This window comes from Salvelinus fontinalis, chromosome 22, assembly GCF_029448725.1.
Source record: "Salvelinus fontinalis isolate EN_2023a chromosome 22, ASM2944872v1, whole genome shotgun sequence".
Taxonomy (NCBI): domain Eukaryota; kingdom Metazoa; phylum Chordata; class Actinopteri; order Salmoniformes; family Salmonidae; genus Salvelinus; species Salvelinus fontinalis.
This window is the reverse complement of record NC_074686.1, coordinates 12,384,279-12,445,047: the sequence shown is the minus strand read 5'-3', so window position 1 is coordinate 12,445,047 and position 60,769 is coordinate 12,384,279. Positions and strand designations below refer to the sequence as shown.

Here is a 60,769-nt window from a genome sequence, read left to right as displayed (position 1 = left end):
AAAATGAACTAGTTACTTTGCTGTAATGATCACACGAAAATTAGATTGTTTTATATGTGTGTCAATGCTTTACGTTTTATGAGAACTAGTTTTTCCAATAGTCAGTTGTTTCAGGTCCCCACTGGATTCCTCTGTAAAGATCCAGAGAAGAGTGTTTGGGATCGAGAACTTGTCGTTTGTGGCCTCTACTGCACATTCTGCAAACACTGTAATATCTTCTAGGTGTTTACGCTCTTATCCATGGAGCCTGTCCCCTATGTATTTCTCCAGAAATATTCCAGCATTTTCAGGAGAACAGTCCCTGAGGACAGCCCGTCTGCTCATACTCCTCTTCAGAGCAGTCCAATTTAGAATCTCTGCTTGTCCTCACACAGAATCCAGACTGTATGGTTTCCCTTTCTTCAGTCAACACCTCGTACATTTTTCCACTCACTATCGGGATGATAACCTCTGCCACCTTGAGCCTAGCAGCGGGCATGCCTGTTGCAGGTTAGACTAAAGTAATCTTGCTTAGTTGGGCTGATGCTTTGCTGCAAAGAATTGATCGTTAACCTTTTGAAAATACTTAAGTCACAGTGAATTGTCTCTCCTCTGTAAATCTACAGAATCAATTTTCAGGTATTGAGTGAGACAATAGATTGCTGTGAGCACTGGGGTGTTACAGTCTCATGTCCCTGTGAAAATACAACCATACACAGAGTTAAGGATATCTTGTGTGTGAGAGACTAAGGATGCCTGGTAATAACTATCTATTGATGTTCTTTTCTTCTAAGTATCATGATAAAACACACATGGTTAATGTCAGTGCAGATTACTGAATATTACCTACTATACATCTAGTTGGAATCTTGCCATCATCACAAAGTGATTCAAAGACTAATGCTAAACTGGTGTCAGTTGAGTGGCTGTTTGTGTGTAGTGGTTGCCACCCAGTGGACAAACGGGAAAACTTCAATTACATTTACATTCCATTTAAGTCATTTAGCAGACGCTCTTATCCAGAGCGACTTACAAATTGGTGCATTCACCTTATGACATCATTACCTACCTACAGAATATGGAGCCAGTTCAGTTGACAGACTAGTCTATTACATAAAGTTACTGATGAAAAGCAATCTGATCATGTTGAGTCCAGTCATCTTATCAGTTCATTGTAGCAAGCCATCTATCAAGCCCATCTAAGTACCTTTTTGCATATGGTACTGAGGCTGCGTTTAAACAGGCCTACAAATTGATACATGGTCAGTCTTTTGACTATGAAGACTTATGGAACACAAGCATATCTTTGTTAAAAAAACTGTTTCACAACACAGCACAATGGCCAATTTATATGGAGAACAGCCTGGAGCCATTTTCTGTTAAATCCTACTCAACGAAGCTTACATTAATAACATAATACTGTGAAGCGTTCAAATGCGTTAAAATGAGATTTTCTGCAGTAAGCCTAAATTCAACAAATGACACAGATTTGTTTTGGACAAATTGAACTGTTTATTTGCAACATTAGAACAGTAAGATACGATTGTATAAAAATAAAGACAACTTATTTTAAAAAAGTGGTTTGTGATCTGTACCAAAGACAATAAGTACCATATTTGTTTAACTATTAGTCTTCCTCATCTAAAGCAGCTTAAAATGAACCACCTTTCATCTGTTTTCAGTCTCCGAATAGCTGTCTAGCAAAAAACATGTTCGTTTTCATCCAAAATGCAATTTTGGCAATTTCACAGTTTTCAAAGTGATTTTCAGATTTCTGTCCAGTTAATACACTGACAACAAATTAACAATAAAAGTCTCTAAACACCAGAATAATCTTGTTTGTTCTGGAAGAGATAAGCCTACAGTGTCAAATCAACATCATGTTCCCATGGCTTCACAGACTGCAGGATTTCCCAAAAATGTGCGTTTGGGTGAGAGAAGAAGAAAAGCAAGTTGGAAACATTTTAAGTCATTGGCAGCACATTCAATAGAATGACAAAACTAAACTGGCAAAAAATAAATAAGAGTGGAAATAAGCCGTGCTCCGTAACTTTCGCTGACGCTGCAGAGTAAGAAAGTGGTTTACAATGTAGACCTGATGCTACAAGAACACTGTTCGAACAGAAAAGGCTGTTTTTGTGTTCTTCGCGATATGCATCCACACTGCCTGGGATTTGAGTGGACACATTAGTTAATAGTTAGGAACCAATTCAGTTTTTTTGGTGGCAGTGTAGAGAGACAGTCCTTCATGTACATTCGATACATCGGCTTTCTTGGCTCTTTCATTAAATACACAAAAACAGTCTAGTCGATTGATCCTCAAATCAAAAGTATATACAGCACAATATAATGCACAATATTACATAAGAGCAGTGAGAGTGATGTTTATCAGTCTGCCCATTTGATTCACACAGGCTGGTATCGTACCAGAATAAAACAGTGTCCTTTTAGTTGAGTTACCACAGTCTATCAGGCCAAACAGTCTTTCTCCCCGCCATGACAGTCCACACAATTCAGAGTGCTGCAGTTAGCCGTGTTGATGTAAAATCCCATGGCTCAGAGCGACCATGTAAAAGCTTCATTGCTCTCAGGAAGAGTGGATATGATACTGTCAATAGTCAGGGTGCGATACGGTTGACTGTGCTCAGATAGGGGTGTTGGGCAGATGCCCGTTGGAGCCCTTAGGCGTGCCGTTACACACAACCCCATTGGCTTGGCCATTGTGAGCCGCCTGCCCGTTCCGCTTGCCGTTGCTGCGCGGTGACTGACCCCCCCGGAGGGCCTCCCGCTCCTGATGGCCACCCCTCTCCAAGTCCCTCCCTGGGGCGGTGGCTTGGGGCGCCGTCCTACTGCGGCAGCGCTGCCTCATGCCGTACAGCGCAATGGTTAGCAGGATGCTAACGCAGCATGCTAGCAGTACAGATACCACCACCAGCTCCTTCAGGTAGGTTTGCCCCAGTGCCAGCTGCAGCCTGTCCCCTCCCAGCGACTTCACCTCAGTCTCCTCCGACTGCTCCACCCAGAAGGTAAAGTTCCTGCTGGTCCGCCTTGTGGTGGCCTGAGTCTCACTTGACGACGCGGTGGGCTTTGGCTCGGTCTGCTTGGGCCACGTCAAGGGCGGGGTGAGCCATCCTCCTGAGTCGGCCTGGGTGGTTCGGGGGAGGGCCTGGGTGGTTGGGGGGAGGGCCGGGCTCTGGGGGCGGGTAGGCGTCACGCCAGGGGCAGTGGCCTGGGTGGTGGGGCTGCTCTTCTGCTTTACCTGGTAGATGGCCAGGTTCTGCTGGAAGCCGTTCTCTGTGGAGAGACACAGGTAGTGGCCCAGGGTGGTGGGCGTGGCCAGGAAGTTCAGGCTTCCGTCCTCCAGCTGCAGGTAGATCTCCGGGGAGAGGAGGCTGTTGGGTCGCTCCCAGTGGCGGTGGGCCAGGCTCGAGGTCTCTGGACACTGCAGTCGCACCACCTCATTCAGGGACACCAACACCAGCTCGCCTGGGGGAAAGGAGTCTAACAGAATTCAGGAGTCACTAACTAAGGCCCAAGTTCAGATTAAGCCAGATGCTAGTTATGGCAGTTAGCGGCTAGCCCACACACATACAATGCAGTGTGTATCCATCTATAGATTAGTCTGGCAGATAGATAATAGGATAAGCATGGAGATGTTTGTCTACAAAGTTCCCTGTAAGCATGAGGGCTGTTTACACTAGTGATTCTCACCTGCGTTTCCTTTGTGCAGTCCAAATCTGGATCTGGGCATCATGGGCGACACACACGCCTCCTGCACATTCCCTCCATCCACATCCTGGCCTCTGTAGAAGAGGAGATAAACACTGTCAGTGTGTGCATTTTTTTACGTGTGTGTACAGTGCATTCGGAAAGTATTCAGACCCCTTGACTTTTTCCCACATTTTGTTTCTTTACAGCCTTATTTTAAAATGGATTAAAATTGTTTTTTTCAATCTACACACAATACCCAATAATGACAAACCAAAAACATGTTTTGAAAATTGCAAATGTTTAAAAAATACAAAACGGATATATCACATTTACATAAGTATTCAGACCGTTTACTCAGTACTTTGTACCTTTCCAAATCATGTCCAATCAATTTAATTTACTACTGGTGGACTCCAATCAAGTTGTATGGAAGCTACAATCTGCAATATTAAAGCTGATCGAGGATGATCAATGGAAACAGGATGCACCTGAGCTCAATTTCAAGTCTCATAGCAAAGGGTCTGAATACTTACGTGAATAAAGTATGTTTTTTTATTTTTAATACACTTGCAAAAATTTCTAGAAAGCTATTTAGGCTGTAGTCATTATGGGGTATTGTGTGTAGATTGATGGGGGAAAAAATATTTGTTCCCTCATCAAGGCTGTAACGTAACAAAATGTGGAAAAAGTCAACGGGTCTGAATACTTTCCGAATGCACTGTATGTGAGTTTGTGTGATATATTCTGTGCGCCTGGCCATGTAAATATCCTGTTTACATTCTGGTTTAATGTCGCATAAAGCTTACTTCGTTTAAAAAAATATGTATTCACTGCATCAGGGACAGCATACAGATGTTTCGGCTGTTTTTTTGTACCTACACAAGAGATTTGTAGCTACACACTGAACAAGGCTGCAAAGCCAAAACGTCCCTGATCCAGTAACAAAAAAAAATGAAGTAAGCTTTATGGTAACATCTTTGAGTGCGGACCCATCACACTTTTTTGCTCATCTGAATCCACAGGTTTTACACACCAACTAAACGTCTGGTAGAGTGCAATGGTTCTTGATTAACTCCATAAAAATAAAATGGACCCAATAAAGAGACAAAAGTATGTGGACACCAGCTCGTCGAATCTCTCATTCCAAAATGTTATTTTACCTCTATTTAACTAGGCAAGTCAGTTAAGAACAAATTCTTACTTTCAATGACGGCCTAGGAACAGTAGGTTAACTGCCTTGTTCAGGGGCAGAACGGCAGTTTTGTACCTTGTCAGCTCGGGGATTCGATCTCGCAACCTTCTGGGTTACTGGCCCAATGCTCTAACTACTAGGCTACCTGCCGCCCCAAATGGAGATTGCATGGCTGTGTGCTCGATTTTATACACCGGTCAGCAACGGGCGTGGCTGAAATAGCCGAATCCACTAATTTGAAGGTGAGTCCACGTACTTTTGAATACATAGTGTATGTATTCTACCTATGCCCTAAATAATATTATGTGCCGGTTTTCAAGAAACATTAATCATTAAAGAAGCATGTTAAAGAAGCATGTTAAAGAAGCATGTTCAATGGAGATTATCCCTTTAAAGTGCTTGTGTGTCAGGGAATCCAGCCCTGAAGGAAATAAATGAATTCCATAAAATCTAAAATGTAACAGCCTTTATCCAAAAGTAATTTCTTACACCCGGCTCTACGCAAGTTGTATATTACTCTTGCCATGGTACATTCTTTAAATCCTACAGTGTATTGGCGTTGTGCCTGCTGGGTAGAGTGGTTGTAATGGAACGTGATGAGGTGTGACACTCACACGTGGTCCTGGATGCTGGTTGCGTCGGTACAGACTTTGTTGGAGGGGTCCCAGCCACAGAAAGGATCCCGGGACAGCACACACTCAGCACAGCTCCTGTAGTAAGAGCAGTTGGAGACCGGGACCCTCACCACACCTTCGGATGAGCCCACAAACACCACACCCTGTGGGGGTGAAGGATAGCATTAGTGCTAAGTTGCTAATGTTAGTGTACAGCAGAGGTCACCGACCTTTTCTGAGTTTTGAGTCCAAAAGCAAGCCGAGATCTCCCGCCCAGATTGATTTATATATTAAACGTTAGTTTATATTTTGCTGGATTAATAGCCTGCACCTAATGGGTCAGTCTAAAGGTAGGAAGGGCGTGAGCAGCGGTAAAGCTGCCTCTCACGTGACTTACCTTCCCTCCACTCTCTCTTCCTCCGCTGAGAAAAGAGGATAGTCTTCCAGCTGATGGCGAAAGTCATGTCGCACTGTATTAATTCTGCCTCAAGCAGCATTTCATGTTACTCCTAACAAAGACAAGCCCCTAATATTAACAAGGCAAGCCTATCGGAGCACTTTGCTGTACTCATTCATTGCAGCTGCAGTGCTGGTTGTACAGCAGTAAGTGGAAGTAGAGGGCTTATATATTTTTTTTTATTACTTATAAAAACCTTTTTGCTGTATTCATTGAGTCTCCAGCTGGTCATGATTTTAAAAGTTTTGAAATCTCACAGTATCAATTTTGTTGTGTGCCCAAAGCTTATTTTTACAGTCTATGGCTCGAGGAAACTGTGCAGACATGGTGATCTGAGCTATCTGATTGGCCAGCGGTAGGCCTGTAAGTGCACTTGATTTGCTCTCTGGGCCTGCCGGGTAGGCGGAGATCTACCATCAGACACATGAAATGCTTCAAAAATGGGAACACTTTCCTTCCCGGCGTTAGGGCTGCTGATTGAAGTGCACCTACCACCAACAGCACAAAAATAAAGAAATAAAACTATAATTTTTTGGGAAAGAAAGACTATTGTTTTTTACAGAAATGTTTGGTGTTCGACTAGGAATGCTTTGGAGATCAACCAAGTTGGTGACCACTGGTGTACAGCTATGGCAAACAACATACGGGGATATGGATAGAAACATGTTAGCATTAGTATACACTTACATGAACAAGTGTACAAACTGATTTATTGGGTAGTAATTACGAGAAGGATTAATTGAGGCAAATTTTAACAGTTAGTCTTGGTTGAAGTGTGTTGCTCTCAACACTGGGGTTGTGGGTCTGGTCACGTACTGAATATAAGCCCTTCTTCAACCGATAAAAGTGTCTGCTAAATAACCATATTTCGGTTCAGTCAGAGAACAAAGATTCTCTGCGACGTGTGTTATGACCCCTGACTGACATGTACAGTACATTATGTCTTAGCTACATAAATAAGTGATGATTTCAACAGACAGCACATGCAAGCTGAACTAGAACCATACTGCACACACACACGCTGAACCATACTGCACACACACACGCTGAACCATACTGCACACACACACGCTGAACCATACTGCACACACACACGCTGAACCATACTGCACACACACACGCTGAACCATACTGCACACACACACGCTGAACCATACTGCACACACACACGCTGAACCATACTGCACACACACACGCTGAACCATACTGCACACACACACGCTGAACCATACTGCACACACACACGCTGAACCATACTGCACACACACGCTGAACCATACTGCACACACACGCTGAACCATACTGCACACACGCATGCACACCGTGAATACATTTGTCACACTAAAGCGCTGAGTCATGAACACACATCCTAGACAGACAGCTCTCCAGCTTATTTCTCTCACTCTCGTGCAGCAGATCCGAGAGAGAGGGCTTATCGGGGCTAGTACCGTCGCCTTCTCTACGGTCATCCTGTCTCGGAAACACAGTCCCGCAAAAGCTTACCAGCTTCTGTTCATTTAGCCTACACTATGGTCTACACTGTACACTTAACAATAGTTAAGAACAGTAATAAAACATTTTTTTTAAAGAACATATGTATTTGTCATCAGCATTTCATTATTTGCAAAGGCTGTTAGATAAAACCTTAAACATCTTTATTGCCACTGCATATAATATTTCAGAGTTTCTGCATGTGTAATTGACTTTGTGTCTATTCGTTGCTAGCCAACCATCTCGCACTTCACAGAAGGCATGAAGCCGTTAAGTGACACACACTCCCCAGGCCATGTCCATCTGTCAGTCACCAGCAGATGTGACGTGATTGGTTTAGACCTCTTGGCATATTGGTGGGGTTCGAGAGCAGACGAACCCAGCGAACACACAGGAGATGACAGGGGAAGTCAATGTAAAGGTCGCGTGAGAGCTTTGGCGACAGGGAGATGCACTGTTTGCGTCGTTCGCGGCTGAAGTGCTAATGTTAAGTGCCAGCAGGCCCCTGTGGTGTAGAGGCCGATTAAAATGTGATGTGACAGCGAAGGCGAGGGTAAAGTGGGATGAGTACCTGACTTGAGATGGAGAATACCTAATGACTAGAAAGGTACCTTGGGTATTGACAGCAGGAGGTTCTTTACGGGCTGAGGCTGCTTGAAGACCTGGATCTCCTCAATGATGTGTGCACCCTTCTCCAGCAGCACTGCTTTGTGGAGGTAGCCTGATTCTGAAAGCAAGCGTTTGAAAGAAATGACTAACACGGTAATGGTGCGCACATGCATACATGTACTGAGTAACACATTGATATTTAAGTCGATTCCAGTTGAAAACAATGTCCAGTACCTGTGAGCAGGAAGAGGATGGTGTAGTCCTTGCCGTTGGCGGCCTGTACTCTCTGGGTGACCACGTGGCTGTAGCGCTGGTCAGGTGACACCATGGTCAGGCTCTTCCCCACAGGGTGTACGCTGTCGTCCGCAAGGAAGTTCTCTTTGACAAAGCGAAGGGTGTTGTCTGAGGCGTTGTGCAGGCCACACTGAGAGGAGGGAGAGAGAGGGATTGAGCCAGGTACACCTTGATAAACATCCAGCTGTTTGCCAAATTGTCCTGTGTGGGAGTCATCCACAACAAGTAAGCTAAGGAGTTTGAAGAAACATTGAATAAAAGAAGATTAAAGTCGTAAAACGGCGATATCACATTTGTTATGCCAAGTTAAATGTGTGGAAGTTTCTTCTTCATTGAACATCAAACCAGGCCAGGCTTATGATCTTAGGCATGGCTGATTGATCCTCAATGCAATACATCATGGGGAGACAACACCATATGTAAACAAATCAGAACCTTAACTAACATTTACCTAGGCAAGGATAAACAAGGCATACTCCCGGCATTGTTTGGTCTGAGTAGCTTTTGTTCTGTTGGGTCTTCAGAAGTTGTTTTTAATTCTTAATTATATTTTCCTTTCATCCAACTTCTTTGAAGAAGTCAACATTTTCTAACAAGCCAATTTATTTCTGCTGACCCTCAGGGGACCTCTGTCATTCGAGACGGAGACACCGCTTACCTCTCCCGGGTTGGCGACCTTTTCCTGAACTCGCATGCTCCACCGTAGTGTGTCCCGATTCAGGACCTTGTAGTTGCCTGCGAAAACTGCTTTGATGTCGCCCAGGCGGAACGCACACACTGCCGACCGCCCTGAGTTCACCGACCTAGTAGTGCACAAACATCAAATACACTTGCGGTCACAACCATGCTACAATCTGGTAGCAGCTAAATAAGTAAAAACTTGGCAAAGGAACTTGTCATGCAATTTAAAAAATCCCAAACACCCTTCTGAAACACACTTCTTGTTTCAAAAACCTTCGACACGCCAACCAGTAAAAAAATAAAATAAAAAGTGGTCTTGTTTGACAAATGTTTTTCTGGGATTCAAATATAATTTGAAGTTCATAATACTATAAACGATCGGGACTGGTCATTCTCTAGCAAGGTACAGGTAACTGCCAAAATAAAGGAAACACCAACAGTCTTAGTATGTTGTCCACCACGAGCCGTCATAACAGCTTCAATGCTCATTGGCATAGTTTCTACAATTGTCTGGAATTCTATTGGAGGGATGATTTTTTGTTGATGGAAGGCGCCGCTCCCGAAAGTGTTCCCATAAGTGTTCAATTGGGTTGAGATCTTGTGACAGACCTGTAAGACCTGCTAACAAGAAACAACGGTTGCCATTCGTACAGGAGATGTCAGATGACTTAATCCCATTCATAGCGAATGTCTAAACTACTGACCACTGAGAGCTGAAGATGCCGAAGAAGAGGGTGTCGTCCACTGGGGCGCCCTCAGGTGGCGGGAGGGTGACGATGTCCTGGATGACGTTATAGGGCAGCTCGTTGTCAGACTGGCACAGGAGCTGGGCTTTGGCAAAGGTTGTCCAGCGTCGCTGCAGGGTACGCTGGCCCCCAATGTCACTCTGGGACAGAGAGGAAATGGTTGAGAGGATTATCATTAACATGCATCTGCACACACGCAGATATGCATTACTGTGTGGTTGTACCTCTTACCGTGCAGACTTGGGCGATGCGAGATACAGTGAACTTGTTGATGAAGTCGTACTCGCGGCCCACCTCGCTGAAGAAGAAATAGATCTTCTCCTCACTGGGGACAAAGTTGGAGCTGATGAAAGTGGGATCTGGGAAAAAAGATTGAACAATTGGCTAGACTAATCGAGAGATAAGTGTGTCACTGAAAGCTTGTTAGGCAAATTAATTAAACGGAATCATTTGAACGTATTCCAGATGTATTGGTTTGGAGGCTTAATCAACGCCAACAGATTTATAAGCTACTTCCGTAAATTTAGTTTTGAAATGTACATTTCCTTTTAGCTGTACTTTGTGGAAATGTACAGTACCAGTCAAAAGTTGACACGTACTCATTCCAGGGTTTCTATATTCTTACTATTTTCTACATTGTAGAACAAAGGTGAAGACATCAAAACTATGGAATCATGTAGTAACCAAGTAAGGATTAAAAAAAATCCAAAATATTTATATTTGAGATTCTTCAAAGTAGCCACCCGTTGCCTTGACAGCTTTGCACACTCTTGGCATTCTCTCAACCAGCTTCATGAGGTAGTCACCTAGAATGCATTTCAATTAACGGGTATGCCTTGTTAAAAGTTAATTTGTGGAATTTCTTTCCTTCTTAATGCGTTTCAGCCAATCAGTTGTGTTGTGACATGGTAGGGGTGGTATACAGAAGATAGCCCTATTTGGTAAAAGACCAAGTCCATATTATGACAAGAACAGCTCAAATAAGCAAAGAGAAATGACAGTCCATCATTAATTTAAGACATGAAGGTCAGTCAATGCGGAACATTTAAAAGAACTTTGAAAGTTTCTTCAAGTGCAGTCGCAAAAACCATCAAGTGCTATGATGAAACTGGCTCTCATGAGGACCGCCACAGGAAAGGAAGACCCAGAGTTAACACTGCTGCAGAGGACAAGTTCATTAGAGTTACCAGCCTCAGAAATTGCAGCCCAAATAAATGCTTCACAGAGCTCAAGTAACAGACAGTGTGCAAAGCCGTCATCAAGGCAAAGGGTGGCTACTTTGAAGAACCTCAAATATAAAATATATTTTGATTTGTTTAACACTTATTTATTTGGTTACTACATGATTCCATATGTGTCATTTCATAGTTTTGATGTCTTCACTATTATTCTACAATGTAAAAAATAAAATAGTTTAAAATAAAAACCCTTGAACGAGTAGGTTTCCAAACTTTTGACTGGTACTGTAGGTATTTCTCCCTCTAAAACGTATTGCTAAATATCCAACTGAGTGTACAAAACATTATGTACACCTGCTCTTTCCAAGAAAAACTGACCAGGTGAAAGCTATGATCCCTTATTGATGTCACTTGTTAAATCCACTTAAAATCAGTATAGATGAAGGGGAGGAGACGGGTTAAGGAAGGATTTTTAAGCCTTGAGATAACTGAGACATGGATTGTGCCTCTGATGTAAGTGCCTCTGAACGGGGTATGGTAGTAGGTGCCAGGCGCACCGGTTTGTGTCAAGAACTGCAACGCTGCTGGGTTTTTCACGCTCAACAGTTTCCCATTATGTATCAAGAATGGTCCACCAACAAAAGGACACCAAGCCAACTTGACAACTGTGGGAAGCCTTGGAGTCAACATGAGCCAGCATTCCTGTGAAACACATTCGGCACCTTGTAGAGTCCATGCCCCGATGAATTGAGGCTGTTCTGAGGGCAATGGGGGGAGTGCAACTCAATATTAGGAAGGTGGTCCTAATGTTTTGTACACTCAGTGTATGTAAGCGCCTTGGGGATGTGTGTAATTCATCATGAGTAGTTTGTTGCAGACACGTACCCTCCAGCCAGCCCAAAGTGTCGTCCAGCTTCAGATCAACATGGCTGCCCTCGCTGAGGTGGCGGGAGATGACCGGCCGGTTTCCCATGTAGTCCGCTACTGTTCCAGTGTACAACTCTCCATCTGAACACACACACACACACTGAGCGTCATCCAGTACAAGGCATGTGAATCTGAGTAAACATACAGGAGAATGACATGAGTCAAAGCTGAAAAATTCCTCCACCATTAACAGTCCAATGCCTTTATTAAATGACAGAGTTAAAGAAATGTACTGGCTTTGGATTACGTCATGGTCAGAGGAAAGAAAAACTATTATTGAACAGTCCGTGCATGTAATCATTATGTAATGTACTGGAAATGGCCTTGCACATCAAGACACAATGCCTTAGCAGGTGACGACAGATTCTGTCAAGACTTGATATTTATTGCGAGGGACATGACCCAAATACAAGATGTGTGCAGTGTTAACCATTAACCTTGCGTAGTACGTGTCAGCTGTCATAAGAGCAAGCTCTGCTGGGGACAGATTCTCACAACCAGGGACATTTCAAACATCCCCCTCTCGGTCAGTGAAGTCACAATCTCTAAAACATAAAATGTTAATTATGGCCAATGACAGTAGCCAATAGGCCTAATCAGGATACATATCTTGCCCATAAACCTCCTCTACTCGGTACTATAAATATTTGCTCGCAGTTACATCTCGCCTACATAAAAGGTAAAGACATCAGAACAAGGGTTTATGGGCAATATGATTATTAGCATCTGCTCCTCCTCTCTCTCACAGACACAATCAGATTAAAACACCACCGCATTATCACCACCTACACTGCACACTACTCTTAACACCCACCCTACAATGAGATGGGACAAATATGACAACATCGAAGAGACTAAGAATCGCAATGTTTTAATTTCTTCATGTTGCCTTCTCATGAAATGTTCACCATACAACTCAGATCTAAAGGAGTAGACACCAGTATACCATAACATGTCTGATATCATTGGTTCGTAATGGCACACTTCCTGGTGAATGTTGAAGGCTATGATGTCATCATTGCCCTTAGCCAATTACATTTCATTGTCTGAAGGAAATGTCCTGTGGTTCTTTAACTATCCTCCACTTCCTGTGAGTCATATCTTACCGACGGTGATGGCCGAGTTACGTTGGTAGGGGTCATAGGGGCAGCGACCTCTGCCCTCCTCTGGCTTTCCGCTGGGGCTCGTTACCAGGGAGAACGTCTCAGAGTTCTGTAGGGAAAACAGCAGAGTAGAGTCAGGCTTGGAGGGAAGCAAAAGTAATTCCACTACCTAAGAATAGTAAGTGAACCTTTACTTAACTGGGCAAGTCGGTTAAGAACAAATTCTTATTTACAATGACGGCCTACCGGTGGGTTAACAGTCCGCCTGGGAACAGTGTGTTAACTATCTTGTTCAGGGGCAGAATGACAGATTTGTATCATGTCAGCTCGGGGATTCGATCCAGCAACCTTTAGGTTACAGGCACAACGCTCTAACCACTAGGCTACCTGCCACCAGAGTAAAGGCTCCTTTAGTGGCTCAAATAGCCGACCAATCAGCCTGTTACCAACCCTTGGTAAACTTTCAGGAAAAAAATTGTGTGTGACCAGATACAATGCTATTTCACAGGAAACAAAATTACAAACTTTCAGCACACTTAAAGGGAAGGACATTCAACAAGCACTGCACTTACACAAATTGCAGAGAAATTGATGATTAAAAGATTGTGGGGGCTGTTTTGTTAGACTTCAGTGCGGCTTTTGACATTATCGATCATAGCCTGCTGCTGGAAAAACACCCCCTGCTTTATTGTGGATAGAGTTACCTGTCTAACAGAACACAGAGGGTGTTCAATGGAAGCCTCTCCAACATAATCCAGGTAGAATCAGGAATTCCCCAGGGCAGCTGTCTAGGCCCCTTACTTTTTTCAATCTTTAGTAATGTATGTATGCAGATGACAACACTATACACATCAGCTACTACAGCGACTGAAATTACTGCAACACTTAGAGCTGCAGTTAGTTTTAGAATGGGTGGCAAGGAATAAATTAGTCCTTAATATTTCAAAAGCATTGTATTTGGGATAAATCATTCACTAAACCCTAAACCTCAACTAAATCTCGTAATGAATAATGTGGAAATTGAGCGAGTTGAGGTGACTAAACGGATTGTAAACTGTCATGGTCAAAACATATTGATACAACAGTAGTTAAGATAGGGCAAAGTCTGTCCATAATAAAGCACTACTCTACCTTCTTAACAGCACTATCAACAAGGCAGGTCCTACAGGCCCTACTTTTGTCGCACCTGGATTACAGGTGCCACAAAGAAGGACTTAGGAAAAATGCAATTGGCTCAGAACAGGGCCAGCCTGGATGTACACAGAGAGCTAACAATAATATGCATGCCAATCTTTCCTGGCTCAAAGTGGAGGAGAGATGGACTTCATCACTACTTGTATTTATGAGAGGTATTGACATGTTGAATGCACCGAGCTGTCTGTTTGAACCACTGGCACACAGCAAGGAAACCCATGCATACCCCACAAGACTTGCCACAAGAGGTCTCTTCACAGTCCTCAAGTCCAGAACAGTCTATGTGAAGCACACAGTACTACATAGAGCCATTACTACATGGAACTCGATTCCACATCAAGCAACTGACGCAAACAGTAATATTAGATTTGTTTTAATGATAAAAATACACCTTATGGAACAACGGTGACTGACGCAACACAAACATAGGCACAGATACCTACATGGATTTTTTTTGTGTTGTAGATATGTGGTCGTGGAGTAGGGGCCTGAGAATGTTGAAAATGTATTGTAATGTTTTTAAAATTGTGTAACTGCCTTATCTTTGCTGGACCCCAGGAAGTGTAGCTGCTGCCTTGGCAGGAACTAATGGGGATCCATAATAAATACAAAAATACACCAAATGGGAGCCAAAGTTATGCGTTTAGTGCGGTTTTATCTAACATCATAAGTTAGACGTGCTACACTGGACTTGTAATTTTTGCCAAGCATAAACATTTTACATTTTATAAACCCCGAGTGATACTGTAGTCAAAACCAAAACCAAAACCCCCCCAAAACCAATTCTTCCTTTGGACGCCTCTCCTTCCAGTTCTCTGCTGCCAATGACTGGAACGAACTACAAAAATCTCTGAAACTGGAAACACCTATCTCCCTCACTAGCTTTAAGCACCAGCTGTCAGAGCAGCTCATAGATTACTGCACCTGTACATAACCCATCTACAATTTAGCCCAAACAACTACCTCTTTACCTACTGTATTTATTTATTAATTTATTTTGCTCCTTTGCACCCCATTATTTCTGTCTCTACTTTGCACTTTCTTCCAATGCAAACCAACCATTCCAGTGTTTTTTTTAGTTTTTATTTTACTTGCTGTGTTGTACTCACTTCGCCTCCATGGCCTTTTTATATTTTTATTTATTTATACATATATCTGTTTGCCTTCACCTCCCTTATCTCACCTCACTTGCTCACATTGTATATAGACTTTTTTTTTCTTTTTTTAAAATTTTTTTTTTCACTGTATTATTGACTATATGTTTGTTTTTACTCCATGTGTAACTATGTGTTGTTGTATGTGTCGAACTGCTTTGCTTTATCTTGGCCAGGTCGCAATTGTAAATGAGAACGTGTTCTCAATTTGCCTACCTGGTTAAATAAAGGTTAAATAAATAAAAAAAATAAAAAAAAATCCTGCTACAATGGCCGTGGTTAGCGAAGTGTAATTTTGAACCTTGAAATTTTGCTCTGTCTACTTTCTGCTAATTGACCATCGGCTCATGAGGGTAAATACTTGATTAAGTGGCTTGTACTTCCTCTGGGATACACTTCTAGTGTAGCGGCTAAAAACCTGCGAGTGCAACACTACTAGAGATCCTTACCTCGAATGTAAAACCGGGCCCATATGTAAAATGGTTACTAAAGACATGCCTCTGAGGCTAAAGGACACTTTGTTCTAGCTAAGTATATAAAGTATATATTTTTTTCAAATCACCTATACCACAGACACATACAAGTGTTGCCCTGTCTTGGGCATCATTATATGTGAGGGATGTCCTGTCTAAGTGGCCTGGCAGGCATTGGCTATGTGAGTGTAGTACAATAAAGCTGTCAGCATCAACATGACCAGAGTTAACACAGGCTTGACTGGTGGTTATTCGAGGATCCATTTTCTTAATCATCACACAGAAATGGTCTTCCACACACACTGTCTCAGCCCGTGGGCATCAGATTAAGGGGGCGAGCCAGCAGAGTACGAAAACATTGCCGGGGCTAGTCGTTGAGCCTAGTACCGCACATACCTGGATTATGAAATTATCAATCTCGTGTGAAGCACCGGCACACATGTTTCTGGGGGGGGGAAAAGACCTACTGCCGTGATGTGCTTGGCACTAATGTCTTTGCCATTGGATAGCAAATATCTAATATGGGTTTACTGTACAGCCCATGACCAAGCACCATTCCCCTCTTTACAGAGTTGGAGAAGATACTCAGTGGGTGGGAGATACGAAGGGATGGATGGAACAAAAACAATACAGAAAGGGTGAGGGAGGCGGTCACGGAAGGAGAGAGCAAATAGGGATAAACAACCAATAAAACAAGTTAGAGTGAAATAAAATGTAATGGTGTGGGAGGAATAGTACAAACATGTTCATTTCTTGTTGTCCTCACTGTATTTGTCCTTGAGTACACGGAGTCATAAATTTGGTGACCATAAAGCTTGTTTATAATTTGAATATGGAGTATGAGAAAAGTAGAGGAAATAATATTATGTAGGTATGTGTTCCAGTACACTACAAATATATGTCATGCCAATAAAAGGTAGTTACAGTAAGAGAAACATGGAGAAAGAGAAAAGGATTGCTTTGAAAGAAGAGCATCTTACGATGTAGGTGCAGCGTGGGCTGAAGGCGAAGGTTCCACAGGCGTACATGTGCGTGGAGTTCAAGAACTGCAGCACCCGGATGAAGTTGGGACAGTCCGCCTGAAGGGGGGACAGAAAGAGAGGGAACACAAGACAGAGAACATGTTAAGACAGTGCAAATAACTAGTTATCGTCCTTAGAAATGTGGGTGCAGGGAGAGATGGAGAAAGCGAGTAGACAGTGTTGTAAAACATTTTCCTAATCCTGGTCCTTGAGGCACACTGTGTGCTACAGTCTGTCACTCCAGTCTAAACAATACTCATGTTCTAGGAATTGTAGAATATAAACTTTTGCCAAGTTTGATAGGTGATAGCCAAACCTAATAAATAAACCTTCAAACCCAACGAACTTCAGAACCAGAACTTGGTGACCCTGCAGAAAAGCTTGGGTCAGTCCGTCTAGAGAGAGCAGGTCAGGGGGAGGGAGCGCCAGTGAGCTAACAGCTCTGGTAACCCTGATCTCATTACTTAGTTTAAATGGGGCCACACGTGGAGGCTTACTTCAAGGGAGGCCTACATTAAAGGGACTCTCCGGTACTTTTTTGTAGTTTTAGCCAGTAGTTGTGGAAGTAGCACTCACGAGCCAAAAGTGATTTGTCAATACAGTGCATTTGGAAAGTATTCAGACCCCTTGACTTTATCCACATTTTGTTACGTTACAGCCTTATTCTAAAATTGATTTTGGCCCTCACCTATACGCAATACCCCATAATGACAAAGCAAAAAATATTTAAATATTACATAAGTATTCAGACCCTTTACTCAGTACTTTGTTGAAGCACCTTTGGCAGCTATTACAGCCTCGAGTCTTGTTGGGTATGACGCTACAAGCTTGGCACACCTGTATTTAGTGAGTTTCTCCCATTCTTCTCTGCAGATCCTCTCAAGCTCTGTCAGGTTGGATGTGGAGCATCGCTGCACAGCTATTTTCAGGTCTCTCCAGAGATGTACGATTGGGCTCAAGTCCGGGCCACTCATGGACATTCAGAGACTTGTCACGAAGCCACTCCTGCATTGTCTTGGCGGTGTGCTTAGGGTTGTTGTCCTGTTGGAAGGTGAACCTTCACCCAAATTGGAGGTCCTGAGTGCTCTGGAGCAGGTTTTCATCAAGGATCTCTGTACTTCGCCTTGTTCATTATTGTCTGGATCCCGACTGGTCTCGCAGTCCCTGCTGCTGAAAGCCACCACCATGCATCACCGTAGGGATGGTGCCAGGTTTCCTCCAGACATGCTTGACATTCAGGTCAAAGAGCTTAACCTTGGTTTCATCAGACCAAAGAATCTGGTTTCTCATGGTCCGAGAGTACTTTAGGTACCTTTTGGCAAACTCCAAGTGGGCTGTCATGTGCATTTTACTGAGGAGTGACTTCCGTCTGGCCACTCTACCATAAAGGCCTGATTGGTGGAGTGGTGCAGAGATGGTTGTCCTTCTGGAAGGTTCTCCCATCTCTACAGAGGACCTCTGGAGCTCTGTCAGAGTGACCATCGGGTTCTTGGTCACCTCCCTGACCAAGGCCTTTCTCCCTGGATTGCTCAGTTTGGCCAGCTCTAGAAAGAGTCTTGGTGGTTCCAAACTTCTTCCATTTAAGAATGATGGAGGCCACTGTGTTCTTGGGGACCTTCAATGCTGCAGACATTTTTGGTACCCTTCCCCAGATCTGTGCCTCTACAGTCGTGGCCAAAAGTTGAGAATGACACAAATATTAATTTCCACAAAGTTTGCTGCTTCAGTGTCTTTAGATATTTTTGTCAGATGTTACTATGGAATACTGAAGTATAATTACAAGCATTTCATAAGTGTCAAAGGCTTTTATTGACAATTACATTAAGTTGATGCGAAAACTAAATATTTGCAGTGTTCACCTTTCTTTTTCAAGACCTCTGCAATGCACCCTGGCACGCTGTCAATTAACCTCTTGGCCACAACCTGACTGATGGCAGATCATTCTTGCATAATCAATGCTTGGAGCTTGTCAGAATTTGTGGGGTTTTGTTTGTCCACCCACCTCTTGAGGATTGACCACAAGTTCTCAATGGGATTAAGGTCTGGGGAGTTTCCTGGCCATGGACCCAAAATAACAGTTTTGTTCCCCGAGCCACTTAGTTATCACTTTTGCCTTATGGCAAGGTGCTCCATCATGCTGGAAAGGGCATTGTTCGTCACCAAACTGTTCCTGGATGGTTAGGAGAAGTTGCTCTCGGAGGATGTGTTGGTACCATTCTTTATTCATGGCTGTGTTCTTAGGCAAAATTGTCAGTGAGCCCACTCCCTTGGCTGAGAAGCAACCCCACACATGAATGGTCTCAGGATGCTTTACTGTTGGCATGACAAAGGACTGATGGTAGCGCTCACCTTGTCTTCTCCGGACAAGCTTTTTTCCCGGATGCCCCAAACAATCAGAAAGGGGATTCATCAGAGAAAATGACTCCTCAGCAGTCCAATCCCTGTACCTTTTGCAGAATATCAGTCTGTCCCTGATGTTTTTCCTGGAGAGAAGTGGCTTCTTTGCTGCCCTTCTTGACACCAGGCCATCCTCAAAGTCTTTGCCTCACTGTGCGTGCAGCTGCACTCACACCTGCCTGCTGCCATTCCTGAGCAAGCTCTGTACTGGTGGTGCCCCATCCCGCAACCGAATCAACTTTAGGAGACGGTCCTGGCGCTTGCTGGATTTTCTTTGGCGCCCTGAAGCCTTCTTCACAACAATTGAACCGCTCTCCTTGAAGTTCTTTATGATCCGATAAATGGTTGATTTAGGTGCAATCTTACTGGCAGCAATATCCTTGCCTGTGAAGCCCTTTTTGTGCAAAGCAATGATGACGGCACATGTTTCCTTGCAGGTAACCATGGATGACAGAGGAAGAACAATGATTCCAAGCACCACCCTCCTTTTGAAGCTTCCAGTCTGTTATTCAAACTCAATCAGCATGACAGAGTGATCCCCAGCCTGGTCCTCGTTAACACTCACACCTGTGTTAACGAGAGAATCACTGACATGTCAGCTGGTCCTTTTGTGACAGGCCTGAAAAGCAGTGGAAATGTTTTTGGGGGATTCAGTTCCTTTGCATGGCAAAGAGGGACTTTGCAATTAATTGCAATTCATCTGATCACTCTTCATAACATTCTGGAGTATATGCAAATTGCCATCATAACAAACTGATGCAGCAGACTTTGTATAAATTAATATTTGTGTCACTCACACTTTTGGCCACGACTGTACACAATCCTGTCTCGGAGCCCTACGGACAATTCCTTCAACCTCATGGCTTGGTTTTTGCTCTGACATGCACTGTCAACTGTAGGACCTTATATAGACATGTGTGTGCCTTTCCAAATCATGTCCAATCAATTGAATTTACCACAGGGGAATAAAACGTGCAGTTGTCACAACATAATGCCACAGATGTCTCAAGTTTTGTGGGAGCGTGCAATTGGCATGCTGACTGCAGGAATGTCCACCAGAGCTGTTGCCAGATAATTGAATGTTAATTTCTCTACCACAAGCTGCCTCCAACGTTGTTTTAGAGAATTTGTCAGTACTTCCAACCGTCCTCACAACCGCAAACCACATGTATGGTGTCTTGTGGGCGAGCAGTTTGCTGATGTCAACATTGTTAACAGAGTGCCCCATGGTGCCAGTGGGGTTATGGTATGGGCAGGCATAAACTACAGACAACGAACACAATTGCATTTTATCGATGGCTATTTGAATGCACAGAAACACCGTGACGAGATTCTGAGGCCCATTTGAGGCCTATTTTTTTTTAAAGCATCTCTGACCAATAGATGCATTTATCTGTATTCCCGGTCATGTGAAATATATAGATTAGGAACTAATGAATTTATAAAAATGGACTGATTTCCTCATATGAACTGTAACTCAGTAAAATCTTTGAAATTGTTGCATGTTACGTTTATATTTTTGTTCAGTATAATATGACTAGGATTGTGCCATTGGCTTCTGGACAATGAAAGACATGTTTATGAAAACCAATAGAACAGTAGAGAAATTATGGCAGGAGGAAGTCTTCATAAAATAATTGCCTCCACATTGATAGTTGGGTTTTGGCTAGGCTACTTTGAAGCAAGGTAAGACATTGTTCATTATTTGAAGTAAAACATCCAGGTTTCAAACAATTATACTGCCTCAAACGCATGTTGTAAAATGGTGGACGACACGCTGATAGCCTGCCTATCGTTGACTATAGCCTATGCACTCGAATGGCGAATGGGAAGCGCGATTGAATTACGAGTTGAGATTGAGAAATTCAAATAGCTCGTTTTAAAATCGTGTCCATCAAAACATTTTGATACGCCATTGCGTTTCGAATTGTTATTTGTTCCACAACGATTTATAAAAGCTTTTTGAGGTGTTGCTCTCGGAGGAGGTGCTCTCGCCTAACAGGTGATAGGCTATTCATCTCCTCAAACTGGGCTCTGTATGCTGTGCACGTGTGATAAGATACATGACGACGAATGAAAATACACACTCACCAACTTAAATTGCACTAAATGATGCAAATTAACGTATAGACCGATAAGCGTGACCTGTCAAATGCATTTTTCGACGGCTAACCGATTATCGGTTAACTGTTAATATTCCTAGTTGAATTGGAATTGCTAGACGGCTGGCCCACGTAGGGGAAACTTCAGGGATAATGGCGCAGCACAGCTTCGTGAAAAATAAAATAGGGATTTCGTGGCTGAGGTAAAGTGGTAATTCTTCTCATAGATTATGTATGTATGAACTACATAGACACATCCTGCCCAAAGCTTGAGATTTAAAAAAGACTTTGTCGTTGCCAAAGTTTCGGAGCATGTCGTTAACCCATGGCATTTCCTTGTTTCTGCCCCACCAACATTCATTCTAATGAAGGCCATTGGCAGCCAAAATGTTTTTAACTAGAATTAGATAAAGCATCAAGATTTTAATTGTGAGATTAAGGCCTATTCACACCCACCATACACAACTTGCACACACTCAGAGCAGCTTGCTTCGTATTGTTTCGTTATCCCTTTGTCAGATAACTGATCACAGCTCATTCCTCGATTCTGAATCATGGGACGTGGGCCAAGTCGGTAATGTTGACACATAAGAATAATTACCTTAGTGTATAAACTGTGCAAGCTACCTTAGTCTATAAACTACCCCATAACCTTTAGAGAGGATCAACTCTATATTGTACAATGGATTGGTCTTTGATGAACAGTGACCATAATGGCCATGCATAAAAGCTACCTTAGTCTATAAAACTACCCCATAACCTTTAGAGAGGATCAACTCTATATTGTACAATGGATTGGTCAGATGAACAGTGACCATAATGGCCATGCATGTGACCATAATGGCCATGCATAATGGCCATGGGCGTGTATAAAATGTCTGACTTGAAACAAATGAAAATGCGTTAAATTTGGCTAAGCCCATTGCCACTGATGCTACGTACAGGCCCATACTGTAGGTCTGCTAATCCCGATTGGCATAAGACCATCTGGTATCGACTTCCTCCTTTTCTATCGCTAGCACATTGACGGCCAGAAAGACGGTTAAAGTTATCCAATTAAAATAGCTAAACAATTCCATTAGATGGCTGGGGTGGCTGTTGGTGGAATGCAGTGACAGCTGTGTCTCCAGTAAGTAATGCTTCTCCTCCTATTACTAGACAGACCAGAACCCCCTTGCACAGCCTCATCCTATCCCCCCCACCTACTTATGTTGTTGTATTAATTTCTTATTCTAACGGATTAAGGTATAAATTGAAGTTCAAATGAAGTGCTATTGAAGAATCTTGCAACGGAAGCCCTGGAAATTGACTCAGGGCCCTAAACTGCCCGTCTAAGATCAAAACTAGGGGAAACACTGGCAGCATGCGGCATTAATAATGCCAATGAGCGGATTGGCTGAGCTAGGGTTAACTTGCCTTTTTCTTGCCCTTCATGGAGCATTCGTCCAGGTCCTTCACTGAGGGGGACCAGTCCAACTGGGAGGAGAATGGAGGGAGAGAGGTCAGTGTTAAGACTGTTGAACCAGCTGTGTTTGTGTTTCAGATGACAACCGCTGAATTAAACCACTGGAGGGGGGACATTTTCTGCAGTGTTGAATATTTCCGATACAGCCTGAATGAACTGTAGGGCTTAGGTATTTTCCAACCAAATCTGGTGGTCTTATGCATGAACTTACAGGGTTTATACAGATTCATGAAGTCCCAAAGCTGATCATACTTGTTAACAACTTTGTGATTAGACAGGTGTAAACGTCAATGGTAAAAGGTCAACCCCACCTTGCTCCTCATCACAATGGCGTCCTCCTGGCTGACATCCAATGATAGAACTGCATCCCGCGCTCCCACAAACAACGTGTCTCCGTCATCGCTTAGCAACAGTGTGGTGGTGTTGCCGACGTCCGAGCTGTCGAAGTGGCTAAGAGACCTCCCGGGTGTACCTGTCACGCAAGACAAGAAAGTGGCAGGCGTTAGGTTTCCCTTTCACGTTCAAAATTAAGTGCATACAGATACAGTTGAACCTTCATATCATGCGGACTTCCACACAACGAGTATTACACGGCTCAGATAGTTGGAACATGCTGTCGACGCCAAAGGTTGTGGGTTCAAATCCTGCATAAATTAGCCACGTTGGATGAGTCACTCGTAAATGGTCAAAAATAATTCACATTGGCCTACATTTTCAGCAGCAGAAACGTAAAAAACAAAACGACTCTGAACAGAAGGCTTTTAAAACATTACAATACACCGGTCCTCAAAGATTAGATTAAGTGTTAGGTTAAAATAGACTTAATATAGATGACATATTATTAAGATCCCAATACAGTCCGCACCCAGCATCCAAACACCCCAAAAAATATATTTTTGACTGCTCTAACCACAAGAGGGCAAACTTGGCACTGAACGTAGGCCTACAGCGTAGCCTACATGTTTTTAAGCATTGAATAATCATTATTCAGCACAGAATATTTATAAAGATTTAGGATTAAGTCTACTCCAGGGAAAGTAAAATGGAAAGAGTAGTGTCACTCCAATGGTTCAATGTTGAACAACTGCAGCTATTTTCCCACGACGACATGCAATATACTGGCGTAATAATTAGCCTACATTAACCTGCTCAGATGGAGTGTCGAGACAGAACTGACATTTCATGAATTTCTTCCTCTTTTCATTAGCCTTTTCCATACAATAACAGGGGGAGGCACCCCCTCGTTCCACCCACACTCCAATTTCATTTGGACTGGAGGCCCTCAAGCAGGGCGCTATGAAAGATGGGAAATAGCACGTGCACACACGCACATAGTACTGAAGAATGCATAGAAACTCTTAAAGACCATCCCCATGGCGTTTAACCAATTACAATAACTCAACCCACTTGCCTATTACGTAGAGCCATTTCAAACTCTCTGTAGGAATATTCTGGAAAAACCTCTCTGAACACGGAACAGGGTTGTCATGTTTGAATTCCCTTCCAACATGGGGATATGTGAGCGAGTGAGAGACTCAATACATGGCAGGGTGTGTGACCTTGTAAGGTCATGATTTTGACTTTCTGTAACCCCTACTAGTCGCGTCAAAGATTAACACAGTTAAGATGATATGGCACATGACAGCAAAGACGACATTTTGGTGTAGCATAATTAAACAAACTTGGGCAGAGAAATTGTTAAACGTTTAAAATGTTTTATTATACTATAGTATTGTTCACCGGAGACAAAAAGCACAACAATCAACCTAAACTCATAAGCAGAATATTGGCTACTTCTCAAATGCTACCAAATCAATCAGCAAGCAGGACTGTCTGGAATTATACATTTTATTATGATGGTGTGATTCTTGGTCTAATCAAGACTTGGCAGCAGAATTTTAGACAGAGGCTCTACAGAGAGGGTATGAGCACATGACGAGCATAATCCTGTGCTGTCGCTATGGTTTCCATACCCATGGCACCATTGGGGACAAAAAAAAGGGTTGGGCTTGGATATTAAATGGGCACAGACCTACACTGACAGCTTTGTGTTGTTCAGTGATTGTGAAAGGTGCCTGTGAGCTGCTGAATAATGAACAAAGCCACTTCCTGCTTGAGGCAGTATCGCTAGAGAGGAGATCTCTGGGTTTTCTAAGCGATGAGATAAAGACCGTTAGAGTGATGCGATAACAACAGCGGAAACATCGGTGTACTGCGGCACAACTATAGAGCTACTATTTACGTGTACAGAAACATTCACAGGCCATACTTAAAACACGACCACACATACAGTGGAGTTGGAAAGTACTCAGACCCCTTGACTTTTTCCACATTGTTATATATTACAGCCATATTCTAAAATGGATTAAAACGTATTCTCATCAAGCTATACACAATATCCCATAATGAAAAAGCAAAAACAGGTTTTTAGATAAAAAAAAATTTTTTACATAAGTATTCAGACCCTTTACTCAGTACTTTGTTGAAGCACCTTTGGCAGCGATTACAGCCTCGAGTCTTCTTGGGTATGAAGCTACAAGCTTAGCACACCTGTATTTGGATAGTTTCTCCCATTCTTCTCTGCAGATCATCTCAAGCTCTGTCAGGTTGGATGGGGAGCGTCCCTGCAAGGCTATTTTCAGGTCTCTCCAGAGATGTTCGATCGGGTTGAAGTCCGGGCTCTGGCTGGGCCACTCAAGGACATTCAGATACTTGTCCTGAAGCCACTCCTACATTGTCTGGCTGTGTGGTTAGGGTCGTTGTCCTGTTGGAAGGTGAACCTTTGCCCTAGTCTTAGGTCCTGAGCACTCTTGAGCAGGTTTGTCGTCAAGGATCTCTGTACTTTGCTCCGTTCATCTATCCCTCGATCCTGACTAGTCTTCCAGTCCCTGCCGCTGAAAAACATCCACACAGCATGCTGCCACCACCATGCTTCAGCATAGGGATGGTGCCAGGTTTCCTCCAGAAGTGACACTTGGCATTCAGGCCAAAGAGTTCCATCTTGGTTTCATCAGTCCAGAAAATCTCGTTTCTCATGGTTTGAGTCGTTTAGGTGCCTTTTGGCAAACTCCAAGCAGGCTGCCATGTGCCTTTTACTGGAGTGGCTTCCGTCTGGCCACTCTACCATAAAAGGCCTGATTGGTGGAGTGCTGCAGAGATGGTTGTCTTTCTGGAAGGTTCTCTGGAGCTCTGTCAGAGTGACCATCAGGCTGTTGGTTACCTCCCTGAACAAGGCCCTTCTCCCCTGATTGCTCAGGTTGGCCGGCTCTAGAAAGAGTCTTGGCCATTCCAAACTTCTTCCATTTAAGGATGATGGAGACTAGAGGTCGACCGATTAATCGGAATGGCTGATTAATCAGGCCGATTTCAAGTTTGCATAACAATCGGTAAGCGACATTTTTGGACACAGATCATGGCAGATTACATTGCACTCCACGAGGAGACTGCGTGGCAGGCTGACTACCTGTTATGGGAGTGCAGCAAGGATCCACGGTGCTAGCTAGCATTAAACTTATCTTATATAAAAAAAAATTCTATCAATCAATCTCAACCTAAATCACTAGTTAAACTAGTAATATCATCAACCATGTGTAGTTATCTAGCTTATCCCGCGTTGCATATAATCGACGCAGTGCCTGTTAATTTATCATTGAATCATAGCCTACTTCGCCAAACGGGTGATTTAACAAGCGGATTCGTGAAAAAAAAGCACTGTCATTGCACCAATGTGTACCTAACCAATAACATCAACGCCTTTCTTAAAATCAATACACAAGTATATCTTTTTTAAACCTGCATATTTAGTTAATATTGCCTGCTAACATGAATTTCTTTTAACTAGGGAAATTGTGTCACTTCTCTTGCGTGCTGTGCAAAAGAGTCAGGGTATATGCAGCAGTTTGGGCCGACTGGCTCGTTGCGAACTGTGTGAAGACTATTTCTTCCTAAGGAAGACATCCAACCTCGCCAAACGGAGGATGATTTAACAAAAGCGCATTTGTGAAAAAAGCACAATCGTTGCACGAATGTACCTAATCATAAATATCAATGCCTTTCTTAAAGTCAATACACAGAAGTAAATTTAATTAAATCTGCATATTTAGTTAAGAAATCCAGATTAGCAGGCAATATTAAAATAGGGAAATTGTGTCACTTCTCTTGCGTTCATTGCACGCAGTCAGGGTATATGCAACAGTTTGGGCCGCCTGGCGTGTAGCGAACTAATTTGCCAAAATGTTACACAATTATGACATAACATTGAAGGTGGTGCAATGTAACATGAATATTTAGACTTATGGATGCCACCCGTTAGATAAAATACAGAACAGTTCCGTATTTCACTGAAAGAATAAACATTTTGTTTTCAAAATTATAGTTTCCGAATTTGACCATATTCACGACCTAAGGCTCATATCTGTGTGTGTTATGTTATAATTAAGTCTATGATTTGATATTTGATAGAGCAGTCTGACTGAGCGATGGGAGGCAGCAGCAGGCTCGTAAGCATTCATTCAAACAGCACTTTCATGCGTTTGCCAGCAGCTCTTCGCTGTGCTTCAAGCATTGAGCTGTTTATGACTTCAAGCCTATCAACTCCCGAGATTAGGCTGGTGTAACCGATGTGAAATGGCTAGCTAGTTAGCGGGATGCGCACTAATAGCGTTTCAAATCGGTGACGTCACTCGCTCTTAGACCTTGAAGTAGTTGTTTCCCTTGCTCTGCAAGGGCCGCGGCTTTTGTGGAGCGATTGGAAACGATACTTCGAGGGTGGCTGTTGTCGATGTGTTCCTGGTTCGAGCCCAGGTAGGGGCGAGGAGAGGGACGAAAGCTATACTGTTACACTGGCAATACTAAAGTACATATAAGAACATCCAATAGTCGAAGGTCTATGAAATACAAATGGTAGAGAGAGAAATAGTCCTATAATTCCTATAATAACTACAACCTAAAACTTCTTACCTGGGAATATTGAAGACTCATGTTAAAAGGAACCACCAGCTTTCATATGTTCTCATGTTCTGAGCAAGGAACTTAAACGTTAGCTTTTTTACATGGCACATATTGCACTTTTACTTTCTTCTCCAACACTTTGTTTTTGCATTATTTAAACACGTTTCATTATTTATTTGAGGCTAAATTGATTTATTATATTAAGTTAAAATAAAAGTGTTCATTCAGTATTGTTGTAATTGTCATTATTACAACAATTGTTTGTTTTTTTTAATCAAAAAAAGTAAAACTTTTTTTAAATTTAAAAACTAAATAAAAATATGCCGATTAATCGGTATCGGCTTTTTTTGGTCTTCCAATAAAATCGGGATCAGCGTTGAAAAATCATAATCGGTCGACGTCTAATGGAGACCACTGTTTTCAAATTGATTTAGAAGCCCTTTTTACATCAGCAGAGTGCTATACAGAAACCCAAACCCTAAACAGCAAGCAGTGCAGATGTAGAAGCTCAGTGGTTAGGACAAACTCCCTAGAAAAGCAGGAACCTAGGAAGAAACCTAGAGAGGAACTAGGCTCTGAGGGGTGGCCGGTCCTCGTCTGGCTGTGCCGTGGGGAGATGAGTACATGGCCATTTAAGGCCAGATTGAACATCTTGAGGAATAAACGGTAATAGATGACCAGCAGGGTCAAATAATAAAATCACAGTGGTTGTAGAGGGTGAAACAGGCCAGTACCTCAGGAGTAAATGTCAGTTGGCTTTTCATAGCCGAGCATTCAGAGTTTGAGACAAGCATGTGAGGTAGAGAGAGAGTGAGTCTTGGGAACCTTTAATGCTGCAGACATTTTTTGGTACCCTTCCCCAGATCAGACAATCCTGTCTCAGAGCTAAACGGACAATTCCTTCGACTTGGTTTTTGCTATGACATGCACTGTCAAATGTGGGACCTTATACAGGTGTGTGCCTTTCCAAATCATTTCCAATCAATTAAATGTACCACAGGTGGACTCCAATCATGTAGAAAAAAACGAATGCATGATCAATGGATACAGGATGCAGCTGAGCTCAATTTCGAGTCTCATGGCATAAGGTCTAAATACTTATGTAAATAAGGTACTTCTGCTTCATCATTATGGGGTATTGTGTGTAGATTGATTGAATGACATGTTTTCCTCGTCAATTTTAGAATAAGGCTGTAACCTAACAAAACAAGCAAAAAGTCAAAGGGGTCTGAATACTTTGAATGCACTGTATAAACAGAGGTGTATACACACATGCATAGGCCTACAAAATGGCCTCAAATTTAAACACACAGGCCTTGATTTAAATACCTCACTGTATACATGTGCAATTGTGTGGATGCCTGACAAGAACATCAGTTCAGCGTTCTTAAATTGTTCTACAACTTCTGCTTGACCACAGAAGCAATGATATCCAGAAAACTGCTGGTATCATCCGTTACAATGCTCCTGTCAAGAGAGAAAGTATAAGCCCTAGGGCATCAGTAGGTTTGCTCAGCCGCGAAGTGTTAGGCCACACAAGCTCACAGAACAGGACCACAGAGTGCTGAAGCGTGTAGAAATCGTCTGTCCTCGGTTTCAACACTCCGTACCGAGTTATAAACTGCCTCTGGAAGCAACGTCAGTACAAGAGCTGGGAGCTTCATGAAATGGGTTTCAATGGCCGAGCAGCCACACACAAGCCTAAGATCACTATGTGCAATGCCAAGGATCAGCTGGAGTGGTGTAAAGCTCGCCTCCATTGGACTCTGGAGCAGTGGAAACGCGTTCTCTGGAGTGATGAATCACACTTCACCATCTGGCAGTCTGATGGACTAATCTGGATTTGGTGGATGCCAGGAGAACACTACCTGCCTGAATGCATAATGCCAACATCAACCCCATCGAACACCTTTGGGATGAATTGGAATGGGGACCAACTCCATATTAATTTCCATGATTTTGGAATGAGATGTTCAACGAGCAGGTGTCCACATACACTACATGGCCAAAAGTATGTGAAGATGGAGGAAGATAATTGTTTCCAATGACATCGGTGTGGAATTGTGTGATTTTGACCAATTGTGAATAGGTATTGCCTACTAATTGGTTGATGTCATTGTAAATACTTAAATCATCTTTTTACTACAAAACAGAAAAGTTCAATTTTCAAATATGTCAATGTTGGGGTGGTGCTGGATATGAATATGAAATTGAAACTGTGACATTTCCCTAGTACACCATAAACGTTAGACGACAAAACAGCGACAACATTAAATGAGACTTGAAAAGTATTGACCGTCAGTGAACCAAATGAATAGAACTAGGAAATTCCTCAAAACCAGTCATCAGCCAAACTGATTATATTGATTGGGCTTATTTCACGCTTTTCACAGAAACTGTGATTTTTGAAGAGTTGTGAATGCATTTTTATGCTTTTGCCTGGCTTGACTGGCGGACAAGACTAGTTCTGCTTGAACTCTGAAGAGCACTGTCTGATTCAGTACCTGATACATAGTAACCTTTTAAGGCAACAGTCCAAAGTTTGACCAAATTATGGTTTACTATATTTGAGCTGCAGTGAAAATAGTGTGATGTTTGACTGGTTTGTGAAATTGAAACAGAGTTTGGGGGATCCATTTACGTCAGCCACTATACTTATCGCCCTAGAGTCAGTGTGATGATCAAACGACTGAATCGTAAAGATGTTAAAAATTACGCAGGGATTTATGAGAAGTATTCTCGTCTTTAACTTTGAATTCCCTTGCATTGAAAACAAACTCTGGGTCCACAAATGGTTAAGCATTTTTAATATTTTAAGCAAATTAGTCATCCTGTATTCAGCCAATAAATGTTTTGAACAGACCATGAAAAATGTGTGATTTCAGTTGAAAATATTTGTGATAGTGTAGCAAAGGTAGTTAACACCTGTCTTTAGGCCTCGGGCAAGGTTAATCATAAAGCAAGTACAGCTCAGCACACTAACAGGGTCTGAACTTGCACCAACAACCCCAAATGATCAGTCACATTGGTGCCGTGACTAGCAAACTGTTGATGTTCCTTAGCCGCAATGTTTGCTGCAGAGGAAGTGAAAGATAACTATGGAACTCTGAGGCAACATACCAAGCTTGTGTGTGCAACTTTTGATTGATAATTGATGACTCATGCAAGCTCCTAGTGGTAACTGCTAATGCCAATTCTTTAAATCAAAGAACTTATGCGGTCGAGTCACGCTGACGACACAGATGTTACATCCAGCCGGTTAACTTGGCAGCCCTAGATTGCTTCAGGAGCTTTGCCATCCCTCTCTAGTTTAACACTAGTTTCACTGTGTGGAAAGTCACCTTTCACCACTCCACTTAGTCGTTCTCAAAGCTTTGTTAGCGGGAGACATCTCGCAAAAGTGCAGGCTCAGGAATCAAGGTAATTGTTATTCCTCCATGCCCACCCCACCTACGAAGTGGCTCTTTCCAAGCCATGGGGACACAGTGCTCCTTTGTTGCGGAGGTCATGAGAAAACCACATCAGCTGAGGAGTTGGTGGGGGACGTGAAACGTCAAAATCAAACGGTTGCTTGTTTGTCTGGGCAAGGCCTTCTCTACACGGCCTAACTCAGGACCCCTGTGTGTCCCGTGCCAAGCTTAGAAGGGGTTGCTGACCACATTTAGCTTGAACGATTGCCAAGGACTGTTTGCTTCAGTACTTCGGACCTCATGAAACTTGATCTGTGTGAAGTCGTGCTCTGCAGAGAGTTCACGTCTCAGCGCGGGCCTGCAAGGGTGTTGAGTCTGATGGTTCATGTGGCCATGCATGGGTGTGTGTTAGAGAGTGCAAGAGTGTAGCATGTTTGTGTGGGATATCTGCCAACGGACATCATTCATAACCACCCCAGTGAGTCAGAAGAAACGTGTGGGTGTGCGTATGTGTGAATGTTTGTTCTGAGTGTAGAGGAACTTTGAGGTTGTGAGAGAATCTTCTAGTGTACTTTCTGCCCACCCCAGGGAGAGGGAGATGTACACAGTGATGATGAGTGTGGTCTGAGAGGCCTGTGCTTCAAAAGGGATATGGTCCTCCACTGCGATTCTTGCTCAGTCACGCAAGTGGTTGCTCCAGGAAATGTGTGGATGTCAATACAGGTGAATGAATATGAGACAGACGACCTCCTGAGTTGCGCAGCGGTCTAAGGCATTGCATCGTAGTGTTGCGGCGTCACTACAGCCTGAGGTTCGATGCCAGGCTGTGTCATTACCAGCCGTGACCGGGAGTTCCATGGGTGCGATGCACAATTGGCCCAGTGTCGTCTGGGTTAGGGTAGGGTTTGGCCAGGGAGTCTTTATTTGGCTCAACTCCTTGTGGCGGGCCAGGTGCTTGCAGACTGACTTCGGTCATCAGTTGAACTGCGTTTCCTTTGACACATTGGTGCAGCTGGCTTCCAGGTTAAGCGAGCGGGTGTTAAGAAGCGCGGTTTGGCGGACACATGACGTGACCGTCGCTTCTCCCGAGCCCGTTGGGGAGTTGCAGTGATGAGACAAGGTTGTAATCATGAAATAGGGGAGAAAAAGGGGGGTACAAAATATTTTTATATCAAAATGGTGTCCTGGGCAAAAACGGTTTGGGAACCACTGATCTATGGCCTTGCCTGGGAGGATGAGAAGAGACCATTGGTTGTGACAAAACACTGCTAACAGGCACGACTCCAACATCATCATTACATTTGCCGATGACAGCAATGGTAGGCCCGATCACCGACAAGACAGCATATAGGGAGGTGGTCAAAGACCTGGCCGGTTGGTGCCAGGACAACAACCTCCCTCAATGTGATCAAGACAAAGGAGAGGATTGTGGACTACAGGAAAAAGAGGACAGAGCACGCCCCCATTCTCATCGACGGGGCTGTAGTGGACCTTGGTGTCCACATCATCAACATGGTCCAAGCACACCAAGACAGTCGTGAAGAGGGCACGACAAAACCCATTTCCCCCCAGGAGACTGAAAATATTTAGCATAGGTCCTCAGATCCTCAAAAGATTTCAGATGCACCATCGAGAGCATCCTGCTTGGTTGCATCACTGCCTGTAATGGCAACTGCTCGACCTCCGACCGCAAGGCACTACAGAGGGTAGTGCGAACGACCCAGTACATCACTGGGGCCAAGCTTTCTGCCATCCAGAACCTCTATATCAGGCAGTGTCAGAGGAAGGCCTTAAAAATTGCCAAAGACTCCAGCCACCCTAGTCATAGTCTGTTCTCTCTGCTACCGCACGGCAAGCGGTACTGGAGTGCCATGTCTAGGTCCAAGAGGCTTCTCAACGGCTTCTACCCCCAAGCCATAAGACTCCTGAACATCTAGTCAGATGGCTACCCAGACTATTTGCATTGCTCCCCCTCTTTACACCACTGCTACTCTCTGTTGTCATCTATGCATAGTTACTTTAATAACTCTACCTACATGTACATACTACCTCTACTAACCGGTGCCCCCGCACATTGACTCTGTATCGGTACTCCCCGGTATATAGTCTCGTTATTGTTATTTTACTGCTGCTCTTTAATTACTTGTTACTTTTCTCTCTTATTCTTTTTAACTTTAAAACTGCATTGTTGGTTAGGGGCTCGTAAGGTGCGCCTGTTGCATGCGCCTGTTGTATTCGGCACATGTGCCTAATAAAATTAGATCTGAAGATTGAACATTTCATCAGCACCAATCTCGGACCTGTAGTCTGGTCCTCTAACTGTGTGTGTGTGTGTGTGTGTGTGTGTGTGTGTGTGTGTGTGTGTGTGTGTGTGTGTGTGTGTGTGTGTGTGTGTGTGTGTGTGTGTGTAGACGGCACTTAGAGCACAGATCTGGAACACAAATGGCTTGGCCTGAATCCAGTTCTTACTGGATCAACCAGAACTGAGCTCTCAGAGAGCCCATATCAGACCCCATGGCGAGGGGGTGGGGGGGATTCGGGAACAGGTACAGTATTTTACCTCAACACAGCTGGAGTGGAAGATGGGGCTAAAGCGAGGAATTACGTTTAAAGACTTCACTCGAAATAGTTAAAGATCTAACTTTTGTGTCAAGGCAAGTGGGTTGGCAAAAACAGAGAAGCCCAAAACCTCTGAGCTCTTTATCTGTGAATAAAAAAAATGAAAAACAAGTATACACTTAAGTTGATTAGAATTTAGACACTTCATATCGTAGAGTTGGCCATGTGAGACATTTGGCAGAGGGAGTGACTACTGCATTTCCGTACTATGGTGGGGCTCTATGGGTCATGTCTCATGTGTGGGTTACTCATGAATGAGCAACGGGCTGGGCTACTGTGTGAGCAGTCACCCATTTAGAAAGAGTGTGAAGTGGGGGATGGGTGAGTGTTGCGCAACACGGCAGATAAAACCTGCCATCCTGGGGATTAGGAGGGATCCCGTCCCGTACCTGTCAGCGCGTGTCATCATCCCTCCGCTGCCTGCACACACGGGGTTGAGGTTCATCTCAGTGAGGACAGTGAGGAGATGAAGAGGCCTCAGTGGAAGTTAATCCTAAGAGATTTTCTCACACGCACACAGTTGTGAATACAGGACTCATATGTTTCTCTTTGCAATTTGATGCCATTTTGAATCTAAATAACTACCGTAACGGCCATCCATTTGTAATGATATCGACACTCGTGTGATTCATTGCGTCACACTCCAATAAAACAATGTCATTCATTAAAACATATGGATCTATAAAATGTGTGTGTGGGTGTGTGCGCACGCATTTGTACACAACTCACGCTGTGCATGTTGCGGGACGCCAACTATCTTAGTGGTTGGCTCCAGATGACTGAGGCCCCACTGCCTGAGGCTGAGTGGTTAACTAAAGCCTGCAGGAAATGGGGATGTGAGTGTTTGCCAACAGCAGAAATGCGCTACCCGAGGACACTTCCTCAAAACCAATGAGACGAGGAACTCCAAATATCCGCATGTCAGCATAGCGAAAATGAGCGAGTTCTGTAAAGCTTAGTGAAAAGTGATTGGTTTAGGTCCTCGCCAATGGCCAACAAACACTATTCTGTGGAATTCCAAACAGCACAGAATGGGGTCATGAGCTGTTTAGTTTGTAAACACACAAAAATGGTCATCGGTCTCAACCATGGCACTATCAGAAAAGAGTAAACTCATTTAGCTAACTGACCGTGAGCAGAAAGCACATTCTTCACAACGTAGGTGTTCAGGGCAGGTGCAGAAACAGAGGTAAACATTTCTACACCACATTCTTAAAGCCAGGCAATTCTCCTGCATTTGTAAAACATAATTTAAAAGAAAATGTATCCAACTACAGCAGAGGTAGACCAGATACTGAGGTCAATAGGCTATGCCTGGCAAACGGAGAAAAACAGTAATGACCAAGCATACTGATTTGACCACTGGTCTCACATAAGACAAACTGGTTTTGTTAGTTAGGCGACTCCCGTACACAAACTCCTCTAAAGCAGCAGGCAGGTTTTAAGGCATCAGCCTGGCAGGCTTTTTTGGTCATCCCAGCTACAGGTAGCAGAGCTAATCAACATTGAGCCGCATGGGAGGACGGGGACGCCACAGGATTCTATTAAGTCCCCTAATCCGCTGCCTGCCACCAACCCTCCTTAAGTGAGCTCTGAAAGGAGAAAAGACCCTGGAGCAGCTTGGTTTACTTTCACCTCTCAAGAAACGATCAAAGATCAGCACCCCAGACCCCAATCCCTTCTGACCCTAAACAATAAGTATTATTGGAGATGCTTATCATGGGTCCCGAGATGGAGGAAGTGTTGTCAACTTTAAACTTAGTGTTTCTGTTGTTCCATTGAGTGTGGGGAAAATGGGTCTTGAATGGGGTACTGGCATCGTCTAAGAGGATGGACATTTTTCCAGTAGTTCAATCCAGGCTTCCAGGGAAGCCTAAAAGCTTACCCTTTTCACACTAATGAGCCGAGCTTAGCTGTACTGCAGCGGCCTGTTGCGGAAACCACGCTGAAAAGGGACAATGTGATTAGATGCCAGCAAAAAAATGGTTTGGGACGGCACAAAACTGTAAAAAAGGGTGAGTGACCCCATTTGTACTATTCCTGAGCAAAACATACGAACACACTCACGCAACCTAATCTGATACTGTGCCCAAACGGAACAAAGCCACAGAGAGGAATCAAAACAAAAGGCTTCACCTAAGTCTGCAAATGTATCCGCTTTCACATGGAATTTTCTCAAATCAGGTCATCTTCGCTTCCTTTTCTTCTAGTCAGACACAGTTTGGGCTTCCGCTTGTGTTATACAGCGGGTCCTCTTCAAAGTGAACTTCGGCCCTATAAAATCTGTTGCGGACGAAATCACGGAATCCAGACAAAACAGAATTCAACAATATTCAAAAATGTATTGAACTTAGTAGGACATCAACTCAATGTATTAAGCTAAAATTATTAGAATTAATTTCCTCAAGTCAATCATAAGACGAACAAAATACATCAGTGATTTGTATTTTCCTGCAACTTTCTGAAACAGGCACAGGAATGCCTCGGTCTGTGTGTGTCAACACTTGTGTAGCCATTAGCGATGATGCTAATGAGAACCTTCTAGTGGTAGAGATGGAAAGACGCTCCAAAAAACCTTCTCGTTGAAATGTTAGCATTTGGCAGAATATGATTATTTGCATCAATACAGTGGCCATTTGTTTAGCAAACTCTGCAATCACATGTGCGCAACATTGCTAACTAAACAACGGTGTCTTGCTGGTGTGCACTGGCATTTAAAGGGTAACTACACCCAAAAATCTAAATGCACTAATATTTTGCCCAGACTTCCAAAGTGGTCTCCTGATATGGTTTTAAGCATTGTTGTGGACTTAGAAAAGCAACTACAATGGATAGGGATGCACAATATCTCGGAATTGGCAGATATTAGCTAAAAATGCTGACGTGCATACCTATATAACGTAGCTTAGCGATGCACAGATACGCCATTTTTGTCCAATACCCAATATGTTCCTTGCCATACAAAAACCCGATACCGATAACCGATATTTAAAATTTTTGCGGCCTTTTAAGCATTCTAGTACAGTTAAAATAGTTGAAACATACACACCAAAAAGTTATTTGGTTGGCATTTACGTATGTCCCCATTACCAGTAAAACATAATCGAAACCTATTTCTTTCACTTACTTGCTGTGCTGTTTCGTTGTTCATTCTCAACCAGGATTTCATCATACTGAGCCGCCATTCGAACTACTGACTCGAGAAATAAGCTCATCAACTGCGTCTGCAGCAGACCCTGTCATGGCATTGAAACGCCTGCTCAACAAAACTGCCCACACAGACAGTGGGGTTAAGACTTGCAAAAGTACACTACTAGAGGCTGTAAACTAGAGGTCGACCGATTATGATTTTTCAACGTCGATACCGATTGGAGAACCAAAAAGCTGATACAATCGGACGATTTTTTATGTATATAAATATATGTAATAATGACCTTTACAACAATACCGAATGAACAATGAACACTTGTATTTTAACTTAATACATAAATAAAATCAATATTGTCTCATAGATAATGAAACATGTTCAATTTGGTTTAAATAATGCAAAAACACAGTGGAGGAGGATAAAGTAAAAGTGCCATGTAAAAAAGCTAACTTAAGTTCCTTGCTCAGAACATATGAAAAAGCTGGTGGTTCCTTTTAACATGACTCTTCAATATTCCCAGTTAAGAAGTTTTAGGTTGTAGTTATTATAGGACTATTTCTCTCTAGACCATTTGTATTTCATAGACCTTTGACTATTGGATGTTCTTATTGGCACTATAGTTTTGCCAGCCTAATCTCGGGAGTTGTCATAAAGCTTGTCATAAAGTCCTAAACAGCGCTGTGCTTCAAGCATTGCGAAAAGCTTTTGGCAAACGGAGGGAAGTGCGTTTTGAATGAATGCCTACGAGCCGGCTGCTGCCTACCACCGCTCAGTCAGGCTGCTCTATCAAACCATAGACTTCATTATAATAAACACACAGAAACACAAGCCTTCGGTCAAAAATATGGTCAAATCTGGAAACGATAATTTCGAAAACAAAAAGTGAATTAATTCCGTGAAATACAGAACCGTTCCATATTTTATCAAATGGGTGGCAACCCTAGGTCTAAATATTGCTGTTACATTGCACAGCCTTCAATGTTATGTAATAATCATGTAAAATTCTTGCAAATTAATTAGTCTTTGTTAGGAAGAAACGGTCTTCACACAGTTCGCAACAAGACAGGCGACCGAAACTGCTGCATACCCCCTGACTCTGCTTACTCTGAACGCAAGAGAAGTGACAATTTCAGGCACCGCATTGATTCTATGCAATGCAGGACAAGCTAGTTAAACTAGTAATATCTTCAACTATGATTGATTTTTTTTTATAAGATAAGTTTAATGCTAGCTAGCAACTTACCATGGCTCCTTGCTGCCTGCACTCACGTAACGCAGTCTCCCTGTGGATTGCAATATAATTGGCATCCAAAAATTCCAATTACCGATTCTTATAAAAAAGTGAAATTGGCCCTAATTAAAATGGGGCATTCCGATAAAATTGGTCAACCTCTACTGTAAACAAGCGATTTGGTGGCATTCTCTGAGCCTCTTTAATGTTTCGACACCATGCTCAATGCTAGGTACAAGGACCGCTACTTTGCTGCAGACAAGAAACAGGGTTTACGTGAAATGTTACATACAGCTGGATAAGATGGAAGTGGACACAGCGGCAGTGCGCACAGACGAAGAGGGCCCACGACAGGCCACGGACAGACAGAGCTGAAACTTCACTGCTTGACATGATGAAATCCTGATTGAGAATGAAACGACTGAACAACAAAACAGCAAGTAAGTGAAAGAAATAGGTTTTGATTATGTTTTACTGGAAATGGGAACTTTTTGGTCAGTGTGTGTGTGTGTGTGTGTGTGTGTGTGTGTGTGTGTGTGTGTGTCAACTATTTAACTGTACTAGAATGCTTAAAAAGGACACAAAAATGTTAAATACCGGTTATCATTATCGGCTTTTTTGGCAAGGAAATTTTAGGATATCGGCATCGGCCAAAAATGTAATATCGGTGCATCCCTAACATTGGCTGACCTATTAAAAAAAGTGTGATTTTGAGCGAACCCCTACATTTTTTGGATGCAAATGGAATCCTGGAAAAACAAAAAATGGGAGAAAACAGAATTTGGGGTAAAACCAGAATATCCACGAATGATGGATGGCAACAGACCACTCAAAGTTATTCCACGTGAGCCTGTGATAGGCTCATGTGGGACAACTTTGGAACTAACTATACAACGTGCACATAATGACAGCGTCACCATAAACAGATGGCAAAGATGTGTATTTTGGTCTGAAGTAATCACCTCTGCTCAGAGACAAGTAGGCCGTCATTGTAAATAAGACTTTGTTCTTAATGGACTTGCCTAGTTAAATAAAGGTTAAATCAATTTTAAAAAGTACCACTGAGCATTGATCATTCGTAAGTGTTCGATCCTTGAAAACGGACTCAACACAACTTAACGCTGAATCGGCCTCACCCAGTTAGAGCAATGTGTGTCACTCATGATCGCATTTCCCCCCTGTTAGCGCTGTTGCACTTCTGACCTTTCATTGGTCCCGTTGAACCTCTATCTAGTCATATTAGGGACACAATTACTACCAGAGCTACAATGGTGAGAACAATACTTACCGTGCCATTCCAAGTCATTGTCATTTTTCATATCATGATACGAGTATAGGAGCATAGTTAAATTGGACGTAACAAAAGTCTGTTGACTGGGGTGGTCTCTCCAGCCCAAGCAGGGCATGATAGACAAGCATTCACACCAAGAGTGTCTTTCTGATCTGTTCTTAAGTAAAAAAAAAAAAAAAAATGATCCATAGCTAGACACAGTCACTGGAGAGTATTCACAGTTGCAAAGTACTTTGCTTTAAGCGACTGTCACTTTAAGACAGTGAGACTAAATGAATGCATTGAAATACATCACTGGATTTCAAAGTTCATATTTACAATCGAGGAGCTAACAAGATCATTAAAAGTGTTTGACTTACCCATAGGAAACGAGACCCGGGGGGTAAGCCTGGCCAAACATGTACCCATAACCCCTAGAATGACCACGATTATAGGGAGTAGGCCTTGGTGTTCCATGATGACCCAAAGAGGGATGAGAGCAAAATCAATGCTTGGGAGAAAGCGTCTGACGAAAAGTGTCCGTTGTTTGTCTGTGTTAAAGACTGGTTCTGTAGGGGGAGCACAGAGGCAAAAGCCACTTCCTCTTGTCTCTGGAGCCAGCCGTCATCGCATCTGAGGGAGAGAGAAAAGAGAGAGAGAGAGAGATGGAGTCAGGGGAGGGAGGGTCAGAGAGAAAAGCAGTACTCCCTTGGCACTGTAGAGTTGTGGGTGGACAGAAAGCCTGCTAGCAAAGGAATGACTAATTTCTCATAAGTCTGCACTAAGAGGAACAAATAACTTCTGGGATATCCCAGAATTACTTAATGGACAAGTAAATATTTAATGTACAAGTAGGCACCACCTACACAGGCTGTATGGACTTGTGCAATAATGAACCTCACAGAAAAACCCAAATGAAATAAATGATTCATGCAGTGTGAAATCATTTGGGTTACAACTAGAGAAACACCTGACAAACTGATATCACTTTGAAATTCTATTTGACATAAGGAACACCATGGAGATTCAGTGAGAAATACAGATAAGACCTACTTTACTGTAGGTTGAAATGACTGCTACTCACAACAATATGAACCGTTTGATAAAGGGAAAGGTATTACCAACATGTTCACTGATATCCATCGTGCAACGTAATTAAGGACCAAACATACATTTAATTTTTTGCCTAATTCCATTTTGTTTCTCCAGGTTCCAGATTTTTCCCTGTATTCAGGCATTCGCTCTTAAAAATCATACTTTTTTAATAGAAAAACAACATTTGATGTCCTAAGTCGGGGTTCCCCAACTGGCAGTGCTTTGATTTGGCGCCCGAAGTTTGAGCATTTTTTTTCTATCTTTTTAAAATGTTGGAAATCTGTTCCAACGTATTCCCATAAATGGTAGAATGGCGCCTGAGAGGATGGCAGACATTTTATGTGCTCCTAACCAACTGTTATTTTGTTAGTTTCTTTGCGATATTTCTAACTTAAAAATTACAAAATTAAAAAAGAATCTTGTGCATAATGTTGCTGCTACCATCTCTTATGACCAAAAATAACTTATGGACATCAGAACAGGAATTACTCACCACGAACTGGTAGAAGCTTTTTCCTTTAATGAGTCCGACGTGAAGGACATACTGCTTTCCAGGGAACAGGACCAAATCCCCGTCATTTCCGTGAAGAGGAGACGGAGAAAAAAGGAGGCGGAGGTTGGGCTGCCTTCTGAGAATTTGTAGGCGAGCGAGTAAACCCCCACTGCCATCTGTTCTATTGGCCAACGTGCAAAATCGATGACCTACGAGCAAGACTAAACTACCAACGTAACATTAAAAACTATAATATATCTTATGTTTCAGAGTCGTGGCTGAACGACGACATGAATAACATACAGTTGGCGGGTTTTAAACTGTATCAGAAAGACAGAACAGCCGCCTCTGGTAAGACAAAGGGTGATGGTCTATGTATATTTGTAAACAACAGCTGGTGCACGATATCTAAGGAAGTCTCAAAGTTTTGCTCACCTGAGGTAGAGTATCTTATGATAAGCTGTAGACCACACAATCTACCTAGAGTTCTCATCTGTATTTTTCGTAGCTGTCTACATACCACCACAGACCAATGCTGGCACTAAGATAGCACTCAATGAGCTCCATACCATCATAATCAAACAGGAAAACGCTCAGAAGACACATTTCAGTTGAAGGCATTCAGTTGTACAACTGACTAGGTATCCCCCTTTCATCCAGAGGTGGCACTCCTAGTGGCTCGGGACTTTAATGCAGGTAAACAAATCTGCTCTACCAAATTTCTACCATCATGTTAAAATGTGCAACCAGAGAGAGAAAAAAAAAAAAAAAAAAAAAAAAAACTCTAGACCACCTTTACACCACACAGACGCGTACAAAGCTCTCCCTCGTCCTCCATTTGGCAAATCTGACCATAATTATATCCTCCTGATTCCTACTTACAAGCAAAAATTAAAGCAGGAAGCACCAGTGACTCAGATCAATATAAAAAAAAATTGGTCAGAGGAAGCAGATGTTAAGCTACAGGACTGTGTTGCTAGCACAGACTGGAATATGTTCCGGGATTCTTCCGATGGCATTGAGGTGTACACATCAGTCACAGGCTTCATCAATAAGTGCATCGATGACGTCATCCCCCCAGTACATCACCGGGGCCAAGCTTCCAGCCATCTCGGACCTCTATACCAGGCGGTGTCAGAGGAAGGCCCAAAAAATTGTCAAAGACTCCAGCCACCCGTGTCATAGACTGTTCTCCCTGCTACCACATGGCAAGCGGTACCGGAGCGCCAAGTCTAGGTCCAAGAGGCTTCTAAACAGCTTCTACCCCCAAGCCATAAGACTCCTGAACAGTTTCTGCCCCCCCCCACACACACATTTACACTGCTGCTACTCTATTATTATCTATGCATAGTATAACAACTCTACCTATATGTACATATTACCTCGACTAACCGGCGCCCCCGCACATTGACACGGTACCCCCTGTATATAGCCTCGCTATTGTTATTTTACTGCTGCTCTTTAATTATGTTACCTTTATTTCTAATCATTTTTTTACACTGCATTGTAGGTTAGGGGCATGTAAGTAAGCATTTCACTGTAAGGTCTACCTACACCTGTTGTATTCGGCGCATGTGACAAATACAATTTGGTTTGAATATATATACACACACACTGAACAGAAATATAAACTCAACATGAAACAATTAAAAAATATTTTATTGAGTTACAGTTCATATAAGGAAATCAGTTAATTGAAATTAATGAATTAGGCCCCAATCTATGGATTTCACATGACTGGGCAGGTGCGCAGCCATGGGTGGGCATAAGGCTACCCACATGGGAGCCAGGCCCAGCCAAATCACAACAAGTTTTTCTCCACGAAAAGGGCGTTATTACAGATAGAAATACACCTCAGAAATATTGGTCAGTCCTTGCCTCTCCTGTCTCCACCCTGGTTTGTCTCACCGTGTCAATCTATTTCTCCCTTTCAGTTTCTCTCTCCCTCACCCTATTTCTAACTCTCTGGGCAATGTTGTGAAGGATGCTGGTATCTCGTAGGGTGAGATGTGCGCATGCGAGGCTGCATTCCAGCAAGGCACTAATAGAAAACAGAGCGTTGTCTGGGGGATCTTTATCAGAAGACTGGGGCGAGGGCCACAGCACCAGCATTATCAGAGACCAGCTTCTGCAGAACCGGTTTCTCAGGGTCGGTAGACACGGTTACATCACTGGGCTAGCTGGCCAACATCAGGGTTTTTCCACCACCTAGATTGATCCTGTAGTACTGGGAGATATAACCAAACATCTTGATTTTTTTTCAACCTTCCGAACGATTCACATCGAAATATTTTCTCTAAATAAGCTTAGTTAGACAACTAAAAAAGGTCAAATACACTGCATTTCAAACAGTCAGCAAAAAGCTAATGAATTCAGTGCTTGTGAAATTATACCTAGGCTAAATACAGTGCCTTGAGAAAGTATTCATACCCCTTGACTTATTACACATTGTTGTGATAAAGCCTGAATTCAAAATGGGTTAAATATAATTTCCCTCCCCCACCTACACATAATACCCCATAATGTCAAAGTAAAACATGTTTTTAGAAATAATTGCACATTTACTAAAAATGAAATTCAGAAATATCTCATTTATACAGTTGTGAGTCTTTTTAGGTAAGGCTAAGGGTTTTCCACACCTGGATTGTACAAAACTGGCCCTTAATTATTTTCAATATTCTTCAAGCTCTGTCAAAATAGTTGATCAGAAATATTTTTCTGGTCTTGCTGTAGATTTGAGCAACTAACTCGTACACTCAGGAACAGAAGATGGGTCCGGAAGAAATGGCAGCAGTTTACAGACGCCTAACCAATTGTGCGATTATGTGTTCTTTTGCGTTGTTAGTAACTTATTTTTTATACAAAGTTTCTGCCACCGTATCTTATGGCAAACAAGAGCTTCTGGATATCAGGACAGCTTTCACACCTTGGATTAGATGTAACAAAATTATTCAACAAGCAGGACTCACAGGATGTACTTCAGACACCCGACAAGTCCAATATCCCTGTCATTGGCAGGAGAAAGAGACGCAGGTATGGAGGACGCAGGGCGGGATGCATTGTCAGGATCTGCCGACGGCCAGTGGGGAATCTGTCTTTACCATCAATATTACTTGCCAACGTACAATCATTGGACAATATATTAGACAAGGTACGGTCACCAATATCCTACCAACGGGACATCAAAAAAAGTGACATCTTACGTTTCACCGAATCGTGGCTGAATGACAACATGGATAACATTCAGCTGATGGGATATACACTGCACCGGCTAGATAGGACAGCACACTCCGGTAAAACGAGGGGGGGTTATGTGTGTATTTATAAACACAAAATCTAAGGAAGTCTCTAGATTTTGATCGCCTGAAGTAGAGTATCCCATGACAAGCTGTAGACCACATGTGTGGTTCCCACTGTGAAGCATGGAGGTGGTGGTGTGATGGTGCTTTGATGGTGACACGGTCTGTGATTTATTTAGAATTCAAGGCACACTTAACCAGCATGGCTATCACAGCATTCTGCATCGAAACGCCATCCCATCTGGTTTGCGCTTAGAGGGACTATCATTTATTATTCAACAGGACAATGAACTAACACACCTCCAGGCTGTGTAAGGGCTATTTGACCAAGAAGGAGAGTGATGGAGTGCTGCATCAGATGACCTGGCCTCCACAATTACCCAACTTCCTACCCAAATTGAGATGGTTTGGGATGAGTTGGACCGCAGAGAAGGAAAATCAGCCAACAGTGCTCAGCATATGTGGAAACTCCTTTAATAAGACTGTAGGAAAAGCATTCCCCATGAAGCTGGGAGGGAATGCCAAGAGCGTGCAAAGCTGTCATCAAGGAAAAGGGTGGCTACTTTGTTGGCTACTACATGATTCCATGTGTGTTATTTCATATATTTGATGTCTTCACTAATAAAGAAATCACCTTAAATTACAAACTTTTGACTGGTACTGTATGCCAGTTAATCCGCTTTACAAGGTGTGTAGAGCCTAATGTGCTTAATTTTAAGGAGTTATTTGGCCACTTTAGTTGTGATACAGACCTTATTAAAACATATAGGCCTATGGGCGAGGCTACATGAGGTGTGTGACTATGATTCGGACAAGTCAAGAAAAAAAAAAGGCATTGTTTCTAATGCTGGGCATCATTCACAATTGATAATATATAATTCACAAGTGATAGGCTAATATTGTCACCCATCAGACTATTCTTGATTTAATCTTGTCTTTACATATACTATATACTAAATATAAACTTGTGTGAAATTTGTTTTGATTTAGAATGGACCATTATCAAGCACCTGTTTCGATACAGGTGCAGCGGGATAAAATACATGTCATCTATACACTTATATAACGAATGGAGGAGGCTTTTCCCGTGGTTCATTTTCATGCCAGCCAGGTAGGCTATACTCCGGTTGAAAATATAACCAATGTGCTTAATATTAGGAAAGTTGAGAAATAAATACACTAGGCCTAGCTGATGGGATCCTCTTTTTAGTAGTTTAGTTGTTTTCTCAAGCAATTGCATAGCCTATAGAAATGTTGCGCAACATGAGCTCTCATGAAGTATATGATTACATTTTTGAATACATTTGCATTTGTCAGAGTGATTTAGAGGGACAATTGAGTGTTGAGTACCAGGCAGTTAGAAAGTTTGGTAGGCTACTGATGACCAGCATCAGAGCTCAGAGAAGACCAATTACCTTGATTAAATGGTCATGTGGAATTTGACTGCCTTCATGATCGCCAGTGTGGTGGTAACATGGTCACCGCAACAGCCCTAGGACCATACAGATAATTGTATGTGTGGGGTACAGTGATGAGGTAGTCATTCAAAAATCATGCTTACACCATTATTGCACAAGTCCATGCAACTTGTTAAGCAAATTTTAACTCCTAAACATATCTAGACTTTCCATACTAAAAAGGGTTGAATACTATGGGGTATTGTGTGTAGGCAAGCGATAACAAATCTCAATTTAAACTATTTTACATTCAGGATGTAATTATAATATGTGGAAAAAGTCAAGGGGTGTGAATACTTTCTCAATGCAATATATAAGCTTTCCACAAGCATAAGACCCACTAATAAATGTAATTATTTTATCAAAATACACTGAACAAAAATATACATGCAAGATGCAACAACTTCAAAGATTTTACTGAGTTGCAGTTCATAAGGAAATCCGTCAACCAAAATAAATTCATTACACCCTAATCTATGGACTTCACATAGCTGGGAAAACAGATACGCATCTGATGGTCACAGACGTTTTTATTTATTTTTAAGGTAGGGGCGTGGATCAGAAAACCAGACAGTATTTGGTGTGGCCATCATTTGCCTCAAGCAGCGCTACATCTCTTTCGCATAGAGTTAATCAGGCTTTTGATTGTGGCCTGTGGAATATTGTCCCACTCCTCTTCAATGGCTGCGCAAACTCGAACACATTGTTGTACACGTCGATCCAGAGCATCCCAAACATGCTCAATAAGTATGCAGGCCATGGAAGAACTGGAACAATCCAAGAATTGTGGACAGATCCTTGTGGCATGGGGCCGTGCATGATCAAGCTGAACCACGGCGGCAGATGAATGGCACGACAACGGGCGTCAGGATCTTGTCACGGCCACCATGGGGCACTCTGTTCACAACTTCGACATAAGCAAACCTCTAACCCACACGACACCATACACGCTGTCTGCCATCTGCCCGGTACAGTTGAAACCGGTGAAGTGCACACTTCTAAAGCGTGCCAATGGCCATCGAAGGTGAGCATTTGCACACTGAAGTCGGTAACGACGCCAAACTGCAGTCAGGTCTGGCATGGTTACACGTGGTCTGCGGTTGTGAGGCCGCAGTCCAGAGAAATGAACATTCCATTATCTGGAAACTGCTTTGGTGGACAGTCCTGCAGTCAGCATGCCAATTGCACGCTTCCTCAAAACTTGAGACATCTGTGGCATTGTGGAAAAACTGGGATGTCTACAAATTTGTGCCAATTTTTTTTTTTAAATAAGCTTGTGCTAATGAAACATTTCTGGGATCTTTTTTTTCAGTTCATGAAACCTGGGACCACTACTTTACATGTTGCGTTTATACACACACATATGTATGTGTATGTATGTGTGATATAGATCTACACACAAAAAAAATGTGGTCACCCCTTCAAATTACTGGATTTGGCTACTTCAGCCAGACCCGTTGCTGACAGGTGTATAAAATCAAGCACACAGCCATGCAATCTCCATAGACAAACATTGGCAGTAGAATGGCCTTACTGAAGAGGTAAAGTAAAAATCCAAACTCGTCTGTACAACAATACCGGTATATAGTAAAATATGGTATACCACCCTGCCTTAAATATAATAGCCATCATCCCATTTGGACCAAAGACGATTGGACCAAAGCCACCCCCAAACCTTAGGGTAGACTATGGCAAGATCCAGTTGTTCAGGGTGAGTTATAACTTTACAGGCAATATAATTCCAGCATAAAACCCTCATTCTGCAAAACTGAGAAGAGACAGTAGCAAGGCCCCTGACAGTAGCCAGAGTGCCTTTAAAACGAAAGGGGGAGGTGGGCTTAAAGAACTAATCCACTAATTCCTATCATTTACAGTGTTAAATATTGTGAGAATTTATTTATTTTGTTATTATAATAAGGTTGGTAGCAACGTGAAAATCGTTATGGAAATCTTCTGCAGCTCAAGTTAACTTCAACACCCACAATGCAATGCTCGCTCTATGACTGGCTGGCTAGCACGCAAACGTAGCTACACACATTAATATCAAAGTCAATACCAGCAAGTGAAGTATCTAGTTAGCTGTAAAAAATGAAAATAATGAAAAAAATTTAAAAAAACTGCATTATCAATTTAGGGGTCTACAATCTCAATATGTTCAACCTGCAGATCGATGTGTCTCGCTGAGTGGAGTTTTCGCAACGGCACCATGCAACGTACCCATGGAGAATGATATAGGCCTCCAGTGGCCAAAAGGCAGAATTAGCATGGGCAGCACCATTTTAATGTTGTCAACTGGGTGGGACTTCTGACTTCATTGGCTGAACCCTCCTGGTGACCCTGTTGAAGTCATGTCCAACCAGGTCATCAGGAGGGTTCAGCCAATTGTGTGTGTGTGGGTCTGGGTCGGGGTTCAGCCAAAATGTACTCAATGTCGTTGCCCCTGCTGTCACAGATCCTATAAATGGCACAGATACAAAGATAATTCCTCATATCTCTTTATGTATGCACCCTAGACTGAAGAGGCAGACAAATAGGGGAAATGTGATGGACCCTCTTAAATGATACATTTCTCAAGGTATGAATATTGCAAAAAAAGTATCATTATCTCATTCGAGAGAAGACAACCTCCTGCGTTATGACATTGGCCAGTATTGAAATCTGACATGTATGATAGACATTTTTGCGATGTAAAGTAGTAATTCCTATTAACTTCCAGTGTAGTGAGCGGCTTTATCGCAATGCTGTGTCATACCGGACGAATTTCTGCCCGCTTGAATGGCAATACCTCAGATGCACATGAAACCGTGAAATGACCGCTGGAATCTATAGAATGTCACTCAGAGATGCACAAAAATATATATATTTTTTAAAAGGTGAATATTTTCTTTACTTAATAAGCAGAGGCAAAATTCATCTTCAAATACTTGTCATTTCACAGTAACATTCTAATTTACAAGTTTACTTTGGTGCGTAAGTCTGAACTGGGGCTAGACAGAACTTTATCTTTAAATAAAAATACATTTTGTATGCAGCTTTCCCAGTCAAAAGATAATGATGCAAAACAGAGCCACCAAAACAAAGGAATTAGGCAAAAAAACAAAGCAAACGGAAGCGAAGCTTTCCTGTGTGTGAACTGCTTCATTAACAATGTGAGTTGCGTCCACCTCGACAATCGTTCATATGGTTATAATGTCAAATTGTCTGGGTCAAAACCATCAAAGTTCTGTCCCGGGTATAATCTGAGACAAAATTGGGGACTAGGGTTATATGAAAACATCCCAAGGACTCATTGTGGTAGGGGTAACCCCAGCTGCAAAGAAAGAGGAGAAGACAAGAAAGAGAAGACCCGTCTTTGTCCAAGCCAGGCTACAGATATGACATAGAGAGAGTGGGACAGAGAGAGAAAGAGAGAGCGAGGCAAAAGACCGAGGCAAATCAGCAAAAGCTTTGATCCCCTAGGCCCATAGGGTTGCCATGACTACAGCAGATGTGACCAGCCCGGAGCATAGAATGGCGAGGAGGAGATCCGCAGACCCTCATATCAATTAAGTTTTTAATGTCAATTGTCTTGTGCCATTCCTGGATTACTCAATTAACTAATAAAGTCCCCAACAAATACAACAGTCCGTTTAAAAAAGGTTAAGTGTACAATACTGTTTACATATCTGGCTGTGTTGGCAAAATCACTACATATCCCATCGAGCCAAGCGGTAAGAGGCTTAACCGTTGCCACAGTTCCAAGAACAGACAGAAACTTGCAGCTAACCTTACAACTATGGATCTCAAACCCGAACTTGGATCCGTGTTAAGTAGCAATGATATCCTTCGCTGCCGTTGTATTACGACACGACAGATACCTCAAACCAGTCATGACTATTTAAATAAATCATTTAAGTTTCTTTCCAGCGAATTTCTTGGTTACATGGTTTTATAACAAGCAACAGTTTTGAAGTGTAGGGTGCAGTTTTTATGACCTTAAGCAATGCGGGCGAAAACGAGCATAGTTCAGTTAGCCAGCTAGTTCAGCCAGGGAAAACAAGCTTGGCACAGGATATAGCTGGGCGCACATGCCCACTAGGCTAATTAAGAACAGAGGTTGTATTTTTTATGCCCTGATATCTGGAGCTGGCGGCGAAAAGTTTAAAAACAAACACATTAGATGACAGATGTATATCGATCAGCTGTAACTGTCAACAGTAAAACAAAGCTTCAAATTATGTTTAAGTGAACCTGAATACAGAAAAGAAATGGCAAAAACACAGCAAACTCCTCACCACTCTATTACCAGGTCTGATGAGGGGTTCTGGGTTTTAGTTGAGTGTGCGGGTATGCATGCGTTCATGCGTGTGTCTAGCTGAGGTTGAGTGTGCTTATCTACATGTCTAATTGCGTGTATCGGTGTGTGTGTGTGCATGTGAATGAGCATGCTGCACGACTGTGTTTTTCCAAGAACAACCCAATTAACTAGGCTGCAAGAGCATCTGCTTTCACATATTTCTCACTGACTCATGATATGAGGATCTGAGGGAAAAGCCCCCCATTTATGAACAATACTGTCAGACGAAAGGGTTGGACAACTTCAAACTACCAGCCAGGTTATAAAGCATCAGCATGTCCAGAGGCTGAAGCTGACTTCAAACAAGATGATTGTGCTGTGCCGGCTTTGGTTTCAAGAGCCGTGGAGATCCTCCTCCAACGACAGAAAGAGGCTTGAGCGATATGCCGATTTTTTTTCAAAATACAGACGGTATGATTTTCAATACCGTAAAAAAATGTGTATATATAGTGTGTGCAATAAATATATGTTGACACCTTCAAATGAGTGGATTCAGCTATTTCAGCCACACCTGTTGCTGACAGTTATTTAAAAATTTCACGCACAGCCATGCAATCTCCATAGACAAACAGTGGCAGTAGAATGGCCTTACTGAAGGGCTCATTGACTCATTGTGTCACCGTCAACTTTACAACAAATGTGTTCGTCAAATTTCTGCCCTGCTACAGCTGCCCCGGTAAACTGTAAGTGCTGTTATTGTGAAGTGGAAACAGCTAGGAGCAACAACAGCTCAGCCACAAAGTGGTAGGCCACCCAAGCTCACGGAACTAGACCGCCCGAGTTCTGAAGTGCCTAAAAATCATCTGTCTTTAGTTGAAACACTCACTACCGGGTTCAGAACTGCCTCTGGAAGCAACGTTAGCACAACAACTGTTCGTCGGGAGCTTCATGAAACGGGTTTCCATGCACGAGCAGCCGATCACCATGTACAATGCCAAGCGTTGGCTGGAGTTGTGTAAAGCTCGCAGTCATTGGACTTTGGAGCAGTGGAAACGCACTCTCTGGCATGATAAATCCCACTTCACCATCTGGCAGTCCAACCTACAAATCTGGGTTTGGCGGATACCAGGAGAACGCTACCTGCCCCAACGCATAGTGCCAACTGTAAAGTTTGGTGGAGGATAAATAATGGTCTGGGGGTGTTTTTCTTAGTTCGGGCTAGGCCCCTAAGTTCCAGTGAAGGTAAATCTTAACGCTACAGCATACAATGACATTCTAGACAATTCTGTGCTTCCAACTTTATGGCAACAGTTTGGTGAAGGACCTTTCCTGTTTCAGCATGACAATGCCTCCGTGTACAAAGCAAGGTCCATACAGAAATTGTTTGTCGAGATCAGTGTGGAAGAACTTGACTGGCCTGCACAGAGCCTTGACCTCAACCCTATCGAACACCTTTGGGATGAATTGGAACGCTGACTGCAAACCAGGCCTAATCACCCAACATCAGTGCACGACCTCACTAATGCTTGTGACTGAATGGAAGCAAGTCCCCGCAGCAATGTTCCAACATCTAGTGGAAAGCCTTCCCAGAAGAGTGGAGGCTGTTATAGCAGCAAAGGGAGGGGACCAACTCCATATTAATGCCCATGATTTTGGAATGAGATGTTCGAAGAGCAGGTGTCCACAAACTTTTGATCATGTGGCATATATAAAATGTGTCAAATAAATGATATCCAACTCAGGGCTCCAGCTATGCATTTGGTTTGCTAGCTTGCTAGTTAGGAGGCTAGACGTCAAGATCAAGCTTCTTGGTTACAGCAGAGACATTCAATCCCCCCATGCCTTTGTCTCTCTGTGTGTGTCCAATTGTTTTGTTTTGTGAAATAGCACCCCTTATGTGCACATTCGGTAATACAGTATATCCTGGTATGGTACAGAAGCGGTATAACTATGAAAATCTGGATACCACCCAACCCTAGACAGAATAAATAGTTTGTGCGCCTCTGATGCACACTTCAACCATCTATCCAATTTTCCATCTGAGTGGGTAAGAGCAAGACAACCCTCCCTCTCCATCCCTTTGCCACAAAGACAAGTCAGTCAATGACTTCCTTCATATTTGCAGCCAAGCATGCCTTTCCGTTGGCATTAGATCTGTCACAGAATAACAAAAAGGCATTAAAATCACTTTGTAACACAAATGTAGCCATTTCATGGGTTAGTCTATATTGCATGGGTATTCTCCATCTCCAAGCAGCAGTGACAATGGAATCAGGAGGTAGACTCAGGTTTGAGAGCGCATAGACAATCCTAACCTACATCTTTAAGATGTTATTGACCCAGTCAAATAAATAGATTTATATTTGTCACATACAACAGGTGTAGATCTTACAGTGAAATGTTCACTTAAAAGCCCTTAACCAACAACTTATTTTTCTTAAACGTATTAAGTATAAAAAAAATAAAAAATAAAAAATGAAAATAAGTAAAGAGCAGCAGTAAAATAACAGAAGTGAGGCTATATACAGGGGGTACCGGTACAGAATCAATGTACGGGGGCACAGGTTAGTCGGCCTAACTGCGCATGATTGAAAACGAACAGACTGCAGTAGTTAATTAGTGGTTTAGGTCTGATATGGTTGGTCATTATATCAACAACTGAAAAGTTTCACCAAGCTGTATGAGTTTGGTTGGCCAACTTCGCTGGGCAAACACAGACAGACAAGTCAAAGGTTATGAACTAGTGAATATAGCTTATTATTGCACTGCTGATATTATTCGACACCCACAAACATTGGATTCCAGAGTGAACGCTGCAATTGAATTTCATAACAGTAAAATAACAAAGTACAAGACAAATGGAAAACAATCCCCACATTCCACTCCCAAAACATTCCACAGCGCGAGTCAGCCAGAGGCAAGCACGTGTTTTCCAAAGTTCATCCCATAATTGTTGTTCTCTCGGTTTACAACATCCAGGGTGCAAAAGGCATTCAGAATCGTTTGCAAAATACAAACGTGTATTATCACAAATGTTGTTTTGTTCCGTTTCCATTTACAATGCAAATTCGACAAACATATGAAGGCTACCACGAGAGTAACGTTATGCTAACTGTAACATGGGCTGTTTACAATCAAAACACTCACAGAACAAAAAGCTAAACTAGCAAAGATGTTCAGGCTAACAACGTTAAGTGGTTGTGCTGGTTGAACTGTACTAATTTAAAGTACATAGCTAGCCTATCTAACGTACTTTACTGCAAACAAATTGTTTAAGCCTACTAAAAGTGCCTACTCGACACAGCGTTCTTACCTACATGGCAGAGAACAAGGTATCTTCGCGGAATGCGTTTATGCGCGTCTTCTCCCAGCGTTTTTCTATCCAGCGCACCCTTGCGTTCAGGTAGGCTGGATCGGATTGGTGTAGAAGTTTACGCCATTCAGGTAGCAAGCTCTGCTCTCGCTTCCGAACGAAATAAGTCGTGTCCACAAAAGGAAACCGCTGACCGTTTACATTTGCTCTTGGAGCTCCCAGTGAAAAAATGCCTGTCTGTCTGGCCTGCCTCCTCCCATATAATTGTATGGCCCCCTCTCAGCAAAGTGAACACACCGTTGATCAACAGATTACCGTAGACTATCTCTGGTGATCAACAGGCGCCATCTATAGGAGGAAACCGGTAACCAAAGATTGTATTGTCCTCTGCTGCTGATAAGACAATATTATAGGCTATACAGACAAATCCACTATGTTGCTTGGGGTCACATCATTACATTTTCCCTTCATTACAATTAATGTTAACACATTTTTCTCAATGCCTTTGTCAACTTAAAGCCCATTCTGGCTTTTACTGGCATCATCCACTACTAACTTCAGCAGAGCATTCTGGCAGACATATTACTTGACCCTATGTTTGTTCCACATATCCAGGTTTTTGTAAATAACAATGCTGATTATAATACGTCTACTGTAGTATATATATAAGCAATATGGCACGAGGGGGTGTGGTATATGGCCAATATACCACGGCTAAGGGCTGATCTTAGGCACAGCCCTTAGCTGTGGTATATTGGCCATATACCACAAACCCCCAAGGTGCCTTATTGCTATTATAAACTGGTTATCAACGTAATTAGAGCAGTAAAAATAAATGTTGTCATACCCGTAGTATATACAGTCTGATATACCACGGCTGTCAGCCAATCAGGATTCAGGGCTCCACCCACCCAGTGAATAATTAAGCTATAAGGCCCGAGGAGGTGTGGTTTATGGCCAATGTACCACGGCTGATGGCTGTTCTTACGCACAACGCAACCCTGGATACAATCCGTAGCTGTGGTATATTGGCCATATAGTCTACCACAAACCCCTGAGGTGCCTTATCGCTATTATTAACTGGTTAGCAACGTAATTAGACCAGTAAATATTACTTTTTTTGTCATACCCATGGTATATGGTCTGATATACCACAACTTTCAGCCAATTCAGGGCTCGAACCACCCATCAGCATTTAGGGCTCAAACCACCAGGTTTATAATTTGCAATAATTAGGCCTAGCCAAATTGAATTGAACAAAACCAGAAACTAAGATGGCCACATGATATCCATAAAATTACAGAAAAACATTTAATATCCTAAGCTATTAATTACACGGTTTTTGTAAAACATCCTTTTGGCCTATGCAAGTTAAAACCATTGGGTAGGCTCTTCACACATACCTTGCAGTCAAAACCACCCTGATGATACCTGGATGATTGTAGCCTATAACATGTAAATAAATTACCTGGAAAAAGTTACATTTTTTATTCAATCATTTGATTGATATATGCTGGATATGAAACAAAACTGAACTTACACAGCACAGGATCCATTAACCCACAACATCTGACTACAACCCTGCACCTCAGAGCTCATTACATGTGCAGACATGTAGATCAACAATTCGTTTTACTTGATCTTGCACCCTCCACAGAACGGTTTCTGGCAATTCTCGGGTGAAAATTCGAAAATTCTCTTCTTTCAGCCTTCTTGTTGGGCCTGTATAAGGAAGGAACAAGAGAAACGTTTACTATAACAAACCATCATTTTTTCATCGTGTCATTTAAATCAATTTGCTACCTCAGACGCTATATTGGATAGACAGATGGGCGTTGCTTGCCTATGCCAGCGGAATTTTAGAGGCAATTTAACAACTGCTAAAACATATCTCGCTGTATCAACGCTGAGAACCCCCCCCCCCCCCCCCCCCCGTAGCGTTAAAGGCAAGGGAAACCAATCAGCGTTGAGCTAAACTTAGCGAGCTCAACTGTGAATGGTCCAGGCGCACCAAAAAAAAGTGTCAAAGGAAGCCAGTGTGGATTTGGTGGCACTCCTATTGAGAGCATACCTCATTGACAGAAACAACTTCAATTGTTGCAACTCGTTGTGTTGTTGTCCTCCAGTGGCTAGCTAGCCAGCTAGCTAAAATTGTCCCTTTCCTAAATTAGCCATGGATGGAGATAGGGATTTGGACTTGTGGTTTTACTTAATTCTCCATACAGGACAATGATTATAACAGCGATTCTGATCCAACCATTAATTCATATATTGTTGTGCCCCTGGCCTGAGAGGATGGACGTTCAATATGTAGCTAGATGTAGAAGGCTAATGTTAACTTGCTAACATTGCCCATGAATGGAAGTTAGGCTAGCGAGCAAGCTTTTAGCCAGGTAGCCTAAGACAACAAAAAAATGAAAGCATGTACTGTATGACAGAGTTATCGACCGTTTCGTCAACAGGAAAAAGAGGATGGCATTGGTGTTTCTCTACAAGTAGGGCGAGTCATCACATTTTTCTACTTGCACGAACGCGCACAGAAATCAGACCATGGACAGCCACATCATATTTAGCTTACGTTGATTGTACTAAATTGTTATTGGTATATTTTAGTTGTGACTGTATTAGACTAAGCAGAGGTGATTTGATGATGTTGAAATGTTGAAGTTGAAATGGTGTTGGAATAGTGGAGGCAGCACCTGTTTTCTTTGCGACTTGCAGTAACTCTCTGTGGTTCTAAATCAGTAGTCGTTTAGTGGTCCGAAAATGACGGAAACATTAACTTGCTTGACCATGCTGTAGGTCATGTAACTGCCTGTTACTGTACATTTAATATGCTCAATGGACTTCATTGGTCAGAGGCTGCTATCCGATTTTGTGATAAAACAAAGGTGTGATTGAATTTTTTCTGCCACTGTCTTCTTATTGTCTCTGCCTTTAGGCCTATATATCAGGGCCGCAAGGCATATGAATTAACAGGTTACGGAGCAAACATAATTACCACATAATGGCTTTAATATGTTTTTGGGGGGAGGGCTTGGCATCCCAAGTGATATTAACCACGCACTGCTCTGCGAATGTCCAATATAAAACACATTTTACCTTGGTAGTTGACAATACCAAAATGTAGTTAACAATGTACCCTGCAGCTTTACTTCCCATATCTCAATAGGTAGGTCATGAACACAGCGAGGAAAGGAGCTGGTAAGATGGATAATAATGGAAAATAGCCTAAGATTTGAGTCTTAGCAGCTACCTTGGAACACCTCTTTGCGCGAATGGCAATGTTTCAAGCCTCTGCAGGACTTAGCACAGTTTCCAAATATACAAAATGATAGGTGAGTGTATTGACAGCACCTACATATATTGGTCTATAGCCTACATCTTATCTGACAGGATAAATAAACGGTGCATGTTGCCATAACACAGTATTCACTAGGTCTGCAAACTCAAGCAATTATTACAATCTAAAAGTAAATACCATGTACCAGGCTGTTAATTTATACGTTTATAATTTGTATTTGATAGGCTAAGTCATGGCAGTGTCTTCCGACTCTCTGCGACTCGAAAGTCAAGGCAAATGGTGGCCTAACCTGCGTGCATAGCATAAATGTTTACCAAAAGAGGGCGTGCGCGCATTGGAGTTCGAACGCACTTGTTTGTGGCCCTTGTGGGTCTTTATTGCATTAAATTGTCCCATATAGCTTAGTTGGTAGAGCATGACGCTTGCAACCGTTTAAAAACAGCAATTTCTGTACATAGCAATTTCAACACATTTTTTCAACACAAAAAGTGTTGGGACAAATGTGTATTAAAGTTGTAAAAAGTTAAGTATTTGGTCCCATATTCATAACACACAATGACTACATCAAGCTTGTGACTCTACAATTCTTTTGGATATATTTGCTGTTTGTTTTGGTTGTTTCAGATTATTTCGTTCGCATTACAAATAAATGGAAAATAATATTATTGTAACGGTGGTCCTCCTCCTCTTCAACCGAAAAGGAGGAGTAGTGATGGAACCAAGGCGCAGCGGGTTGTGAATACATAATTTTAATAAACAAGACGGAAAAAACACGAAACGAAATACACTTGAATGATTAACAAAATAACAAAACGGAAGACAGACCTGGAACTTACATAAAACACGAAGAACGCACGAACAGGGAAAATAACCTACACAAAATGACGATGTACAAAAACAAACCGAACAGTCCCGTATGGTGCGACAAACACCCACAACGAACACTGTGAAACAACCTACCTAAATATGACTCTCAATTAGAGGAACGCCAAACACCTGCCTCTAATTAAGAGCCATACCAGGCAACCCATAAACCAACATAGAAACAGAAAACATAGAATGCCCACCCAAACTCACGTCCTGACCAACTAACACATACAACAAACTAACAGAAATAGGTCAGGAACGTGACAATTATGTGTCATTTTGGAGTCACTTTTGTTATAAATAAGAATATGTTTCTAAACACTTCTACATTAATGTGGATGCTATTGATTAGGGATAATCCTGAATGAATCGTGAATAATGATGAGTGAGAAAGTTACCAATGCACAAATTTCATAACCCCAAGATACGATATCCTCTCACCATTACGATAACAGGGGGAACCTGGTCCCAGAGCATTTCGTATTATTTTGTACGTAAATCCGTAAATCCGAGAACTTGATTTAGTATAATATATTATGTTTGGTATGGTTACTTAAGACGGATGGTTGCTTAACGCAAAAACGAAAGTAACGTGAATGTCTAGTAGCCCAAAGGTTGTGAATTCGAATCTCATCATGGACAACTTTAGCATTTGAGCTAGTTAGCAACTTTTCAACTACTTACAACATCTTAGCTATTTTGCAGGTCCTTAGTATGTTAGCTAACCCTTCTCCTATGATATTTGTGCATCTGTAACTTTCTCACTCATCATTATTCACGAATTGTAGTCACAATCTCGATGTAGTCATCGTGTGCTATGAATATGGAACAAATACTTAACTTTTAATTGTTTTAATACAAATACAAGTGAATGTGTCCAAATACTTTTTATGTACAAAAAGTGCTGTAATTTATAAATGGTTCACACAATATGGATGAACCTTTGAAGTATAGAGCCAAAAGAAAATAAAAAATACTTTACTGTCCCAATCATTAAGGAGGGCATTGTATCTACAAGTTCACTCCCAATCATTGTAAGTCCATATGTTTTATTTTAATAAATTTACTAACAACAAGAAGCATCTCTGTGAATGTTATGGGAACATATGGAGTTCACAGTTCAGCATCAGATTCAGTCAAACACTGCATCAAAGACTTCATGCATAATATTACCTCTTAAAAGCCTCTAACTCATAATTGTGTTAGAAATGCTGATATTTTTAACCAAGACAGAAAAGTGGATTTTTATGCACAAATGCAACATCAACGCATTTAGCTCCATCAACAGGCCGCCTTTGTCTTTACCACGAAGACAAAATGCTCCCTTTACTCAGACCTATACTCTCACATGATTTAGCCTAAAACATTTTATTGTCATTTCATCAAACCTCTTTGTCGATTTCCGGGAATATGTTTAGACTGTCTTGTTCAGCAATGTCAGCAGTATCTCAGAGTTTCCATGAGCTTAGTGGTCTAGAAACCCCAATGGTAAATAGGTAGTTTGTGTAGGCGCCGCCTCAAGCTATTTTTCCTCGCTCGGTTGCAACATCGCTTGCGCCCTTTGAGGTTAGATCAAGGTGAGCAACGTTAGAATAAATGGCAGGAGTTTACGAACATACATTTATATCAATCTGTATGGTCTTAGTTTTTAGCGATATACCTAAAATGTTTGTCCCCCCCACTTGAATATGAACTAGCCTATTTAGTGTTCAAATTAAACATTACAATTGTTGTTTTGTTATATAATACAAAAAAAAAAAGCATTACGTAACACTGAACCGTCTGTATTTGAATGTAGGCCTATCTAATGTTTCTCTTATCCACTTGTTCTACTTTCCCTTCTGGAATTAAAACAGCCAGTAATGCAAGTTTATACCAACATGTAAATTGACATTGGCTTGGAATCCATCATTAGTAGAATCCAGCGCCATAAATAGAGATAAGGCACACATCACATGGCAGAATCTCAACAGACGTTATGAATTATATTATGTTCAGATAATTAGGCAATGTTAACAATTATAATAATATATCTATAGAAATACCAGCCTAACGTTTTTAGTGATGTATCGTTTAATTGGCTAACGATGATTACCGGTAAGTTAAACAATTATTATAACAATGATAATGATAAAATAGCTAACGTAGCCTAATAATAATATTGAATTAAGCCAATTTCAAGTAGCATTCTGAAAAGTTAATTGGCCTACTACTTTACAGAGAACCAGGCCAATAGCCTAATAGGCTATATTCTTACAGAGTGAGTTACATTCTTCTTACATTCTTGTTTTGTTCAAAATTACGTATTTTATTACTTTTTGTACAAACTGGGGTTATAGATCACGGACGTGAATTGATTAAAACAAATCATCCTTGATGTCATCATGTTTATTCATTCATCCCAATATAGCCTAGCTGTAATTGTCGAAAATAGCCAGTTATTTTGTGAGTAAATTCTTAAATTTATCTTCGTTGCATTCAGTCGGTGCAATCTTCTCAACTTTGCATTTATTCTACGTTTTTTGTTGTAGAGGCCTTAGCTGGAATATTACCTATCTTTCCTTGCTCACAGTTTGAGTTATAACGCAGGACACTTTATATGTTCATTTCCGGTGAGATGTTGTCAGTCTCGCTTTCTGCGACGTAGCAGGGCTATGTGCGAGACACCTTCATCTCGTCAAGGTGGCTGAACGGACTCAAAGAGATGATGCCCTTCAAATTCCGTGAATCTAAAATGCCATGGCCCCTGATACTTCTGCTGTGCTGGAGCTATGTTTTGAAAGGCAAGTTTGACTCTCTATTCTGCACACTTTGTCAATGTGTCGAGAATAAATGTAGGAAAGGTACATTTATTTAGGAAAACTAATAATGGTAGTAAGGGGTTTAGCCTATGTTTCATCATCACTATGAATACATTCATTTATTGCAATAAATAAGCCCTTAACCACAGTATTCTAGTAAATTATAACTTTTTAATGAACTTGTGTGAGAATAAATGTTGATCATATCAATGAATCTGTATCCTGGCTGTAATGCGGGCTAGTTCATTTTATAATCTAGCAATTTCAAGATAATTCACATCTTAGGTTAGACAAAGCAGGCCTATAAAAGTTTCTAAATCTTTTTATATGTGGACAGAGAGTAAGCTTTTTTCTCTCTGTTTGACATCCACGCTTGGTATTCAGAAAAACAAAGTTATGAAAATGCACCAAACATGCTAACAGGAATTAGTTGAAGTATATGTTATA

At 42.2% G+C, this 60,769-nt stretch overlaps 1 protein-coding gene and 1 gene segment (V, D, J or C); one reads left to right on the top strand and one right to left on the bottom strand.

Annotated features, from left to right (window-relative positions):
- Positions 1-1,467: 1,467 nt before the first annotated feature.
- Positions 1,468-53,618, bottom strand: sema4ab (sema domain, immunoglobulin domain (Ig), transmembrane domain (TM) and short cytoplasmic domain, (semaphorin) 4Ab). Of its 5 annotated transcripts, XM_055876458.1 has the most exons (16): positions 53,351-53,618; positions 41,006-41,056; positions 39,798-40,050; positions 23,101-23,261; positions 22,741-22,800; positions 16,784-16,882; positions 12,986-13,091; positions 11,838-11,960; positions 10,006-10,133; positions 9,733-9,914; positions 9,006-9,150; positions 8,288-8,477; positions 8,056-8,171; positions 5,497-5,660; positions 3,691-3,782; positions 1,468-3,480 (listed from the first exon to the last, which is right to left on the bottom strand). In XM_055876458.1, exons 3-16 carry the CDS (start codon positions 39,892-39,894, stop codon positions 2,624-2,626), a joined length of 2,520 nt encoding a protein of 839 aa, XP_055732433.1. In that variant the 5' UTR covers positions 39,895-40,050; positions 41,006-41,056; positions 53,351-53,618; the 3' UTR covers positions 1,468-2,623. The 5 variants fall into 5 exon arrangements, with proteins under 5 accessions (XP_055732433.1, XP_055732431.1, XP_055732435.1 ...); XM_055876456.1 differs by lacking the exon at positions 41,006-41,056; XM_055876460.1 differs by lacking the exon at positions 41,006-41,056 and having other exon boundaries at positions 1,468-3,465.
- Positions 53,619-59,608: 5,990 nt separating this feature from the next.
- Positions 59,609-60,769, top strand: part of LOC129819472 (Ig heavy chain C region-like) — an 8,879-nt gene continuing 7,718 nt past the window's right edge. Inside the window, 1 exon segment of the C gene segment in view lies at positions 59,609-59,618. Coding sequence covers positions 59,609-59,618 — 10 coding nt within the window.

What these genes read in the sequence shown, in the direction of transcription:
- sema4ab (XM_055876458.1), bottom strand. Translation starts at nt 39,894, where the DNA reads ATGGAACACCAAGGCCTACTCCCTATAATCGTGGTCATTCTAGGGGTT. An exon ending in GCCCACGCTGCACCTACATC is followed by an intron (nt 13,092 to 16,783) that starts GTAAGATGCTCT and finishes TTTTCCCTACAG; the next exon opens with AACTCTGAGACGTTCTCCCT. An exon ending in ACTGCACAAAGGAAACGCAG is followed by an intron (nt 3,481 to 3,690) that starts GTGAGAATCACT and finishes GAATTCTGTTAG; the next exon opens with ACTCCTTTCCCCCAGGCGAG.